The sequence below is a fragment of the Pseudorasbora parva genome, chromosome 20 (genome assembly GCF_024679245.1).
Source record: "Pseudorasbora parva isolate DD20220531a chromosome 20, ASM2467924v1, whole genome shotgun sequence".
Classification (NCBI taxonomy): Eukaryota; Metazoa; Chordata; class Actinopteri; order Cypriniformes; family Gobionidae; genus Pseudorasbora; species Pseudorasbora parva.
Genome location: NC_090191.1, coordinates 9,267,417 through 9,339,505, shown reverse-complemented (window position 1 = coordinate 9,339,505; position 72,089 = coordinate 9,267,417). Strand labels below are relative to the sequence as shown.

The 72,089-nt window shown below is 40.7% G+C and overlaps 3 protein-coding genes across 3 annotated transcripts in view; 2 read left to right on the top strand and 1 right to left on the bottom strand.

Annotated features, from left to right (window-relative positions):
- Nucleotides 1–18,524: 18,524 nt before the first annotated feature.
- Nucleotides 18,525–34,574, top strand: LOC137049219 (NLR family CARD domain-containing protein 3-like). Its single transcript, XM_067427689.1, has 8 exons — nucleotides 18,525–18,579; nucleotides 24,875–25,150; nucleotides 25,343–25,405; nucleotides 25,644–27,444; nucleotides 28,063–28,236; nucleotides 28,746–28,919; nucleotides 29,918–29,964; nucleotides 33,136–34,574. Exons 2-8 carry the CDS (start codon nucleotides 24,895–24,897, stop codon nucleotides 33,654–33,656), a joined length of 3,036 nt encoding a protein of 1,011 aa, XP_067283790.1. The 5' UTR covers nucleotides 18,525–18,579; nucleotides 24,875–24,894; the 3' UTR covers nucleotides 33,657–34,574.
- A 14,529-nt stretch (nucleotides 34,575–49,103) lies between these two features.
- LOC137049312 (gastrula zinc finger protein XlCGF57.1-like) lies at nucleotides 49,104–58,935 on the top strand. Its single transcript, XM_067427827.1, has 3 exons — nucleotides 49,104–49,173; nucleotides 49,805–49,969; nucleotides 57,484–58,935. The coding sequence occupies exons 2-3, from the start codon at nucleotides 49,849–49,851 to the stop codon at nucleotides 58,473–58,475; spliced, it is 1,113 nt and encodes a 370-aa protein (XP_067283928.1). The 5' UTR covers nucleotides 49,104–49,173; nucleotides 49,805–49,848; the 3' UTR covers nucleotides 58,476–58,935.
- A 10,654-nt stretch (nucleotides 58,936–69,589) lies between these two features.
- LOC137049058 (uncharacterized) overlaps nucleotides 69,590–72,089 on the bottom strand; it is a 2,763-nt gene continuing 263 nt past the window's right edge. The window contains exons 1-4 of the mRNA XM_067427448.1: nucleotides 71,777–72,089; nucleotides 71,564–71,617; nucleotides 70,929–71,128; nucleotides 69,590–69,598 (exon numbers count right to left, since the gene is read on the bottom strand). The exon at nucleotides 71,777–72,089 is cut by the window's right edge and continues 263 nt beyond it. Of these exons, the coding sequence (XP_067283549.1) occupies nucleotides 69,590–69,598; nucleotides 70,929–71,128; nucleotides 71,564–71,617; nucleotides 71,777–72,089 (576 nt within the window). The remainder of the gene's footprint in view (nucleotides 69,599–70,928; nucleotides 71,129–71,563; nucleotides 71,618–71,776) is intronic.

Genomic DNA, 72,089 nt, shown 5'->3' with positions numbered 1-72,089 from the left:
CTTAAAGGAATGCCAATGCTTTATGTTTAATAAAATATGCTACTACTACTAATAATAATAATAATTGCATGAATATTTAGATTCTGCATGTTGCGGGTGTTAGGCTGGAAAAAAATAGCAAATGTGCAATGTCTGATTGAGGAACGAGGACTCTCTGAGGAAATAAAGGAAATTAACATCTGAACTCATCTGCATTTAGCGTCTCCATTTGAGACAACATTATTAACTATCTCTAGTAGATCATAAACTAAATTTGAACTAAGGGTTAAACCATATAATTAAATGTGTAGTTAAACTATTAAATATAAATGAACAAATAACCAATTGGCATTCAAACCTAAATTCAAGGTCATAATAAAATTAAGTCAGATAAAGATAAATCGGAATTAAATCCCTTTGCCCAACTGAAAAGATCAAACGCGGAGGAGACCTTTACCCTCCAATCGTAAAGCTCTATTGGGACGATTGAGCGGGCTTACACAGTCAATTTAAGACTGGCTTTAGATTTTTAAAAATGTACTGTAAAGGAAATACTAATATTTTTAATGTTTTAACAATGTTTTAACTATTACAATGATGAAAATATGGCATGTTTTTGGTGCATTTTTAATGTAATAATTTTCAAATACTCAAGGTTTTATTACGTTTTTAAAAAGTATTACAATATGCACATTTTATTATAATAATGTGCAGTTTTTACATTATGTGCAGTAATTACATTATGAGTTGCTACACATGTTGATAGAACACAATAGCCACGTTTTGCATATATTTCACATGATGATTTAGGACTATAGTAGCTAAAATGATAAACAATACTGTTGTTATGCACTCTGAAGTTTCAGTCATGAGGGGTTTACTGAGTCTCATAATGGCTTTGGTTTCTGCCATTAGAAAACACTTCCCTGACTGAGTGGGATTTGGGGGATTTGTTCCTCATTTCCCATCAGCATTCATTCATTATTCATGTCACACACCAACTCTAAGATAACAGATTACGTCAGGTACTTGTCCTGTTTTTATGTTCTTCTTTTTTTTTACACATTTATAGTCATATTGATAAGTCTTTATTGAGACATGTGTTTCGTAGTGATGGGCGCAAATGTTGTGGATGTTGGGAGCTGGCTCGCTTATCTAAAGAGCCCACTCTATTTTTTTAAATATAGCCTATAGAAATTTAATGATACACTCATTCGACTGTCTGATCATCTTCACATTTTGTTCCTGTCAATCATACATGTGGTGTCAACCAATTATACTGCATGAGGGGAGGGCCGAGCCAACTCAGAGGAGAGGAAAAACAGCTGTGAAAACAAAAGCTATGAGTCGGACAATAAGTCGGTGTGGGCCAGCGCTTATGTGTGCATGTACTATAAATATGCTGTGTTTCAGTTCGTTTTTATTATGCCCTTCACTCGCTAATTTCCCTCAGTCTCGTTAACTTGGGTGTTTGTCATTTCTTACGTTGCATGAGTGCCCACTACTGGCCGAACCTTTGCAATGGACTGAAAGAATGCCCTAAAGCATAATTCATACTGCCCGATTTTAGCCCCGATTTTGAATTGCCGAATGGTTTTGCGGAATCGCCGACAAAATCATCGGCAAATCGGTGCTTGTGCACGCGAGTGACAATCACACATTGTGAATGATCAAAGACGTGATCAGAGAGAATCGCAGATGAGACGCCGATGCCCACGAGATATTTGGCATGCTAAAGATATGGACCTGTCGGCTATTCGAACTCCTGCTGTGTGAAATGAGTTCTGATTGAAAATCATGGAGGCAATGGCCGACAGCCTATGAGAAGAGCAAGATGCAGAGCCGCAGGAGATTCAAACATTTGCATGTCCAGCCGTGGCAGCAGCACATTGCAAAACATGGACAAACCGACCGTCTCCATTGACTTTCTATTTCAGGAAGTGGCCTCCTTATCATTTCTGACTTATTAAAAAAAATCTAACAATGTCTAAAAGCTGACATGTGACAAGGTGTACAGAAAACAAGGTAAAGAACCCAGAACCAAAAACCCAGAAGTTTTTGGCCAAAAACCCAGAAGCTGTTGACCCAAAAACCGAGTGTTTAAGGACACAAAAGTGGATACAGGCAATTAAGACAGAGCGCGACATGGTATATTAAACTACGCCCACTGGAGGGGAAAGTAATCAGTGACAGGAAATATAATATATAAAACAGACATTTGGATATTTGACAACATGTTTACTGCACATGTAGACATACTGAGTTAGCCTGACAAGCCGCTAGGGTGCGTCTCAATTTCTCGGCTAATACTGAGTGTCAGTTTTCCAAAATTAACTTATTTTTCCTGCTAAAGCTTCACGTCTTATTGCACGTGTATCCACATTTATCTTCAAATTCTTGTTTTTTTGGGGTCGACAGCTTATAAAAAAGTAGTTATGTGTTTTTTAGCTTGTTTGCTATACACCTTGTCACATATCATCTTTTAGAAATTGTTCTGCTTTTTGTTATAAGTGCAAAATGACAAGGAGGTAGCCTCACACAATACAAAGTCAATGGAGAGCGTTGGATTCCCCGTCCCCCCCGTCCCCCCCGTCCCCCCAGGGTGGGCGTGGCCTAAATACGCTGTCTCTATAAAGGGAATGCAGGTGACGTCACTGTCAGCTGGAGTATGTCCTACTGAGTGGCAAAAAGACTGAGCGGCAGCATTGGTTTACAGCGTGAATGCAGCGAAAACACAAAACCAGGCTCGGGACCAGAGGAGGGGTAGGGGGGAGGCTTGTCCACGGACCCCATGGACATCGCTGTTCCGAGCTTGAGACGGACTTGATAATACAGGGTGTCCGTGGGGTTTTAAAAAGTATTAAAAAGTGATAAATCAAAATGGTCAAATTTAAGGCCATTAAAAGTGTTAAATGTGGTCTCAGAGGTATTTTTTTTGTGCCAAATTAGGTATTATTTTTTCAGACTATCAGGTGTCCTATTCTGATTGAAATTCTATCTGCATTTGCGTTAGTTCGTTTAAATATGGGCTTTAGCATATCTGGGCACAATCAAAGATCTTTCGTCTCCGTCTCAACGTATGTTTGATGCTGACGTCATATTCAGTGGTCGTTCGGCATCATCTCAGAACACTGCGCGCTCAACAGAAGTGGCTGGCTTGCGTTTTATTTTAGACTTGCTTCAAGGCATATCTTCAACGACTAACCTCATAAGAGCAATCTTAAATAATTTATAGAAAGTCTAAAATGAACAAAAAGAGTTGTGAGAGAATGAGGTGCGATCCATAGACGGTATATAAACAGTCTATGATATAAACAGTGAGATCTGCGTGTCTGTCTGCTCTTAAAGGGACAGCAGCCAATAAAGCTTCCTGTCAGTAAAGTTAAAGAACAAAGGGAACAGAGAAAATGACTCGCTGCTCTTGACTAAATAACTTTTGTAGCTTTAATAAGGATTAACTATTTAATTTATAGTTTATGCAGTGCAGACTGCAGATAACTTTGATAACTATAACATTTCTGTATACTTCCTAACTGTTAAGATAGAAAGGGCAAACATGACATTTATTATAGGTTTATGTTAGCATTGTTTTAAGTTTACTTAAATTAAAAACTGTAATATTTTTGAAGCCTAATAATAAATGTAAAAAAATAATAATAATCAGTAGCTGTATTAATATCAATAATAGGCTACTGGCCTTCATTCATAAAAAGATGCCATTTAAACAAGTATTTAAAATATACTGTCTTTATGTTGTTTCTACATTATTTAATTAACTGTGAAATTATTAAATTAAAAAATATATTAAAAACTTACAAAAACATTAATTTTTTTATTGCGATTAATCACAGAAAAAATGTGTGATTAATCTAGTTAAAGTTTTTAATCGATTGACAGCACTAGTTCCCTTTCGAAAGGGAACTCGCGCTGCGTCAGCTGACGCTACGGGGAACGCCTTCAGCGTGACAGGTGTCTGAAATCGCTATCAAATCACAATCCTACTGACCGTCGGCAGCTGGTGATGTCATCACCGTGCGACCAGGAAGTATAAAAAGGCACCGTGCCAACATGACAACATCCTTTCGTCTTCAGGGACTGTTTTGTCTGGTTCGCTGGAAAGTCAAAAAAAAAAAAAAAAGATGAAGTGCACACGCAAAATGAAGGGAGCGTACAGGAAGTGCGCTGATCCGTGTCCCAGGTTTCTCACACCTGAGGACACACACACCCTTTGTGTGCTCTGCCTGGGGGAAGAGCACGCGCGGGAGGTTCTCGAGGGGGCTTCCTGCGCAAACTGCGAGCGTTTTCCGTTGAGGACGCTCCGCTCTCGCTTGGCCTTCTTCTCGAGGGAGGAAGAGCCAGCATCTGGGAGCGGTCCCGCTCAAGCTGAGGCTGAGCGGCGCCGTCTGTCCTGGGGCTCCCAGATGGACCTGGCTCATCGTCTGGAGAGTACAGTTCTCGCGGACGATCAGCCAGGTCGCGAGAGCAGGCTGACGGAGGAGGAGTCGGATGGAGACTCCTCCTCGTCGTCAGTCCGTGCTTTTCCGGTCGATCAGAGGATGGCTGTGGATGAGGAGGGAAATGAAGCTGAGGCTGAATCCTCCCAGCCATCCTGCCCCGTGTATAGGGAGCTGATAGATGTGATGGGGCGCGCGGCGCTGAGACTTCAGCTGCCGTGGCAGAGAGCCAGGGGAGAGGCCACCTGCCCTGACAGACTGGGCGATCGGTTTCTCCCCGACCATAGCCGCCCAGCTCCCGGGAGCCTTCCATTCCTCCCCGACCTTCACGAGCAGGTCGTGGGGGCATGGAAGAAACCCTACTCGGCGCGAATCCATCGACATCAGCGTTTTAACTTCGCTGATGTCGAGGGATTGGCCGAGGCAGGGTATGTGTCGATGCCGCCCATCGACGAGACGTTCGCGAACTATCTCGCGTCTGGGCGGCCGTCGACACTAAGAGCTCCTGCCCTGCCGTCTAAACCATTGAAGACGACCTCGCGTCTTAACGGCAGGGCATACACGTCGGCAGGTCAGGCGGCGGCGGCCTTGCACACAATGTCAGTGTTGCAGGCCTATCAGGCCGATCTGCTGAGGGACCTCGATCAGGGGGAGGGCCTACCCCCTGATGCGATGGCTGAGTTGCGCCGCACCACGGATCTCTCTCTCCGGGCGGCCAAACACACAGCAGTCGCCATCGGACGATCGATGGCGGCTATGGTCGCCACGGAGAGGCATCTGTGGCTGAACCTGGCGGACATCGGGGGGAAAGAAAAGGCCTTTCTCCTCGATGCCCCGGTCTCGCCCTCTGAACTTTTCGGCACCTCCGTCGAGGCGGTGGTGGGAAAGTTCAGAGAGGCGAGGGCGCGCTCAGCGGCGTTTAGAACATGTATTCCGCTGAGGTCCGGGGTGGCGCCCAGGCAGGAGGGTGTCCCTGGCTCTTCGGGATTCGAGGATCACCGACTGGGCCAACGCAGCAGCGTGGCCTCTCGTGCGCCCCCTCCGTGGAGGAGTAGGACGCAGAAGAGGCGGGACACCCGCAACAGGAGGAGGGACATCGGGGAGAAGAACCGCTTCCAGCGCCGGAAGCAAGGAGGTGGTGAGTGTCCGCCCCCGAGGGCGCGGAAGTGAGTTTAGTGTCCCCTCCTTTGTTTTCTTTTCTTTTCTCTCCCCGGGCGCACTTTACACCAGGCCGCGCGGGCCGATGATGAGCGGATGTGAGACTCTGACGGCCTGCCAAGCCGGTGTGTGAGAGCGCCCCACCCTCAGGTTAGTGCGACAAAGCATGCATGTTACATGAAGCGATGAGGCACTGAAGACAGCGGGTGAGTCCCCTTTTAGGGCAAACATTCTTCTTTTCAATGCCGTATGTTTGGACTCTATGCTTCCCTGAGGGATATTTTGTCGAAGGAAAGTATTAACAGATGGAAATGTGGGCCTGTAGTTCCCTGGCAAAGGTGGCTAGAACGATGTTTGTATAAACACAGTGGGTGTTTGTAGGCTGATGTTTGCTAGTGTAGCAACAGTAGTTTATAAGGCTGCTTCTCTTCTGGATATGTGTAATATGAGCAGATGAGGCCACCGCACATGCCGCGGGCATGTAGCGGCGATTTAAACTGACGTATGTTCTCCTGGCGAACGTTTTTAGCTGTAGCCACCTCTGGGTAGCGGTGGCACCTCTGCTAGTGAAATATCTAGATGAATTTGTGAGGTTGGGCTAGCGCATGAACTACAGTAAGGTCTGTCCCAGTCCTTCTTAGGGCCGTTGTTGTGGGATTATCAGACAGATGCTAGTGCATCAAGTTGGCCTAGGCTGTTGATGGGATGACGGTGGCGTCTCGCGGTGGCATATCGCCCTGGCAGTTGCCCCGGGCTCCTGTCGGTATCCCCGCAGGAGCTTTGTATCCCTACCCGGCCTCCCCGTAGTAGGGTTGTCCGGCCAATGCCCCCCCCCCCCTTCTGCATTTGGGGGTTGTTATTAATGCAAAAAGGTGTGTAGCAGAATGAATCGCGACTCAGCCAGTGGTCGTGGGGACGGGGTAGGCGTCTCTTCGCGGTGCGCAGTCAGACTGGTTTTGCTAGCCCCGCCCCCCAGAGCTAGTGCGGCCGCCACTTCGGGGCGGCCCCCCGGCTTGGTTCAGGAAATGGCCGGTTGTGTGTGTTCAGTATATTTCACTGTTTGCTCTGTGTCTTCTGCTTCACCTTTTAGGCTCGGGTCGAGCTGTACTTCGCAACCATCTGAAAGCATCGGTTGGTAGGATGCTCCCCTGGAGTCGAAACACTGTCACGGCTGACGCCCTTGCGCGGACGGCGGACCGCTGGACGACCAGACGGCCGCCCTGGAGGCAGGTGGCGTAAGTTGTACTCCCCTCGCTTTAGAGGGTACAAGGCGTTTTATGCTGAGTGCACTGCTGTGGGCATTGTGTTTTAGGTCCACGCTGGTAGGCGCTGCCTGAGAGACTGCGCCGTCGCAGAAGGCTGCTATGGGCCGCTGGGGCGGACCGACAATAGAAGGCGGGCTGGCGGGAGACGCCAGCCGAGGCAGTCCGGGCAGTTAACTCTGGGTCAGGTGGTAGGCCTCAGTAGGCCTCCCTGCGGGTGAGTTCCGACATCGTGGCCCATGTGAGCAGGGAGGGTTCTCCCCAACGATGTCGGCTGCAGCAGAAACCTCGTCATAAGTAGGCCCCTAACGGCCTCCCTGTGGATGAGTCCCCAGGTAGTGACTGGATACCCAGTCCTCATCAGCCAGCAGACAGCCACTGTCAGCCCGACTTTAAGGGCTCGCTGAGTTTCAGCACGCCTCACATGGCGTCCCCTGAGGGGGTGACCTAGGGTTCCGACCATTGGTTGACAGGATCTAGGCCGCTTTGGCCTCCTGTAGGGTGAGCCCCGGTTCCCAGGTCTTGCGACAGTGTGCGTGGGTGCTAGCCAGGCGGCTAGCATAGTCTGCTATCAGGGACGGGCCGCTTCAGGCCGTCCTATGATCGTTTCCCGGCCCTGCGGGGTTTCCGGTGGGATTTGCCATCGGATAAGCACCGTATGTCACCAATCTAATAGGGAACTGCCATTCGGCAATAGGCCTCTCCAGGCCGCCCTAAAAGGTGGGAGGGGATTTCCGGACCAGGTCTCGGTGACAAGCTAGCCATTAGCATAGGTGGCTTCTGGCGTTATGGCCTCATGAGCCCCTGAGGAACCAGTAAAGCCACCTTCCTGCGGCTCTTAACAGCTAGCACTGGCGGTGCCAGGTAGAGGCGCCTCCTGGCCTCCCTGGAGGAGAAACGTTCCCCTAAGCGGGAACATAGAACTGGCTTTGGCTGACAGCTAGCGGCTGCCTGCCGTTGGGTCCCGGCCTGGGCCGGTATAACTCAGTGGCGGGCTCGTGCCCTAGCACAACGAGACTCCGTTTCTGCTGCGCAGTCCCTTCAGGACAGGGACTGGCTAGCCTACAGCATGGGTTACCTACCAAGCTGGCTTAAGAGCTCCCCTCATTGAGGGTCGTCTGCGAGCTTACGGCCGCTTGAGGCTGATCAGACGGGCAGGCCCCCCTCGGGGCCTCCCGGGCAGATCAGTCCATAGGCCTTTTTTAGGCCTCCTGAGCACCCCTGTAATAAATGTGCTCAGTAGATCCTAGGATCGAGCAGAAGAGACTCCCCTCGATGGCAAGGGTAAGAAGCACTAAGCTGAGTACTGCTCTCCAGGATTCCCGTCTCCGAGTTCCGGTATGAGGAGGACACTAACACTTTGCAGTCCCTCAGTCTGGATGCTCATAAGTAGAGCGATGTCCGGAGGCTCTGTTTTGACAGACAGGGTTGGCCAAGCTGGGGTGTCCCACAGAAGTGATGCCAGGTGAGGCCTCCCTGGTGGCATTCGGTGAGGGGTTTCCCGAATTAGTGACGGCTGGTGGCGCCCTCGGGTCCCCTAGCCACATTCCCTTAAGGGACTCCTTCCTTCGAAAGTAGTAGGTCCCAGGCCCTCGAGCAAGCCGAGAGTAGGAAACCTCAGTTAAAACTTGTTTAGGTTCTCTCTTAGGCATATAGCTTGGGCTATGACCGTAGGGAATGATGTCACTGGCAGCCGGTGTGGCGAGAGGGGGAGTAGTTCAGACTTTCCGCGAACACTCGTCCAGGCAGTTCTCACTGCCAGTAAGGGGCGTGCACTCCCCTCAGCATGGCGGCGTGGGTATATCGTTCCCCGTAGCGTCAGCTGACGCAGCGCGAGTTCCCTTTCGAAAGGGAACGTCCCTGGTTACGTATGTAACCTTAGTTCCCTGAGAACAGGGAACGAGACGCTGCGTCACATGGCCATGCTTCAAGGTGTGCCTGCCCACAGTCCCTTCAGACGAAGCGGATGTTGTCATGTTGGCACGGTGCCTTTTTATACTTCCTGGTCGCAAGGTGATGACATCACCAGCTGCCGACAGTCAGTAGGATTGTGATTTGATAGCGATTTCAGACACCTGTCACGCTGAAGGCGTTCCCCGTAGCGTCAGCTGACGCAGCGTCTCGTTCCCTGTTCTCAGGGAACTAAGGTTACATACGTAACCAGGGACGTTTTTAGTATTTTGTTAAATTCAACAACTTATCACAGTTATAGAAATATAATATTTGGCTCAGGTTTTGTTGTTGGAAAAAAACACTACATTTAATTGCTGAATTACCAATTATTAATTGAATTCAAATGTGTATGCAGTAATGCTTCTCCTTAACCAACCTTTGTGAATGTTGAGATTTATAACAGATTTCCTCCTGCTGTCGATTCTAAATCTATTCTTTTTTTGTATGTTATATATGTCAAAATCTATGTAAATAATGGAAAGGTTGCTGATTAACACTTGCAATTCAGTGTCGTGATGGTTTTAAAAAATATTCTGAAGGTAGTAAAAAAGATATTAAAAAGTAGTAAATTTAACTTAAGGATTGCTGTATATACCCTGTAATAGCGCACAATTTTCTCACTCAAACCGCAGCCAACCTGCTGCTGCTTCTGCTTTTAGAGGGAAAAGCTGCCCATAACTGCTTGTCTAGGATATTGTAATCCTCCGTAATAATTCGTAATAATAGCATATTATTAGCGAAAAGGAGCTAGCAAATGCTCCAGTGTGTATCTGTATTTGCACTCGTCAAATTATTACTTTCCAACGTGTTTTCGCTTGGGCAAATAATGTAGCCAATCACAGACAGGTTTGTAGATATCTACAATGGAATTGGCCAATCACAGGAGTTGAACTTGGAATCCACTCACCACTCAAGTGTTTGTCCAGACGCAGAGTTCTGCTCCTGATTATAAAAGGAGCTCTCTTTGCGTGCTGTCTGGGCAATATAATTATTTATTTTGTATTAATAGGTCTATAATATATTCAGAATTTGAATATAACTTTTGTTTTCCATTCGTGACAAGCGGCCACATACACGCTTCTGTAACGCTACACCAGCAGAGGGAGCCCTCTCCCGAGTACTGACTTTGTGCCACTCCCTCTGCTTCATTGGTTACTTCCTGTTTGGTGGACATTTAAGCATGGCCATGCCATCATTCCTGTGCAAAGTATTGCCAGTTAACCGAGCGTTTCTTTCTATATTGTTCTGCTATCTTGTTATTGACCATTGCCTGTTTATTCTGTTTCTGCCTTTTGGATTTCCCTTTGTATAGTTGCTTGGATTGGACTGCCTTATTGTGTTTGAACCTCTGCCAGCCTAACGTTTATTTCCATTGCCTGTCGATTTGGAATTGTTTGCGCTAGCCTGTAAATAAACACTGCACATGGATTCTAACGCCACCTCAGCGTCCTTACAGCTGCAATACACTGGCCCATCCACATATACATGCGGGATTCACTCGAAAAATGTGATGACTGATCAATTATAAATAATCATGTCGAAATCAGGCTCATAAAAATGTCAGGTTTTAAATTAGGCCTATTGTAGTTGGGTTAGGTTGCTTAGTTGTACTGTGAATTTAAGTAAATTGTGTTTTTCAATTTAAAGACTAATATATATATATATATATATATATATATATATATATATATATATATATAATATATAAATCCATTCTTTAATGTCATCCACTGTCATTTTGTGGTTCTTTAAAAAACAAAACAAAACAAAAAGTATCCGTTCAGGCACCATTTCAAAAGTAGCGGTTTGGCACGTAATCATAAAAAATCCAAACAATACCCACCCCTACTCCTATTATAATGAAACTAAAAGCAACGTTTAAAGGGTTATTTCACCTAAAAGTGAAAATTATATCATCAATTCCTCACACTTATGCTGTTCCTGAGCCATAAAATTTACATTCATCTTCAGTACACAAATAAACGTATTTCTGCCAGAAAGACTCGGGAGAATTAATGCTGTAACAATACATTTATTTAGGAGCTCGGCAAGCAACCTTGTTCTTTGGCGTAAGCCCCATTAGTAATTTGCATGCCGAGGGTAAGGAATCTGCGTACAAAAAGACTGAGCAACACATGGCCACGCAACACTTCCCCTTCCTGAGAATGAAAGCGTTGTTTGGTCTTGTGGTTTTGAACTTTGTGGGGACCACTGATTGAGTCTGTGGAACATTTGATCAGATGTTAGGCCACTTGAACAAGTGGCTTCTTTCCTTACTTTACGAGTCGCTTGGGTTTGCCCAGAAAGTTTTAGAATGGGAAAGGGCTGCAAGTGTCAAGACAACCAAAATCATCTCCTCTGCTGGTAGATGTATCATGAAATGTATGTTGTATACCATGAAATGATCAGCATACAGTTTATTTATTTTTTTACAAAGTAAATCAGCTAAATGTCTTAGCAGTTGTGGTCCACTGCCAAGTTTGGTGAAAAAAGAAGACCCAAGGCAACACTGAATGTCATAAAGTGATCGTCCAGCTGGTTGGCAATAATTCCTTTTAGTACAAACTTGCCAGTGACTATGGCCTTCCACCTATTTATGTCATCCATTCCCTTTAGGTTTCTAAAAAACAGCTCGGAATGCCTTTTCTGAGTGCTAGCAGCCGTTGGGTCACTTCATTGATTTCTCCAGCTGACATTCGCACATTTCGGTTTCCTCTCAAAGGGAATCATGCTTTAAAAATGGGGACACTGTAATGACATCATCTTTCTGCCGTCTTGCCATTACAGCATGGTATCTCATTTGCGTGTAGAGTGAGGTTGTCTGCCTCTGGATATGTTCCTCTTTCAGAAACCCACATGGCCCTTTGAGTGCATTTATCGCACCTATAATATTCTGAGAACTGTTTTATCTTTTTGATCATTGCTCTTGCAGGTGCATCACAGACAGTGCATCTAATTTTAATTTGTATTACTTTGAAACCATTGTCCAGGAGATCCTGAATGTATTTAATGGCTTCTTAAACAAAATACAATCCTTTTGGGTTACAAGGACTAAATGTCAGTGTCACCAGAAAGACTCTGAAATCTGTCGAATAAATGGCACAGAGGATGGGTCATAGATTTGCTTTGTTGCTTTTGAAAATGGGCAGTCTATCTATATTGAACAATATCTCTAGTGTTTTATTCCATCAGTTAAATCTTTTGCGTAGTCCTGCAACTGTTTACTAAGACTCTTTCTCAAGCTGAAATTAACACTCTCCATCCTCAATTTCATCACTGTTTTAATGTGTCTTGAAGTTTGGAGATCCTTGCTGTTAAAGGCAGCTCTGTCCATGTTTTCTAAGTCCCTTCAGAAGGTCGTCAATGGCATTGTTTTGCCCAATCCTGCAAAAACGTTGCGAGGCTGGAGGCATTTGATCGAGATACATAGGTCTGAACTGCAATTTTCTTCACTGACTTCATTATCCTCACTCTTGTCTTAAACTGCAGTTTTCTTCACTGACAACTGTCTCTGCACATTTAAAAGAACCCTAAGTGTCTTTGTCATTTCTTTCATCCACCCTGGGGTCTCATTTATAAAACTTTGCGTAGATTTCTTCCTAAATGTGTACGTACGTACAAAAGCTAGATTTTGCGTATGCACAAAAAAATTCTGATTTATAAAACCATGCGTAGGCCAGAACCTGCGCAAAAATCCCTTTATAAATGACAACCAGCAGCAGATTGTGTGTACGTGCTTCTCTACCCTGTCTCCTCCCCGAAATCACCATATATGGATCTTACAATGCCTAGTTTTACTATGCATGACCTCATCTGCATATCATTTGCATGCATATTTCCATCTACGGGACACCCATTGAAAAATATTAGATACGGACTATAAATGCCATTTGTGCCTTACACATTACATTGCTGAAAATCATTCAATATCCTTTTTATGTTGTAGAATAAATATATCAATACATTTTATTTTTTTTAAATTAAGTGTTATTTTAATTTAAAAAATATTGCATTAATTTTAAACACTTCAAATAAAATTCATGCAGTTTTGCTGAAAATGTCCCTGAATGAAAACTCGTTCTCTCCTTATTTTGCTACTGGTGTAATCCTCCAACAGTGCCAGCAGTGCTATCATGAAGCATTACATACTCAGGTTACTGGAGGATTTATATGTTTCTAACAAATAGACTGATCGTTAAAACCTTTCGGACTTTGACAGCAGAGTGCAAATGGAACGAGGAGGCGCAGTGGGATCTTTCCCTGCATGGGCTGGCTGACCGTGTCCAACAGGAAATCTTGGCGCTGAAGCTGCCCACTAATCTTAACGGACTCATGGAGTTGGCTGTGCGAGTGGATTCACGCCTAGAAAAGCGTGACCAACGTTTTCAGACAAGGAGATCACCAGAATGCCGGGAGTTTCTGGTCAATGATACGGTCAGCCCACCCAACGATCACGGCTTTCCCGGGAGGAGAGAGAACGCTTGAGGACGGGAGGTCTATGTCTTTATTGTGGCACGGCGGGGTATTTCCTCAACCAGTGTCCGTTAAAAGACTGAGCCCGACAGTAGAATGGGGGTTACTGTCGGGTGGAGCTGCGTTGGGGAAATCCTCGTCCGCGACTCTCCTTCCGGGAAGGTTGCAGTGGGCAACCGGATCTCATCACTGCCAGACGTTGGTGGACTCCGGGGCAGAGGGTAGTTTTCTGGACCGCAGACTGGCTCCAGATCCCCCTCACCCCCTTCCCAGCCCCATTGCTGTGCATGCCCTTAACGGACAGACTCTCCCAACCATCACTCACAACACTGACATCATCACACTGGTCATATCGGGCAATCACACTGAAACCATTACATTTTTCATCACGGACTCCCCTCTCATCCCTATTGTCCTCGGTCATCCCTGGTTATTGAAGCACAATCCCAGGGTTGACTGGGACACAACTCATCATTCATCACAGTCATTGGGTGGAGTAATCAGTGCCATGCCTCTTGTCTTGTTTCTGCTCATTCGTCTGTCTTGTTCTGTGTTTCAGGAGGAGACGGTGGATTTATCTAACATGCCAGCGGAGTACCTCGACCTGAAGGAGGTGTTCAGTGAGTCCCGGGCTGCTTCTCTCCCTCCCCACCGTCCCTATGACTGTCATATAGAGTTACTGCCAGGCAAGTCTCCGCCCAAAGGCAAGTTATACTCTCTTTCTTTACCTGAGAGGGAGGCCATGGAGAAATACATTTCTGATTCTCTAGCTTCTGAGTTCATCCGCCCTTCTTCTTCTCCAGCGGGGGCGGGGTTCTTTTTCGTGAGTAAGAAAGAGGGTTCTCTGCGACCTTGTATTGATTACAGGGGGCTGAACAATATCACGGTAAAGAATACTTATCCTTTGCCGTTAATGGTTGATTCAGCCTTCAAGAGGTTACAGGGAGCATATATATTCACGAAATTGGACTTACGTAATGCTTATCATTTGGTTAATCATAAGATGATTTGCTTATCATAAGAGAGGGGGAAGAGTGGAAGACGGCGTTTAATACTCCTAGGGGCCATTTTGAATATTTGGTCATGCCCTTCGGGCTTTCCAACTCCCCCGCAGTCTTCCAGGCACTAGTCAATGACGTGTTGGGAGACATGGTCGATCAGTTTCTGTATATCTACCTGGATGAAATATTGATTTTTTTTTTCTTCGTCTCTCCAGGAGCATGTGTGACACGTCAGACTAGTGCTTCAGAGGTTGCTAGAGAATGGGCTTTTTGTCAAGGTGGAGAAATGCGCGTTTCATGCACAGTCTGTTTCTTTCCTGGGTTATATTGTCTCATCCCAGGGAATGCGCATGGATCCTGACAAAGTTAAGGCTGTGATAGATTGGCCAAGTCCAGATTCCCGTAAGGCCCTACAGAGGTTTCTGGCATTCGCCAATTTCTATTGGCGTTTTATTTGCAATTTCAGCCAACTAGCCGCGCCTTTGATGGCGTTAACCTCTTCCAGAACTGTCTTCAGGTGGTCTGGTGCAGCCGAGGCTGCATTTTCCAAACTCAAGAGCCGCTTCGTTTCGGCTCCCATTCTGACGACCCCTGATCCATCTAGACAGTTCGTGGTGGAGGTTGACGCGTCAGAGATGGGGGTAGGCGCAGTTCTTTCCCAGCGCTCTTCCTCGGAGGACGAGATGCAGCCGTGCGCGTTTTTTTTCTCATCGTTTATCCCCAGCCGAACGCAATTACGACATTGGTAACAGAGAATTGTTGGCAGTCAAACTTGCATTGGAAGAATGGCACCATTGGTTAGAGGGGTCAGGGGTACCTTTCATCGTATGGACCGATCATAAGAATCTAGAGTACATCAGATCTGCTAAAAGACTCAACTCTAGGCAGGCTCGGTGGGCCCTTTTTTTCAGACGTTTCAATTTTTCTCTATCGTACCGCCCGGGTTCCAAAAACATCAAACCCGATGCTTTGTCGCGCGTTTTTGACCGCTCCGAACGCCCAGCTACTCCCGAGTGGTGGTGGTCTCCACACTCATATGGGAAGTCAAGTCAAGGGTCAAGTCGGCCTTAGAAGGGGTAACGCCTCCGCCCGGTGAGCCACCGAGTCGGTTATTTGTGCCGGAGGGGGTTCGGTCCGACGTGATATGATGGGGTCATTGTTCCAATGTAGCTTGTCATCCAGGGGTAAATAAAACTAAATTTTTGGTCAAGCAACGTTTCTGGTGGCCGGGTATGGCTCGCGACATCCGGGAATTTGTTTTGGCTTGTTCAGTTTGTGCCATGGGTAAGACGTCTAATCGCCCTCCGGATGGGTTACTCCAACCGCTGCCGGTTCCTTCGAGACCCTGCTCCCACATCGCACTAGATTTCATCACCGCTCTCCTGCCCGCACAGGGCAAGACGCTTGTTTTAACCGTCGTGGACCGATTCTCGAAAATGGTTCATTTTATCCCCTTAGCCAAACTACTTTCGGCTAAGGAGACAGCGGTAGCTGTCGTTGACCACGTTTTTCGTTTACATGGCCTTCCGATAGACGTGGTTTCCGACAGGAGACCCCAATTTATTTCTTAATTTTGGCGCAAATTCTGTAGTTTACTGGGGGCGACGGTTAGTCTGTCTTTGGGGTTTCACCCCCAGAGTAATGGTCAGACTGAACGGGCCAACCAAGATCTTGAGAGAGGGTTGCGATGTTTAGCCTCTAAGAATCCTCCGTCCTCAAGACAGCAAATCTCTTGGATTGAGTACGCTCATAATTCGTTACCAGTGTCTGGTACGGGCCTCTCTCCATTTGAGTGTAGCTTAGGGTACCAGCCACCACTTTTTCCCAGTCTGGAGTCCGAAGTCGCGGTCCCCTCCGCCCACGCTTTCGTCCAGAGGTATCGCCACACATGGAGTAGAGCCCGTGAGACTCTGCTCCAGGTGCGTGCGCGCACCAAGGCCCAAGCCGATCGCCACCGGTCTAAGCCTCCCGTCTACGTCGTAGGCTTCGACCAGGCTTCGACTTACGACCAAGCTTCTGTGGTCCTTGGTGTCGGCCTTGTTTCTCCCGGGAGATCGCCACTGTTCCGGATTCCTGACATTCATCTGCCCACTGCTTCCCCTGCGTCACAAGCTGCTGACCAGCTCACCGCCATTCACCGTCTTCTTGGACTGCCTGATCGCTCTACACTTTTCCTGCCGTTGTTCTTGAGTTTCCCTGTGGTCTTTGGACTTTTGTGAACATTGTGCAGTTCGGTCGAATAAATGAGTTTATCGCATTTGGATCTCTCAGTTACCTTCTAGAATCTGACAGAAATGTTCTCACCTTCGCCTTTTGTTTTGTATTCCTTTTTATGCTTTTTTTATTTGTTACCTCCTCCTCTCCCGACCCCTAGACGGAGAGAGGGGAACATAAAAACTGTGCACTAATAGTCCTTTCCGTCAGTGACTTCCGGGCACATTTCCAGTGCCTTGTGTACCTTTGCCCCCTGGATTTTGAGTCCATTCTAAATTCAGAATATCTGATTTCATGTAAAATGTTGTTTGGAAATATTTTGCTATAATAAGTACAACTGGAATATTACATGGCCAAAAGTATTGAAAAGGAGGTCCACATAGTTTTGTAATTTCTGAAATTACAATTTATGCAAACAAATAAAGTATTTTATTAAGATTCATTTTAAAGGGTTCTTTTATAAAAGTATCGTGAATGTTAAAATCGTCTCAGTATTTAAATGTTTGAATGGTTTATGAGTGAAAGGGTTAAAATTGTGGAATGGGATTGGCCAAATAAATTATCCTTATTGGCCAGTTGGGCACCTTTTTATATGTTTTCATCTGAAAAGTATTTTTATTGGTATAAGATGAATTTAGTTTCAAAGTAATTCATTAGTGAATAGAAACAAGATAATTAACTACACCCAGCTGGGACAAATTAACAAATAAGAGTAACCATATAATATTAACTAGTTGTTTACTGAACTGTTGTATGAAATCAGTGTTTTTAATCATGATGCTAGCCTTTTAGGAAAACAGCATTCTTGGTTGTGTGATTTTATCACAAGTTATAAAAACTTGCTGCAGTACGTTCAACTGTAATCTGTGTGCTTCAGCTCTCCAGTGGCTGAAGCTCCTCCCGGTGACGCATGAAGTCTATTAATAGCATCTTTGTCTTTTTTATGTTGAGATTTGTCATCTGCATACCACTCAACCAATCTACATACCTCATCTCTGTATCATCAGTGAATTTTATTACTGATTTAGTGGGGTGACTCACTAACTTTACCCCCCCCCCCCCCCCCCCCCCCAAAAAAAAGCCACATAGATTACTTTTGATGGATAGATGCACTTTTATGGACTTCAAACAGAAGCAGTCATTCACTAACATTAAGAAGCTTTTATTTTTATTATAACTCCGATTGTATTCGGGCAAATTTTATTTTGGGGGGGAAACTATCCCTTTAAGGAAAACATTATGATGCTTAAGATGCAGCTTACCTTAATGTTTGAGATGCACAGAATGACATTACCAAGTACTATTAGAAATAACAAGAGTGTCAAAAATAAAACAGATTGGGCCACACCTCTAGAAATCTCTCTGGGTATGGTCTCTGGATCCACCCTTGAGTGCATGCACCTTGTGTGCCTCTAACTCATAAAACTGGATTTCTAGATTTGCAGGATTTCAAGTCACTATGTTGACAGAAAGGTTGGTTGGCCCACAGGAAAAATGCATTTATGTAATTTGCAAGCAAACCAAGGACACTGATGGAAATGGATTGATGGATGGGGACTGAGTTTTTATACACAGATCCTGTTATGCTAAAAGATCTTCTCAGCTCTTGAGAAGTAGTCTCCGATAAGGACCTCTCCAAATTATACAATACAAACCTCTGATCATCTGACAAGACATTCATGCTGGCCATGTACTTGATATTAGCCTTCTGAACTGTGGGCCTGGCCATGTTTTTGGGGCATAAACTCACCAGCTTCTATTTAAACAGCACTGTTAAAAAAAAACACCCTCTTTTAATGTTGCGTGTGCAGCACACGTCTCTTTACCTGTTATTTCAGATATGTTGTTTGTGAAGTTTTTGATGACAGACAGTGATTCTCCAGCTCTTGTTGTCACGATTCCTTATGAAAAACTGGTTCTATTAGTTTTCAATCCAATCCAACCGGTTTAAGTTCTGAAGTAAACTCCCCACCTCCACAATCCTTTATAAAAACGCAGAATTGATATGAGTTTTAAAGCAATTCTGCTCAAGACAGTTCAAGTTCAGTGGAGGAACAAGAAACATCCACATCATCATTATTCATGGTTAGTAAATACTATTTCATAAAATACTGATTAAATCCCTATTTGTACGGGAATTGTTTTTCAAATGGATGTCCGTAAAAATAAATTTGCATGCCACCTGATAAAACTTGTGCATTCGGATGGTGATTCATTTGTGGTGGAGGAGCGAGTTTTGTGATCCTGCGCACCTGGAAACGTGGTGCTCACGTGGTCAATAATATGTTTGTATGCTGTAAATAAAATTTCATATGCTTTGGTATAATAAGAATAAATGCATATTTAATTTAATAATAGTAAAATAAAATCCTAGTTATTATTGAATTATTTCAATCTTTTATTAAAATAGGAAGATATATAGATGCGCATTATAGTTAAATATGATGGTTTTCTGTCTTGTATTTTATATATATAAAAAAAAGAATGTCATTTTATTCCACATGGAAATGAGTGGAAATAAGTTAACACAGCCTCCTATTTACATAAGGTAAACATAATGCTGCTTTGTTATTTTAACATATATAATTGCTGCCGTAATAACGGCCCATTTCAAATTTTTACGTGCTTTTCTCCTTTTTATTTTTTGAGAGGTGATGAAATATATTTCTCTTGTAAAAACTAGCCAGCATTTCAAAATTCTAGATCTTTAAAAAGCATCCAATTTACAGTGAAGCGCAACCACACGGTCCTTTGCAGTGGAAAACAGATATAAACAGTGAATTTTAAAGTGATATATTCTTGAAAACTCAGAGATGTATATTCGGCTGGCAATTAAATTACCGCACGACCTTGGTGTTTGTCTGAAACAGTAGGTAATTCGGACAGGGATTTTTACACAAGTGGTTTTTTAAACTTTATAGAAGACAGATCCAGTGAGAAATGTACCTTTCGCTCTCCAGTCACAGAACTGCTATAGATGACCCAACTACAGGTCTCTCCAGTTAAACCACGTATCTGTGTCAGTTCTCAGACACGTACATATTTCTGAGATTGGATGATAGCCTTTATGGCAGTCAAGTTTTTCTCAAAACAAATCAATGTTCAAGAGTAAGATTAGAAATATTCCTGAAACTCTAACTAATAAAGGTGTTTTCAAATTATTCCTAAGTGACCACAATATTGACTTAAGTTTAGCAACCTTTAGCAGAACTTTAGCTGAATTGTGTGCTCTTGTATGGAATATATGAACAATCCGCAATATACATCTGCAATAACCTTGCATGCTCTTCTCTGGGAGGCTTACAGTATATTCGATTCTGTAAAACAACTTCCCTGATACTTTCACTGAAATGTTAGCTATAGAACAAAGTGTAGTTTTTGCTGTGGCCTTAAATGCTTTATGTAGTGCCTGTACATTCTGTAAATTGATCACATTTTTCAGTTTAAGAGATTGCATTCTTGGCGCATTCGAAGGCTGCATACGTCATAAGGCCGTCTCATTTCAAAAAAGTGAGAAGGACACTCCAAATGAGATCTGCGAATGCGTCCTTCTTTCACAGGAATTCGGAGTGTGCATGAGGTGTACCCTTCACAGCTGGAGATAACCCACAATTCTTTGCGTCAACGTTAACAACCGTCATTTATATATATATATATGAAAAATGGCACCACCGCCAGATTTACATGCCTTGTTATACATGCAAGTGTAGGTGTGGTGTTTAAATGTAATTAGTTTTAAGCTTGTTTTTGTTTTTTAAACTCTATTCCCTCCAATAGATAGTTGTGGTAAACAGGATTACAACTGTTTAGTGCTTTTTAAACGTTTAGAACAGTACATTGCTGTCAAGACAAGAAACATTTCATAGGCATTTTCAAGTTATAAATAATTTTCATGCATATAACTGGCGTGAGGGCATGACGTGTGGCCATAGTAACATGATACTTCCTGCCTGTGTGTCCTACAAAGGACATCTTGTTTAATTCTGATTGAGGACACTCCATCTACTGCATACTACTCAGGATGTGTCCTCCGGAGGACGCAGCTTTCGAAATTTAACGAAATGAGACACAGCTATTTTCTCCCAGTTTCTGTGATTCGTGATTTGGTGTGGTTTGGGGTGTAGTTATTATTTTTGTTATACGTTTTGCCACATTGTGGATTTTTGTTTTGTATTTATGTTTATTTTATAATAAAACCGTTCTTTGTCTGCACTTGAGTCCTCGTTAGTGATGGCCAAACGAGGCTTCCTGAACCGTACAGAGGCTTTCCAGCCCATTGGTTTACCAAAAGGTTAATTTACCTGAAACCTCATGAAACAGTGTGCTCCCTAGTGACACCTGCTGTGCAAAGCAATGCATCGCACACAAATCTATTCATCCTGAGCAACCAAATTGTCATAGTGTGGGCACACCCTTTTTCTATTGCTTGTGTATTAAATAAAGTTTTTTACTCTGCTTGTATTAACATATGCACACACAACTCAAACAAACACACAACTTTGTGTTTAACTATTCAGTAGTCCTTTTTGTTGGTGATGACAGTGAATGCCCCAAATGATTGTAAAGAAATTATTGTGAGTGCAGTGCTGATTGGGAGTGCAATATTGCAGTGCTTATGGGACTGGGAGTGCAATAGTGCAGTGCTTATGGGACTGGCATTGTGGAACAGCAAACTGCAACAGGGATGGGAAAAGTGTTTACTGGTTTTTATTTAAAACAAAACCCAAAACATTTTTTTAAACAGTATTTTGACTGAGACGGTTTCTCATTTTGGAAACCACTAGCCTGACGTGGTCATACTCAATTCTAGTCAGAATATGAGTCTGATACTGCTCCATTGTGTAAGCTGCTCATCCCCAATAAGGGCAGTGATGTCAGTGGCGTCCACAGGGTTTTCCTTGAGTGTGCCCGGAGCGAGAGAGAAAAACCTGTGTCAAATTAGTAATCATAGACTCAAGCTATAAAGGTATGATGTTTTTGTTGTTTGAGAGGGCTTTTTCTGTGAGTGCTGCTGAGTTCCTTGCCGAGGCTCCCGTGCCGGGACGTGGGCTGAGGATTGTTGCCTGTGCGTGCTGTGCTTGAATAGCTGGGAGGGATAGTTTGTAGTATTGGGGCTTTCCCCTACTAAGTTTGGCAGCCGCCGTTGATTTCCCCGAACGCTGTATCCCACGCCCGGTAGCGTGTAAGGAAGCCAGCAGTACACTTTTATTTTCATCTCTGTATGAGTGTTTGATGTGGTTGCGTATCGAGAGATATATATAGTGGTTGTATTCCCGGGGAGACCCATTTAATGTGTGTGCCAACACTGGTCCCCTGGCGCTTTTTGTCTGTAAAGTGAGCATATGTGTGTGCATGGGGTATGAGGGCAGGTTATTGTTATCTCCCATAACGCTCCTGTAGGTTATCCAGATTGACAAAGGCTAGGTATTTGGCCCGAGTGTTATCAATGTTATCAAAATGAGTGTTATCTGATTGATATTTGGTGTGTATTCATTGGTGTTTTTTAATGAATTGATTATTTATGTGACTTTGAGGTTTGCTGTGTAATGAAATCATGCATGTTTTGTGACCATAAGAATTAATTAAATGGGTGTGTTTCTATATTAACCGTTGAAACCCTGAACTAAATATGTTACCATGCTTGTTGATATAATTATATAGTCTTCTTATAGTTAATCTTGCTGATTATTACTATAATTATCAATTACCAAATCTCCAGTTGAATTGTACCTATCATGATCATATTAACCTGGCACCCCTGAGTTTTAAAACCATTGTCCATAAATAAAATTGTTACATTTTGTCTCTTGAGTACTTAAGTGTTTTCTTGGTTATTGGGCCCACAGTAAACTCATTGTCCAGTAGAGAACCTGTAAATTAACCTTTCGTAGTATTTGTGGTTGGTCACAATTGGGCTGTAATTATGGGGCGTGTTTGAACCGAACCAGATAAGACCTCGATTGGACAGACCTACAACCAACCAGAGCAACAAAGCGACGCATTACGTTAGTTGTCAAATGTCAACAGAACTCAACTGCACCGTGTTGCCAAGTCCGCGTTTTTTCCCGCGGGTTGTTTTCTATGTCTGCGGGTTGAAGCGACCTCATTTATGTGATATATAGATCCAGGAATGCGATTTTTAGCAGCCAACCATGCAAAAATAACACAAATTTTAGCCCCAAAACACCATTTTTTTCCCAGAGAACCCTCCCGAGAAGCTATTTAGGGCTAGTAGTTGGCGGGTTTTGTTGTAAAAACCTGCCAACCCTGTCTGCACAAGCGCTGGAATAAACGATCTTTGCCGGGGTTTTTTTATAATAGTGAAAGTGAATGCATATGAACAAGCTCTCCGTTTAGGATTTGAACAAATATAATCCAAGGGTCTTCGATGCCGTGCATGATTATGTTACTGTTGATCATCTGTTCGTCATCGTCTAAAGCCCGCCCTAATGATTTCATTGGTCCGAGCTATTAACCTAATCATCTGAATCAACTAATTAACTCTAAACACCTGCAAAAGATTCCTGAGGCTTTTAAAAACTCCCAGCCTGGTTCATTACTCAAAACCACAATCATGGGTAAGACTGCCGACCTGACTGCTGTCCAGAAGGCCATCATTGACACCCTCAAGCGAGAGGGTAAGACACAGAAAGAAATTTCTGAACGAATAGGCTGTTCCCAGAGTGCTGTATCAAGGCACCTCAGTGGGAAGTCTGTGGGAAGGAAAAAGTGTGGCAAAAAACGCTGAACAACGTGAAGAGGTGACCGGACCCAGAGGAAGATTGTGGAGAAGGACCGATTCCAGACCTTGGGGGACCTGCGGAAGCAGTGGACTGAGTCTGGAGTAGAAACATCCAGACCCAACGTGCACAGGCATGTGCAGGAAATGGGCTACAGGTGCCACATTCCCCAGGTCAAGCCACTTTTGGGCTACAGAGAAGCAGCACTGGACTGTTGCTCAGTGGTCCAAAGTACTTTTTTCGGATGAAAGCAAATTTTGCATGTCATTCGGAAATCAAGGTGCCAGAGTCTGGAGGAAGACTGGGGAGAAGGAAATGCCAAAATGCCTGAAGTCCAGTGTCAAGTACCCACAGTCAGTGATGGTCTGGGGTGCCATGTCAACTGCTGGTGTCGGTCCACTGTGTTTTATCAAGGGCAGGGTCAATGCAGCTAGCTATCAGGACTTCATGCTTCCATCTGCTGAAAAGCTTTATGGAGATGGAGATTTCGTTTTTGAGCACGACCTGGCACCTGCTCGAAGTGCCAAAACCACTGGTAAATGGTTTACTGACCCTGGTATTACTGTGCTCAATTGGCCTGCCAACACTCCTGACCTGAACCCCATAGAGAATCTGTGGGATATTGTGAAGAGAAAGTTGAGAGACGCAAGACCCAATACTCTGGATGAGCTTAAGGCCGCTATCGAAGCATCCTGGGCCTCCATAACAGCTCAGCAGTGCCACAGGCTGATTGCCTCCATGTCACGCCGCATTAAAGCAGTCATTTCTGCAAAAGGACTCCCGACCAAGTATTGAGTGCATAACTGAACATTATTATTTGAAGGTTGACCTTATTTAGTATTAAAAACACTTTTCTTTTATTGGTCGGATGAAATATGCTAATTTTTTGAGATAGGAATTTTGGGGTTTCATGAGCTGTATGCCAAAATCATCAGTATTAAAACAATAAAAGACCTGAAATATTTCAGTTGGTGTGCAATGAATCTAAAATATATGAAAGTTAAATTTTTATCATCACATTATGGAAAATAATGAACTTTATCACAATATGCAATTTTTTTGAGAAGGACCTGAATATGATAATAACACTACTACTAATATAGGCTGTACATATAATAATAATAATAATATAAATTTGATATATATATATATATATATATATATATATATATATATATATATATATATATATATATATATATATATATATATATATATATATATATTTAATTATGTATTCTAGGTATTACAACTAGATATAGGCTAATTTACTCTAATAATGCCTGTGCATCATATTTTACTATGTTTATCTAGTTAGCCAGCATCATTCAACCTGCAGTAATGATGTAGTTGAGTGAATTGTGTAGGGTATAATTGCTGTGCAAAATAAATGTACAGGAGGATGGCCTACAATATCCTACGATAGTGATGAAGCTGGCGTCTGCTGATCAAACTGCAAACTATTCTTCACAATTTTCATATATTAATGTAACCTGGCGTGTGCATTGAAACTTTTTTAATTTGGTCCTTGGGTCTCTAAGAGTCCTGACCTGGTCACAGCTTCAATTCATAGACCAAATTACATTTAATTGGATTGCTTAAATATTTTGCTTTTATTGCTCATTCTTCTCATCTTGCAGCAGTGAATCTTTGACGGGCGATGGCGTCTATTAAAGAGCTGCTCATGAACTCACTGATGGACCTGGTAAAGGATGATTTGGAGCGGTTTCAATGGCACTTAAAGAATGATGAGCATATATCAAATTCTGAACTTGAGAATGCAGATAGGTTAAAAACTGTGGATAAGATGGTAGCACGTTTTGGATCAGAAGAAGCTGTGAAGATCACAGTGGAGATCCTGAGGAAGATGAACCAGAATAATCTGGCTGAGCATCTGGAGAACAAACACAAGCAAGGTAACGTTTAACTCACTGTGACTGTAATGTGATTGACTTAAACTTTCCTCTTTACTCTGCAGATGTGTTTGTGTAATTTATGTTTCCCAGTGAGTGATGCTCTCTCTCTCTCTCTCTCTCTCTCTCTCTCTCTCTCTCTCTCTCTCTCTCTCTCTCTCTCTCTCTCACACACACACGTGCACACATGCACAGATCAGTCTAAAGGTAATAAGAAGACATTTGCCGCTGTTGGACCGCATTCAAAAGAGATATCAGGTAAATAATCATTGCATGCACATGAAAATGAGAAATATAACAGCAAGCAACAATTACAGGGTCAAGAACAGCAGCAGATCTTATACAAGTAAATTTAATACAACAGAGTGTCTAGTCATGAATTTACAATTTTTTAAATTATTTTTTTAAGTGTCTTAAACCCTAAATTAAAATGTTTGCAAGCAACTTCTACATACAAACTTCTACATACATCCCCCCTTCTCCCTCTTTCTTAAAGGAACAACTCCAGATGACAGTCATGCTACTCTTCATGATTATACAGAGACCAGCCTCAGACTGAAGAACAAATTAAAACAGGGCTTCAAAAGGATATTGATTGGTAATTCGCAGACGGGTCATCAGAAATACCTCAACGATATCTACACTGATTTATATGTGGTGGAGAATGAGACTGGAGGAAGAGTGAACGACCATGAGGTGATACAGATCGAATCAAATCACAACCGATCGACTGCCAAGGAGAAGCCAATCGAGTGTAATGACATGTTTAAAGTCCAGTGTGAGACGGGTCAACGAAACAGAAAAGTGTTGACAATGGGTATTGCAGGGGTGGGAAAAACTGTCTCTGTCAATAAATTCATCTTTGACTGGGCTAAAGGAACAACAAATCAGGATATAGTCTTCATATTTCCACTTCCATTCCGTAGATTAAATATGATTAAAGAAGAGTACAGTCTTATGGGTCTGCTTAACAAATACTTCTTTAGTGGTGCTGAAGAGCTGCCCTCTCTTCCTGGAGGTGATGGTAAAGTTATGTTCATCTTTGATGGCCTGGATGAATGCCGCTTTCCTTTGAGCTTTAAAGAAGATGACATATTTACAGATGTAAATGAAAAAATAACAGCGAGTAAGATAATAATGAACCTTATCAAGACACATCTGGTTCCCTCTGCTCTCATCTGGATCACATCCAGACCAGCAGCAGCCAGTCTGGTACCTCGAAACTACATTGATCAAGTGACGGAGGTGCGAGGATTCAACGATGAACAGAAAGAGCAATACTTCATTAAAAACAGTCCTGAGGTTTCTGAAAAGATTATTCGTCACATACGGAAATTCAGGAGCCTGTACATCATGTGCCATATCCCTGTCTTTTGCTGGATCTCTCTCACTGTTCTTCAGCCTCTACTTGAGAGCAATGACAGAACACCAACAACTCTCACAGGGATGTACACAAGTTTCTTAATTTCTCAGCAGCAACAGATGGAAGAAAAATACTGTGGTAACCCTGAATCTAAAGCCAATGCAATGTCATTTGATCAGATTATTCTGAAGCTTGGGAAACTGGCCTTTCAACAGCTGGAGAAAGGAAATCTGATTTTTTACAAAGAAGATCTTGAGGAATGTGGACTAGATGTCAGTGAAGGGTCAGTGTACTCTGGGTTATGCACTCAAATATTTCATGAAGAAAAGGCAAGAAATGTTTACAGCTTTGTACATCTCAGCGTCCAGGAATTCCTTGCTGCTCTTTATGTGTTTTTGATGGGCAAAGATGAGAAAGCAGACCTGTTTCTTCTCTCCTGGAAAGAAAAACTAACATGGAAACTGTCCAAAAAGCCACTGTTTCAGCTACATAAGGCTGCAGTCAAGAAGGCTTTACAAAGTGAGAACGGACACCTGGACCTTTTTCTCCGATTCCTTCTGGGTCTTTCACTGGAGTCTAATCAGAGTGACCTGAAGGAACTATTGCCAGGACTGGAACTCAAAACAGAGACCATGAAAAACACTGCTGACTATATCAAAAAGAAGATAGAAAAGGAGAAATCAGTGGAAAGAACCATTAATCTCTTTCACTGTCTGAGTGAACTGAAAGATGACTTTGTGGAGGAAATCCAAAAGAATCTGAGCTCAGGAAATCTTTCAGCACAGAAGCTCTCCTCTGCTCAGTGGTCTGGTCTAGTGTTTGTGCTCCTCATGTCAGAAGAGACTCAGGAGACGTTTGAACTGCAGAAATACAGAAGATCTGATGAAGCACTGATGAGACTGCAGCCTGTGATAAAAAATGGCAGAAGAGCACTGTAAGAGTCCTTTACATTTGTTTATTTGCACAGCTAGTAGGGTTGCAACATTTCCAGGATTATGGGGACATTTTTGGAAAGTTTCTGGAAATTTACCAGAATTGTTCAGCCCCTTTGCAACCCTAACTGTTACTCATTTTAATTGGGCCAACAGTACATTTTACATGGCTTGTTGGCAAACCCCGGTTCTGGAGAGCCTCAGTCTGAAGAGTTTTGCTGTGTATTTAATTAGAGTTGAAGCAAAACTCTACAGGACTGTGGCTCTCCAGGACAGACATTTGCAACCCCTGGCCTAGACTTTTTCAGAACATTTTAAAATGAAGATAATTCAGAATCAAATTTGTATTAAACTAAATCCACTCGGGTGCAAAAAAAGTGGGTCTATGAATACAAACAGTATGACAATGGTGTCAAACTATGTTGTCTGAATAGTCCTTGCAAACGAAAATGTAACAATAAAATTGTGACTGTGTGATTTATAGAACTACTAGTTTAATGTTTTATGAAGAGAAAATTGTTTTAGCTTTGCTTACATTACTATAGTCAAAGCTCCAAGATCATACAGTAAACAGTACCCAATAAGCATTACTTTTGCTGTTTGCTTTGTATTCTATACAGGCTACAGTGCTGTAATCTCACGGCTCAGTCCTGTGAACATTTGTCTTCAGTTTTGCAATCCTCAAATTCCTTCCTGAGAGAGCTGGACCTGAGTAACAATGACATGCAGGATTCTGGAGTGAAGCTTCTTTCTGATGGACTGAAGAGTCCAAACTGTCAGCTTGAGATAATGAGGTGAATGGTTTTAAAATCATTAACTATGCTAAAATCATAGGTGGACTTAAAGGAACACATGCTATCACTTCATTCTGGCCGAATGTAATCATTGAACAAACATTTTCTTGTCCTACACATTCCACAGACAATATATATTTATACAAATACATTTAGACCTCTTAACATAGTGATTGCTATCAGGATATGAGAAGACTATTAACCAGCATAACAACAACAACAACAACTTGGCAAAACATATTTAGCAAATGCTCAAGTGCATATTTGTATTTGTGCTGTGGAGAGGGTCAAAGGTTTCTATTTCCAACATGATTTTGCAGTGTTGAGGAATGTAGCAAATTACACACATATCTGTTGATTTCTTGAACGCAATGTCCAATCAGAGGCCACTCAAAACATCCAAGTTTTTAACAAAAATACAAAAATAACAGCTACAAATACAAACTGCACAGGTCAGTGTGTCTGATTGCTAAACTAATGTCACGTGGTGTTGCTGTATGTCTTTGTAGATTGTCTGGCTGTATGGTGACAGAGGAAGGCTGTGGATATGTGTCTTCAGCTCTGAGTTCAAACCCCTCACACCTGAAAGAGCTGGATCTGAGCTACAATTACCCAGGAGATTCAGGAGTCAATCTGCTCACTGATAAACTTAACCATACAAACTACAGACTGGATAAACTCAAGTATGTAGAGCAGGAATTTAGAGTTTTGGAAGACTCTAAAAACAATTACAATCTTCACTTATTACAAACCTGTTACATTTTATTTCTTTCCTACATTTACAAAAGTTACTATTGAGAATTTACAGAGGTTTAGCTCTAGTTATACTACAACACAGCTGAATGCTTCATTCTTTGGTAGTTAAACATTCAACTACCATGGTAGTTTAACTACATTGGTAGTTAAACATTCTAAGGTGTGAAATTATTTTCAGGGAAATACAGGCTTTCACAGAAATCTTTCTCCATCTCTCCGTCTTCGAGCAGACCTCGCTTAACCATGCTCCCTCCAACACAGGCATGTTTTCATGAAGCAACATCACCTCAGGATGACACAATCTCTGCTGCAGAGCTTTGCAAAGTCTATCATGCAGTCAAGTATCACCACCAGTCATATTGTATAAAAGAAATACATAAACAAATAAAGAATGCAAAAAATAAATACATATACATTCTCAACAAAAAGCTGCTGCAGAGGGTGTACTTTGTTAAGAAATTAAATGGGTATTTATTTATTTTTCATTATTTGTTTATTATTTCTGTTATATCCAGAAGTCCAGAAATTTTATGAGAAATTTTATTTCATGAGCTTCATCTCAGTGGTAAATTCTTGAAACAGACGTAACAAATGTCTTGAATAAATACAAATACTGTGAACAAACACTTTTTTGCCTCTTCTGTTACACATAAGTCTACATCAAGATATATCATAGATCAAATTGCCTGGCAATGAATAGAGTAGGCTATTTCAGAATCACTGTATCATCACCAGAGTTATTCTTGCCTCATTAAATGCTGCAAACAAACAAACCCACCCTCATGTTTCTATGACACTTCTAGTCAAATAAATCCCTTTGACCTCTTTATATAGAAGACTATGGGATTAGTGTGTGTGTGAGTGTGTGTGTGTGTGTGTGTGTGTGTGTGTTTACTGATTACCTGTCACTGTGTGTGTTTTGTAGTGTGGATCATGGAGGAGAGCTCAGGATTACAGCAGGACTACACAAATGTATGTCTACACACACACACACGTTCTCATTTATATATATATATATATATATATATATATATATATATATATATATATATATATATATATATATATATATATATATATATATATATATATAATGTTAGGGATGGAAATTTTTGTCAATTTCTCATTTCAATCATTGATAGGTCTCAAATAAAGGAGTATTTGATTACTCCATCATGGAGATATGAAACTATTTTAAGACTGTTAAAAAAATTTATACAAACATGACATGTCTCTGAAAACATGAACACATGACTGAAAAACATAACTGATGCATAAATGTCTTTGAAAAAGAAACATTTAAAAACAAAAGACCATCTCAAATAACCCAGTCAATAATATCAGAAATTGTATTTAAGCTGAAACTGTGAATACACCACCCTGCACAGCTTTGCTAGCAGGTTAATTCACTAGTTCACACTTACATCAAATTAAATAGAGTAAAGATTATGCGTATTTGGCGTAATCCGGGGTGAAGCTGTCCGGGGGAGGGCTCCGGGCTTGCAATTTGGCCCGAACCCAGAGCTCTGAACAGAAGAAAGCGTGTCAAAATGACTATTCCTAAAATTGTAAATGTTAAGCTCACCTAAAAAAAAATTATTCTGCATGTACTCATGTTATTCTCACGTTTCTCGCAATCATTTGAATGTCTGTGTTTACTACAGTATGTGCGTTGTGTTAAATATATTCATCAAGCCATTGTGTCTCTTCAGAAGACTTACATTTGGATTAGACACTCAGTTAGTTTATTTTTACAATGCTTTTATGATAGTTATTGGATCTTTTTGATACAAAGTTTGAGAGAAATGGACAGTCCCACCTGGCCGTCTTGATGCCCTAGCGTCAATACTGTATGATGCCCACGGCACTGGGAATGGACTTAAATGGAGGGACAGAAATCACAGGTTTTATAACAAACATCTTCATTTGTGTTTACAAGCTAAAACGAAACAACGCGGCTTTTAACGATTACATAATCTTAACATCTAATCGTAAACACGATTAGAAATTTGATTAGAATTGTGCAGCCCTATACCAAAGTTGTATGTAACTTTAGAGACGGTCCCTAGATCCATGGTTATCAAATGACCATGTCAAGCCAGCTTTACTCCAGTTAATTTCACCTGTAGTAAGTCAGTCTGGCCAGTGGGAATGTACTACAAACTTTGGAACATAAAAAAAACTTTTGGTGAGTTACTGTGAATTTGCAGACGGTCCCTAAAGCAGCCTCAGGGGATACTTTACCTCATTAAATTAGGTACTGCTCCTTTAAGGTGGAATGAAGGGGCAGTCCGTAGTAGATGAAGCGCGAGATGTGAATGTCGCATGGATGCGTTCTAAAAATCTCTTTGCCATTTGTTTTTTTGTTTAGTAACAAAGTTGTCAGTGGAGTGTTTAACTGCCCCATGTGTGCGAGGGATTTACGGTGATAATAAAACCTGTAGTACGCAGAGGCGGCAATCGCAAGAAAGATTGATGCCTGTAACAAATTATTTAAGATAATTTTCTATTTCTTTTGTAGTTTCCCCTGTTGCAAGTCTGCGGTGTGCACTTTTTACACTGTCCGAGCGCGACTCTGTCATCATTTTATTGATTTATTTTCTAAAGCAACCAGCTGTTAACATAACCTTACCTTAGAACAATGATTAGACTTTAGAAGACGGAAATGCAAGTGAATCATAGCAAACACAATTACATTCCGGAAAATCAGAATTGGTTTTACCGTGATGGAAGCGGCTAGCCTGACAAGCCAGACCCACATCAAGATGTTTGGTCTGGAAACTCACCATTGACAGGGCTCAATCCGAGGGGCGGGATAAACAGTTGTCTTTCAAACTCCCTCTGCACGCGATAGGATAGAGCTACCACAAACCAGAGCAACGAAGGTGAAACAGAGCTTGTTGATTAAACATTCGCCGTATCCGGTCGGCAAAACTCCGAACACATCTTCCCTTTTTAAGAATGACTTCAGTGCCGTTCTTTGTTGTTGTCTCAGAGAAAAGCTTAACTCCAAGTCTTCCAGAGTCGCAGTCAAAGCTGATTCGAAAGAGCACCGTTCGACAGTTTCTGTGTTTACTAGAAGCACGCAAACGCAACTTGGTCGTCGTCATTATGGCCCCGTCTGCCCACCGACTCTATACGCGATGTGATTGGCCCGGCAAGAATTTGGCGATTACAGCTCAGAAGGGTATTAAGAGTTGCTAGACGACACTCGTGGGCCGATTAGATTTGCTGCCGCTAGGGTGCGTCTAGATTTCTAGGCTAGGAAGCGGCCGAAATGGCTTAAAACTCTGTAAGGGAAATTTTTTAGCATTGTAGAATTGCTTCGAGCTGTTTGAGTTATCTATACAGCGTGGGCGGGTGAGGCGACCAGCCAGAAAAGCCATCCATGCTAAAATGAAAATGGTCAACAAAAAAAGGTAAATCTGCTGTATATATACACACTGTATATATACACACACATTAGCTTGATGTGCTCCACTTGTGTTTAATTAGGTTTAATTATCTGCGCATGCTCCTCCCGAAATTTTGTTAATAAAGACTTCACTAAACTCAACCAAACACACCCTATATTAAATAAATGAGATACATCAGCACAAAAGGACGTGAATGTGCACACAAACTTGGTCGTGCTTGTTTTTTACAGGCTATGGTTTGAAAGGGAAACTTATTTTGAATACGTGCTTCCCTTAACAATAATGCTGATACACGGGCAATTTTATTTTTCATCATCAAATTAATAATAGGGTGATTACCTGTGCGTTTTCGAATCCATAATGAGAAACAACTTTATATAAAACAGGAAAAAGAGTTCTTTATAGATTCAAAATTCCTGATTCTGTATTGCAGAAAGATCTTAACTTTAGTATCCTATCCGATCTGTTTGGCAAACCATGGAGATTTTATTCAGAACCTCATTTAGGAGAACATCTAATACAGAATGACATTTCATACATTTTTATTGTTAGTTGCACTGAACTACAGATGAGATTTTGTAAGACAGGATAATACATCAAGTTAAGATTTGTAACTCAAGTTAAGATTTCTGTAATATGAATTTGTGAAAAGTCCAAAATTACCTTGTCAGATCATAAGACAAAAAAGGTTCTGTAATAAATCCCTGATATGTTTTTTCTCCATCAGATTCACATAAGCTAACTCTGGACCTTAACACAGTGAATGAACGCCTCCGTCTGTCTGAGAGGAACAGAGTGGTTACTGTCGATGGCACAGAGCAGCCGTATCCTGACCATCCAGACAGATTTGATCATTGGGAACAGGTGTTGTGTAGAGAGAGTGTGTGTGGACGCTGTTACTGGGAGATTGAGTGGAGTGGCCGTGTGTTTATATCAGTGTCATATAAGAGCATCAGCAGGAAGGGACGAGGTGATGAGTGTGAGTTTGGATCTAATGATCAGTCCTGGAGTTTGTTCTGCTTTCCCTCCAGTTACTCATTCAGATACAATAACATAAAGACTGAACTACCTGTAAAGCCCATCAGCCGTAGGATAGGAGTGTATGTGGATCACAGTGCAGGAACTCTATCCTTCTACAGCGTCTCTGACACAATGAGCCTCATCCACACAGTCCAGACCACATTCACTCACACACTCTATCCTGGTTTTAATGTTGGTTTTACTGGATCATCAGTGAAACTGTGTTGACGAATAAACTGTAGAGATTCTACCCATAATGCTTTGAGCTGCATGATAAATCAGTGACTGTCAAGTGCTGAGTGACTAGATAATCCAAGATAAGAGGCTTGACACAGAAAGACGATGAACGCTTGTACAACAATAAACACCAACCTGAAATGTTGACACATTGTAGTGAACAGCAGACATGATGGCCCCAGAGGTGCCCATTACACAACAGGATTAACTTTGTCTCTCTGTGATTAAGAAGACAGATGGTTATGATAGGACCCTCAATGCCAACTAAAAGGACTATGGTAATAAGGACTGCCCGAATGAGGAGATCAACGTCCCATTGATCATGGGCAAATCTCATCAGCAGTTGCCCATTGTTCAACTCTGCCCCCCATCCCTGGACCAAGGTGTGAATGACCATGGACTGCCCAGGCCCACCAAACCGTTTCTGGCTAGAGCACAGCAAAAAATAGAATTGCTCCAAGACAATCTTTATACACACATTGGCTTGAAACCACAAAAATGTACAGGAAACTGTAAGGAACATGTCCTATATGCCTTTATCCAGGAGACTGTGCCCTCACAGTGAAATACGCACCTGGAATAAGAGCCAATGTAATCTCAACCACTGACCTGGAAATGGACATCTGGATGATACGTCAACCAATGCACATCAAGTTTGGACTTTACAAGTTCAGAACACTGCCATGATGACTTTGAGAAAGTTTTAGAAAGGAAATAAAGTATTTCCAAAGTTCTAAAGGCACTGTTTTATTCAGCTGTGAAAATGCCACACAGGAGGGAAAGTTGTAATGTTGCAGGCTACTACCCAATCACAACACAACAGTAGGAAGAAATATTAGTAATGTCCTCCCCAAATGGAAGTTATAAAAGCTTACCCAAGCAAACACACCCTCGTTCTGAGTTTCTGACCTGGGGCCTGTTCTTCGTACGTCGCTAACTCAGTTAGCTGGATTTGATTGTTGCCAATTTGGCTTGATCTCGGATTGTTTGGTTCTTCGAAGCTCATCCTGGACTTGCTGTCATAGCAACAGGTCTGTTAGCTTAAACCTGCTCGGAGCAGCTTATTTCATGTAAACAGGATTAGATTGCATCTTGAGGTGATACTTAAAATCTGTCCCAGCCACTGCTACTTGATTACAAGAGTTCATTACTGAACCAGGGGCAATAATCATTTTAAATAATAATAAATATAAGTTTATTTGTGTAAAAAAGTTTATGTTGTGTAAAAATTGTGTATAATACTATAGACACAGTCACTTGATTGAATAATTTATTTGTGAATTGTGATGGAATGATTACTTTATTGGAGGTTTACACACATTGTGCAGTTAATCTTTTAATATTATTTTTTTATTATTGCAAGAAAAAACATGTAAAATACAGCAAAGAAAATATATTAATACACATATACAAAAAATAAATAAAAAAATAAATAAAAAATAAAAAAGATCAATGAAACAAAAAAAATGCCAGAGTATACAAACCTTGATAAATTATAAAAAAAATGCAAAAAATATATTCTTTAAGAATATTACAAGTCTTTCTTGCTTTTTTATTTATAATATTCTTTAAACTGGTGCAATAGTCCTTAGTCTCGTGAAGAAAATGAATAAAATGTGGCTTGGATCCTGACCATTTCTTCTTGTGTATATAAAATTTTCCCCAAATAATAAAAAGTTGTACAATAAAGATGAAATTAGAATAATATATGTGACCCTATCTGTGAAAACCCTCCAAAAGTCATTTTTTTTGTGATTCATTGTTAACTACATAAAATCATCCTACATAATGTAAAGGACATTCTGTTAAAATATAACCTTGATATCTCGTATATTAACTGAGTATGGCTATGTTAATGATTTGCTGAATTTCAGGCTCAGAAAATCATGTATTTGAGAAATTCCAATGTAAACACAAGCTTATTTTTAAAACTGCAACACATTTGATGCAAAATTATCCTGTATATGCGCCATATACCACATTAAAGCTGAGATTCTCCCATTTTCAGTGATATATGACACATTTATGGGAAAATTCTTAAAATTTTGTAAAACAGGCCTATTTATTATGATGCGTATGTCCAAAAACTAAACATTCAAACGCATTGGGGGTACAAGAGCTTGATTGTAGCAACAATTACCAAGTCAATTAATTGAAATTATTTGTATAACTTTATTAATAAAATTTAATATCCATGGAAAAAGTCATTCATATATAAAACAATTAATATATTACATTTGAGTAGAAAATCTCTAACTTAAATTATTTTACTGGGCTGCATTAATTACAGTACTGGAGTAAAAATAAAGAGAGGGATAGTTCACCCAAAAAGGAAAATTCTGTCGTCATTTATTTACCCTCATGTACCCTCAACCTGCACTTTCTTCAATAAACCCGGTTATATCATTATTCAAAAAGCTGTTTAAATTATCAGCTATTCTCGCGTTTAAGTGCTGCCATGTCAAATAGCCTAGATAACTTAATTCATTAATCCAGTGTTTGCCAACCTTTTTTCAGTCATGGCGCCCTTTGAAAATGTTCAAAATTTTGTGGCACCCCCTCGCATAGGTTACGCTAGGGGTATAACTGTCAGGGTTCTGCCCTGGCAGCTCTGTCTGTTTTGTCTTTGTTTAATGTTTCTATGTTTGTGTTGTGTCTTAGTACATGGATCTGTCTCTCTGTAGCTGTGTCTCATTTCAGAAGGCTACGTCCTCCGGAGGTCGCATTCGAAGGGTGCATACGTCATAAGGCCGTCTCATTTCAAAAAAGTGAGAAGGACACTCCAAACGCGACCTCCGAATGCGTCCTTCTTTCAGAGGATTTCGGAGTGTGCATGAGGTGTAGCCTTCACGGCTGGATATACATGCGAGCGTAGGTGTGGTGTTTAAATTAAGTAGTTCAAGCTTTTTTTTGTTGGTTTTTTAAAGCTCTATTACCTCAAACAGATAGTTGTGGTAAACAGGATTACAACGTTGTTTAGTGCATTTTAAACGTTTAGAACCGTACATTGCTGTCAAGACAAGAAACATTGCATATTCATTTTCAAGTTATAAATAGTTTTCATTCATATAACTGGCGTGAGAGCGCAACGAGGCTGAACTTGTTGGCATAGCAACGTGATACTTCCTGCCTGTGTGTCCTACGAAGGACGTCTCGTTTAATTCTGATTGAGGACACTCCGTATACTGCATCCTACACTGGCCGTGTCCTCCGGAGGACGCAGCCTTCAAAATTTAACGAAATGAGAAATAGCTTGTGTGTTTGTCATGTGTTCCTCTTGTCCTGCCTCCTTGTTTGCTGTTACCACGCCCCCTTGTTTAGTCTGGTCTAGTCCTCCTTTCACTAATTGTGCTCACCTGTTCCTCATGTGCTCTGGTCCCTTTATATTGTGCTACCTTCCCTCATGTCTTTGCTGGTTCGTTGTGTATGTTTGTGAGCGTTTGCTTGTGCGTACATGTCTCTAGCGCCTAGCCTAGCCTAGCCTAGCCTAGCCTAGCCTAGCCTAGCCTAGCCTAGCCTAGTCTAGCCTAGTCTAGCCTATTCTAGTTTTAGTGTCTCGTTTTTGTCTAGATTTGGATTTATTTTCAGTTTTTTTTCTCTTTGTTCCTGAATTTGAGTCTAGTGAAGTTTCTGACTTTATTTTGCTCGTTTTCTCCAGGCTTTATTTTTGGTAGTTCTCCCTAGCCTTATTGTTTAGATTTCTTGGTTTTGATAGCTTACTTTTTTTTTTATTTTTCTCCAGTTTTCCACGTTTATTTTTAGTTCAGTCTTTTTATAGAGATTGTTTTTTGTTTTATTTTTCCATGTTTTCTAGCTCCAGTTATTATTTTAGTTTTTGTTTCATTTAGCCATAGTTCTTAGTTTGTCTGTTGTTTCTTGTTGTCTTGTCTAGAGTCTTGTCGTGTGTCCTGTGTTTGTTTTCTGTCCTAAGTTTTTCCCTGGCCGCTGTCTCCACTGCCTGTCAGCCAAGAAGGGAGCTGATTCTGTGAGACCATCAAGCCTCTGGTTCCTGCCTGGATTGGTCCACCATCGTCTGCCTGGTGTTGCCTCACAAATTGTCGTCAAGTTCATTGGCTGCCTGGACTGGTCTCAGTGGTCGTCCTCCCCTGCCTGTCGTCGTGGTGTCTGTCCCCTGCCCTGGTGTTTGGACTGTCACTCATCCACTACCCTCTTGTGTCTTGTTGATCTGTCTTATTAATAAACTCTCCTTGTTGTTCACTCTGCATCTGGGTCCTCCACTTCCTAATCCCTGACAATAACGGTACAGATTGCTCACGATTCAGTTTTATGTTCAGTTTCAGGTTCACAGTTTCTGTATGGTTCAGTATTTGCTATGTTCATGAAAAAAAGGACTACTGTCAAATAAAAATAAAGAAAAGAACAAATAACTTAAAGGTTCATGAAACCCCAAAACACTTTTTTTTTTAGATGTAAACAGATATGTATAGGCTGCACATCATTGAAAACACTAAGGGTACTCATTAATGGTATTCATATGTGAAAATAGTTATTTTTGCATTTTTTCAGAGCGATTTCTGTCTTCCGGTTTGAAAAGTTTAGTCGGAGCAACGTCACAAATGCTGACATCAGCGTGTGCTTTTCGGCCCAAGTGTGGGCTGCTGGGGACATGCTGACGTCGAGCGATTCTCGATATATATTCATGACATAAAGCTCATTCAGTCCAATCACTGCACTGTAATATGCATACAAGATAATTTAGTTAATATGCATGAGACAGTAACTTCTGTAAGGCTCGTCTTCCTTCATTATTGTAGCGACATGGTGGGGAAGTTTTGGAAGCAGCGTGCGGAAAAGTCAAGGAGGAAAGCTAGGCGTTATGCTGATACGAAGTAACGTAAGGGCGCCGAGTGAGCTGTAAGCGGGCGCCGTCTGTGGAAGCCTTTGCTACAAAGGCTCGGTAAAGTAAAATTAACTTGAGCAATCGCACGCCGAACCTGCAAGCGTTGACCTTCTAATTTATGTCAGGAGTGCAAAATAACAAATCTGTAGGATAATGAACAATATTTTTAATAAAGTATCAACAAGAATCAAGAGCCACGTCCTCTCCGTTTTATTTGTGGTCACAGCTATGCACTAAACCGCATGTGTTCGGGCTCTTAGTGAAACAGTGTGCATATTTGGACAAATATAGATTTAGCTGCCGAGTGACAGCGCGGATCGTCAAGGAAACCCAGTGCGCGTCGCTCTGTGCTTCAGATGTGCGGTCGAGATTATGAAGCCTCAAACCCCTGCGCTTTTACCCCGATCTAGAATTACACATCTCTGTCGCATCACATGTTCACGTTCCCTTATCACGTCGGCGCGTTGTTCATCTTGCCAAACAGCGTGCATATTTGGACAATTATAGTTTTATCACGTTTGCAAAATATTTCGTCATGCAGAATAACATTTATTTTCATTTCTAACTGAATTATGCTGGTTTGAAGAGCTGAATGATTTGCGATCTCTGATGCACGCCACTCATAGCGCTCTCATTCGCTGTAGGCTACTCATCCCTCATTTAATCTCACTGTGGTAGCATAAACTATGCCAACGTGAACCAAGAACATGCCTCAGAACCGCTGTAACTGCTGCTGTTGGTATCACTAATCTTAATGCACCTGTATGACACTCCCCTATTTATGCAAACCATTCCCTCTTTCCACACAATACCCATCCCACCTTTTCACAGTCGACCACTCCCCTTTTAAGAAGCCTTTTCAAATCGAAGTTGTGAAAAAACACCGCTGCAGCAGGGGGGTTTCATGACCCTTTAAATACAAGCAGCAGCTCAAATAATTACTATTGAGCAAAGATAATAAAATAATGCTTTTTTCTTTTCTTTTCATGTAGGTCTAACATTAGTTTTTAGGTAAATAAATGGAATAAAGTAATCAAATGAAAAATTACTGCATATTTAACTGTTTAAATTAAATATTGATCCTTAATAAACTTACAAAAGCTTTTCAATCAAGAGCAGTGAGTGATTCCTAATCTTCTTTGACATTAAACAGACAGCAGTAAAGGCTACTGCTCCTTTAAGACCCAGGGGTATCGCTTTCTCGACTGTATGTTAACTTAAGGCATATTCAGACTATGTCTGCTTGGATACTCATCAAGATGGACATGTTGACATAGGCTACTTCTTGTGTGAGTTTGTCCGTTCAAGCACAAGCACAAGACACAAGACTTTAAAGAGAACTCATTAGTTACGCCCGATCACACATAAATGCGTATAAATAGTCGTAGATACGTTTTCCACTGGTTATGCGGGTAGCATGCAGTGGGAAGGGCGCAGAGTTGCGAATAGTCGTTGCCACGCTGGGCTGCAGAATGCAGAACTCTGGTTGCGCCAAGAGGGTACTTAAACGTGGACCAGGCAGCTGGTACAGGAAACTGTAAGGAACATGTCATATATGCCTTTATCCAGGACACTGTGCCCTCACAGTGAAATACGCGCCTGGATCTCACGAAAAATGCGTATAAGTGTGCAATGTCGTGGAATGTATACGCCAAAACTCATTTATAATAGTTGAGATTTGAAAGCACATGGTCAATGCCGAAAAGGAAAATGATACTCAAGTGCCTTGTTGGGGTCCTTGCTCGGGAGGAGTTGCACAGGGAAGAGTTGAAGTCTTTACACTCCTCGGTCTTGCACAGGGAAGAGTTGAAGTCTTTACACTCGTCGGTCTTGCACAGGGAAGTTAAAACATGGACCAGGCAGCTGGGTCAGTCGAATCTTCACAGGGTCCTTTGCAGGCTGGCTGCGTCACTGAGGAGCCGTGTGGGACCGGCAATGTCTGCCGATGTAGAGGTCCTTGGTGGACTGGATGTGCTGCTGGAGGAGTTGTAAAGGTCAGATAAGATCTCTCAAGGAGAGAGCCCTTTTCCAGCTAGTAGTGGAAGTTTCCAGAGTTTGCCGAAAGCAATTAAAGGTTTTGCTCGCAAAAGCTTAACCTCCACTGTCTTATAGTCTCTTTCCTCGTCAGGTCAGAAGCTCAGGACGTGGTCTGTTAGTGTCTCCTTCCCCGTCGGGTAGGAAGGGTATGCTACCCGGGGGACATATTTATCCCTTTCCGATGAGGAGGAGATTGAAATCCGGCGCTTTTCCAGTCCTGGAGTGTGATTGGCCACTGGGTTCTGAAGTAGGCACGGTGTTGCCCACCCTAGTGTGGAACTCATTTGCATAGCATAAAGTGGCATGTTAAAACAGTGTCTTAAATGTTTTACCCATGCATTATTTCTTTACCAAACCTCTTTTAAAATATAAAAGGCATCGTATGGAACAGATAGAGACCAAACATTATAAGAAACGGCTAAGTCATCGTCCACACATTCATTTATCTGTTAATGGACCTGTCCCATGGACTGTTGTTTTTACAATCAATAACCATTAACATAAACTGCACTTTGTGTGAAGATGAGGTGGATGAGTTGCAGTTCATATACATTTAAGACCTCCAATCCTGTGTATGAATGGATTTAGATAGACCTCTGTGGCGTCTCTTTTGCTGCTGCCTTCAGGAGGTCCTGGAGGAATTTTTATGGCAGCACTTGCCTAAACCTTAGGAATGAGTTTGGAGGTTAAAATCCACTTGTAGACCAATGAGAAGTCCTCTCCTTGGTGGTGGTGGGTGCAGAAGGTCCCCCCTTCCTGCCATGTAAGATGTGTCTGGCAGTTGTCTTGGCATCTTATCTGATGTTGCTGAACATTTGTTTATGTTCATTCACCAAGGGTCCAATCATAGTGTGGCGCATCTTCTTCCACACCGGTAGTTAGGGAGGGGCCTTGCCATAAACTGGTCTCTGGAATGCCACCCTAACTGATGTTCACTACAGCCTTCACACAAGGAGGGCTTCACACTGCCGCGGACTATCACGCTATTTACACTCACCTGAGTATCGTTATTGAAAGCAGCTGGGAACGCCCCAAACAGACGCTCACTCACAACGTGGCAATGACCAAACAAATGCTAACTCCTCCACACACACACTGCGAGAATACACCAAAACTAATAATACACACCACTGCACTACACAGACACACTTATCCAACAACAAATGAACAAACAATCAAATGAGAAAAGTTACAAACACTTACAGAGTAGTTGTCTATCAGTCAATCGATGCTTCACCTCTACCGTCTAATTACCATACTATGGAAAATCATGTACTAAAAACAAATGTTGACATTTGTGCTATAGTAAAAACTTTTTTTTCTTTTCATTGTAAGGTTACAATGAAACCTCTTAACATGTCTTATTACAAATACATAAACATATTTGACACCCCTATGCAGTGTGCACTTAAAAATACAATGCAGGAGGCAGGACATAAACAATAGATAAAATCATCTTTTCTGTGTAAGGCTTTATAGAAGAAATTCTATACAATTTATTTTTGATTTTGCTAATTGAAGTTGTTTTGTTGTAATTAACAGTGGTTTTACTCTTTTTTATAAGGTGTGTGAAACGACATTTCTAAAAATGCAATTCTCTGTTTTGTCTCTGCCCTCAGGAATTTGCTGTAGGTTAAAAAATAAATTCAACAAGCATTTGAAAGATAACCGTTAAGCATCATCCAATCATGATAAACATTGCGCCTTGTCTCCAGCAGGCAAATAATTTGATTAGCTGAATAGCCTTCTCATTGGCTATGAAAGCATTTCAATTGCTTAGCTGAATAAGAGACAAAATTTTACCAATGCTCTTTATAAAGATTTAATTCTTGCAAGAATGAATTCACAGTCTACACAAACGAGTATGCCTGCACAGAGTATGAACTGAGGAAACAAAAGAAAGCCCAAGCTCTTATACCATTCAATTTCCTCCTTACTTTTCCATACAGGGTGAAGGTAAGACAAATGCCCCCCCCCCCCCCCCCCCCATAACTATTTTGCAATAGAAAGCAAGGGACACAATGGTCCCCCTCCCTCTTCCCCCATCAGTGATTGTGTTAAGACCTCAAGTGTGATGGGGAGGTTTTGCGACCGTGCATGAGAATGTGAGGTGTGGTTGGCATACATTTTATGATGTAAATGTAGTAGAGAATTTGTATGTGTGAAGATCTAATCTATGTGGCTATGGCTGTGATTTAATTAACGACACCTAAGGCCCGGTGTCTCCAAACTAGTAGTCCTGTGACTCCATACTGAGGTGTTTCTGTATGGCAGAGACAGATGTTTGACTTCTGTGTGAATTTAAACATAAATGATTAAATTTTTCTTTAACATTGGCGCACAACGTTTTGCTTTCCTGCATTTCGGGCTTGGGCCAGTGGTGATCATTCACGATTCATGCGAAGCAGAACAACAAATTAGTTGGAATATTCTGTCAAATTAATGTGTCTGGGCACATTGGTAAGTTGGATTAAACCGTTTTAAGCAGTGTGTGGTTTTAAACACGAGTAACATGTACCCTGGCTGTTAACGTTATGTCATGGAACGTTAATGTCAACTTAGTCAGACTTGCAAGCTCTATAATGTCCAACCGGAGATGTGAAACAGCATTTAGGTGTATAAAACAGCAGTAGAATGTGGGTTTGTTCGCGAAGTTACAATGTTTAGCTGTTTTTTTCTGTGGAATATCAGTGCAAACCCTTAGGGAACACGTTTTACATGTCAAACTTCACCGTAATAAACCACGATGCGTGTTCAAGTGTTGCGCTACAGATTGCTACGAAACGATTTGTTCATATGGGGCTTTTAAGGCTCATTTTTACCGTAAACATAACATAGATTCACATGTTGATACCACAAATGCCCTTACAGTGTTTATGTGCAATATTTCTATGTACCAGCGCCACTGTCGCGATGTCAAATCACTAACAGCTCATTTAAATGAACATATAGCCGAAGGACACGTTGTGCCATGTCCGGTATCAGGATGCAACCATGCGTTCACTAATAAGTCGTCGTTTACATCCCACATCCCCAGACTTAAAATACCTAGAAGACAATGGAATAACCGTGGCAGCAGAAAGTTATAGGGACTGTTTTTTGCATTGCAGGGGACAACTTGGCGTCTCATAGTATCGGTGGATTCACAGAAAATTTTAGTTTTTCTAAATATTTCTGCAGGTATTGCCAGATATTACAAAGGGATTTTGAAAACGGATCAAAATGCATGTGGACCTCAGGAAACTCCTGAAAACTACAGAGTACAGATTTTACAGTCGAAGGGACAACAAAACGTTGAAGGTATAACATCGGAGTCAATTTTTAACTCGTTGAATTACTTTAACGTTTGCATGCCTGGCCTGCCACCTTGCTTAGGCCATGACATTTTTGAGGGTATTCTTTCCTATGATTTAGCCCTTTACCTAAAGTACTTCATCAAGCATTTCTGTGTTTTGTGATTATTGTTCACAAGAGTCTTATTTATTCTAAGAAAAAAGTTGTCAGTTGTCTTGCTTACAGACTTACCTGTGCCCCGAGTGAAGAGTCAGCTGACTGTCAGCAGTCCACCGTCCGTGTCCAGTCTTGTTATACTTACTTGTATGTTCTTTTGCAGTTCCATCGGCATCTGGAGGACCGGGAGTCCAACCCGCTGGGCTGCTTTGGAGTTCGCCACGAGTAGCAGCAGGTATTTATCGTGCATTCAAACTTTCAATACTCAACACTTGTATCTGTTACGTCCAAGAAAGGAGAAGGCCCTGGACAGTTGTCCTGCAAGTCAGAATAAGGGGTGGATAAGCTGATTGTCGCCATATAGCCAGAAGGAAAGAGGAGTGAAGGACGAACCTGAGATCCCCCGCCACGAGTAGCAGCAGGTATTCATCGTGCATTCAACCTTTCAATACTCACCACTTGTATCTGTTACGTCCAAGAAAGGAGAAGGCCCTGGACAGTCGTCCTGCAAGTCAGAACCAGGGGTGAATAAGCTGATTGTCGCCACATAGCCAGAAGGGAAGAGATGTGAAGGACTCACCTGAGATCCCCCGCGACGGAGTCTAAGGGACTCGAGACTGTTACTCCCCAAGTGGAGAGTTGGATTTAAAATGTTCCTGTCTGCTTTGTGAAATAATTACAGATTCTAATCATAACTATTACAACATAAACTTCTAAATTAAACCATTCTGAGCTGTAAAAAAGATGGTAATGAACCAAAAATATTACAATGTAAACCTTTAAATAAGACCGTTCTGAGCTGTAAAAAATATGGTAATGAACCATAAATATTACAATGTAAACCTTTAAATAAGACCGTTCTGAGCTGTAAAAAATACGGTAATGAACCGTAAATATTACAATGTAAACCTTTAAATAAGACAGTTCTGAGCTGTAAAAAAGATGGTAATGAACCAAAAATATTACAATGTAAACCTTTAAATAAGACCGTTCTGAGCTGTAAAAAAGATGGTCATAAACCGTAAAATATACAGTACAGTGGGTGTAATCCCGTAAAACCAATAACGTTGCTACCGTATTTTTGACGGTAAAGTTCTGGCAACCACAGCTGCCGTTTTTTACCGTAAAATTTACGGTTGATTTTTTACAGTGCAACAGAGTACAGCCGCTTGCCATTTTTGTCCACTGTGGGCCACATTGTGTTAACCTGGTCTCAGTCAGTTTCCTCTTCCACCAGTTGTCAGTGATGCCCTCACATGGATCCATGACCTGGGTTGTTTGTTTGGCCAGTCTTCAAACAGATAGCCAAACCTTAAAAAAATGGCTCGTTTACCACCTTTAGGCAGTTGTGTGCCACAAGATGGACTGTGCGCACACCAGCCATCAAGTCGGTCCTCACACAGTATGAGGTGGTCCTGGTTGCACTGGAGGAGATTGCTTCAGATAAAGGGAGTGTCTCAGCTCCTCGAGCAAGAGGCCTTCTTGGCCATTTTCACAAAGGCGCCGCCGTCCTTTTCCTTGTAACTGCACAGGATATCCTGCTGAAGCTGGAAGGTCTCAATAAAAGTTTTGCAAGGGAGAGAAGTATCAATTGGCGGGATATTACAGGCTGTGGATTGCACCTTCATGGCAAAGAGAAAAAGTGATTCATTTATGAGTCTTTACTCGAGAGTGGTAAAACTCGCCTCATCTTTTGATCTCGATCCAATAATGCTTGTAACAACAATGACTTATGAGTTTAATGTCTCGGGGAATAATTAACTCAAAAGGGATTTAATATTCAATATTCATGAATTTATGAATATAATTTGCTAGTCGTTCATTACGTATTAAAATTTTCCGAAAGGGAAAAATGTTTAATTAAATACAAGTAACCCTTTACGGAATTGCTTGAAATTATCCTACTAAGTTTGTCCTGCAAATTAGTTATAGACTCTCAAATCAATTCTCAATAAGGGATTACTGCTTTACGAGCGCATAAGAATCATTAACTTTACTGATCAGGACAAAATCAATATTTCAAGTGGTCGTACGGTTTACTTTACCAAAATAGTAGCATAAGCAGTTAGGTAACGTTAGATCGTAAGTTTCATTGACTTCGTGTATGTGGCAGAATAACCGATTCAACTCCTTAAATGTCTTTTGGAGTTTTAATAAACACAGACTAAAAATAACACTACAATTCACACAGAAAGTACACACTAAATATGCACTAGTGATTGCTCTAGCGATGCTCCGTGTTCTCCTTCTGAAGAATGCCCTTGGGGCTAGTAATTTGATGCGATGCAAAAGCGAAGCGAGGAGGGAAGAGGAGGAAGAGGGGAAGAGTTGGGGCCTGCATTGGTGGCCTGGCTCAATGGCCAGCCACGGTGGCGTGTTGGTTCAGCCAGGGAGAGAAGAGAGAGAGAGACAAGAGTTGTCTCCACTGGTCTTTTAAGAGAATTAATCCACGCCCCCTTCTGGGTTTGTTTACCCAATCCAGAGGGTGAATTCTGAGCGGGAAAAGTTCTCTTTGATTTGGTTTACGACCTGCTTTGCATGTTTCTGAAGTGTCGTAAAGGGGTGTTGATTTTGTATGGTTTTACTCCCAAGTTTGCTAAACATATTAATGATACATTTCATAATCCCATTTTGTGCATCGTTGAGTAAGTCAAAGAAATAGGAAAATTTAGATATCAAACACCTTATGGCTGGGAGATATTAAAGCGGAGATACATTCTTACACAGAAATACAAGCATTTAAAATAAACTTACATTGTTTCTACCCCATGATTGAGTAGGCATGAGTCAAGGAGCATGCATATATGAGGTTACCTGAACTAGTAATTTGTTAAGACAAAGACAAAAAGATGCAAAATACCATACAGAAGAAACATTTTACAAGACAGTTATGTGTTTACATATAATGTCCTGGGGTGCATGTTCATTTATAGATGGTTTGTCTATAATTTGAGGTAAAAGCGTGTGTTTTACAACCTTTAACTCTCTGGGTATGGAGCTTTTCATGTGGCCAAATTCTTTTGGGCCGTAAAACTTCTTATCAGATGGTTTCCAGGGTAACGGAGAATCTTTCTCTGTTGTGTTGGGGGAAGGTCTGTTACTAAGCACAAAGCATTCAAAACATATTTGTTAAATGTAACTGGCGATTGTGTGTTTGATTCGCCTGAGTCGCTACATGCTTAACATATTTTAAGTGGTCATTAATTGACAATATTTGTTGCACAAATAGTATTTAGTACCAAACTCTTCAAAATATTCAATAAATATTATTGAACTAAAATATAGAACACTTGAAAAATAGTAATGGTGTATGGTCACATTTGACCATCAATGAGTACTAGTTTGTAGCCTAGAAATCTAGACGCACCCTAGCGGCAGCAAATCTAATCTGCCCGCGAGTGTCGTCTAGCAACTGTCAATACCCATCTGAGCTGTAAACGCCAAGCTCTTGACGGGCCAATCACATCGTGTATAGAGTCAGTGGGCGGGGCCATAATGACAACGGCCGAGTTGCGTATGCGTGCTTCTAGTAAACACAGAAACTGGCGAACGGCGGTCTTTCGAATCAGCTTTGCCCACGACTCTGGAAGACTTGGAGTTAAGCTTTTCTCTGAGAAATGAACAAAGAACGGCACTGAAGTCATTGTTAAAAAGGGAAGATGTGTTCGGAGTTTTGCCGACCGGATACGGCGAATGTTTAATCTATCAACAAGTTCTGTTTCACCTTTGTTGCTCTGGTTGGTTGTAGCGCTATCCTATCGCGTGCAGAGGGAGTCACCGCATAACACGTTTTATTTATCCCACCAAACAACTCCAGGACATTTTAATTATTTTTAAAACCATTTAAAACAACCCAAACACACCTATATACATATAAAGTATAGCATTAAACAATTTCGTAAAGGATTTTTTTTTTAATAATAAATACACTAAATAGTGGATTCCAAGTGATCAAGGGATTAGGGCGTTCCAGTTCAATCCATTGAAAAAGTTTATTTAGTTTCTGTAATGCTGCAAAGAGACATAATGTGATAAGAACATAAATATGTATGTTTCTAAAATGTGGAAAAACTTATGTGAAAAAAAATATGGCTGATAAAAACGTTATCACAACCTTTTCACAACAAATTTTTTACAACGAAGTTGTGTTTGCTAGGTTCATTGGATTGTGCTTCTAGAGTTACAGTGTTTCCGATAAACTGATTATTGCATCAAGAAACTAAACACTAATCGTTCTTAATATCAAATGAAATGTTTGATTTTACATTTTCAAGTCTACATTAAAAAGAGTTATGAAAGAGAACAGAGTGAATAATAAACCAGGAACACATTTACTGACAGCAGATGATCTCAGTCAAAATGAACTCAAACTCTATTTCACAATCATTTTTATTGTGTGTTTGCCACTTCAGAATGAATCTTAAAAAATACTTTCAGGAAAACTTGTTATTACAATACAATATGATGAAATAATTCTTTATTAGGGTATAATTTATAAACAGGACATTTGTTAAACTGGCGGGGTTTTTTTTTTTTTATAAAAATAGAAATTATATTATCATAGATTAATTATAGATTATATAATAGAAACCAGAGCAGGTGTGAATTGAGTCTGTGTTCACTCATTAGTGAGCGATTTTGATCACTACATAGACAGCAACTTTACACAAATGACCCTTGACATTGAAGACTTAACTTTTGATTTCATAAAAATTATGTGAAATATTACATTTTGTATTTAGACTGAACCTTTTAGCAATAATAGGTGGTATTAAAACAATTATATGAACATTTGAAAGGGATTAAGGGAAAATTATTGCTTATTTTACTTATACTGAATCTTGAGTTTTTATTTTATTTTTTACAAGTTACCCTTATATTGTAGACTCAAATTAACTTTATTTGTCCACATTTTTAATATTGGTATTAATTATTGCATGTTTCAATGTATGAATTCTCCTTTTTTTTAATGTTCACATTTGTCATTTAATTTTGTTTTAATGGTTACATTTTTTTAAAAGTAGTATAAAGATTTAAAAAAACAAAACAAATTTCTGATTTTAGACAGCAGAGCGTAAACGGGACTTTTATTTTGCTTTGGGCATGACGTCATAACGCTGCGCCGCGCTCCTGCATCTGTTGTGATTCGGCTGAAGAAAGGTTTGTTTTAGGAATTTTAGGTGTTTAAATCATTATAAATAGTTCAGTGTTTCACGGTTTTTAGAAGCAACGTGGAATTAGTCTATTTACTGTTGAATATAATGCTCTAATGAAGGATATTTTGTGTGAGTAAATTGCATCCACACGAGTAACAGAAAAGCTGTGTTTCATTTCTCTCTCACTATCGTCAATCAGTTCATCATAAACACAAGTTCTGTCTCTGGCGAGTAATGATGGAGAAACTGAGCTTTTAGACACTCCGAGTCAATTGAGTCAAATACTTTGTGAAATGATTCACTGATTCGAATCGCGACTCAATGCTGCTCAAACAGTGCAAATGACAACAAACACTAACGTGAAATTATAACTTTGAAATATAACTGCTAATATTTACACTACAGTGTAATCATTTAATTGTAATATACAATTCATTAAATGTAGATCATAATTGGCTAGATATGAAGACTCTGTTTGTGTGTGGTGTGGTAGTTTTGAGATTTAGTCTAATCAGATGTCCATTAACTCACTCTAACTCTCTTATCGGTGACTGAACTACTGAACTAGAGCTTATTGAGACACTCAGATTTAGTTTTGAGTGTTTTCTTTCTGTTAATTATTTCATCTTAAACAGGATAAACACAGAAAAACTCCTGGTGAAGCGACACTATTTTAAAGATGGCGTTTATTAAAGAGGAGCGTGAAGACATAAAGATTGCATCTATTAAAGTGGAGAGTGAAGACATGAAGATTGAGGAAACATTCAGTTTGAAACATGAAGAAACTGAGGAACAAACAGGTTGGTTTCATTCTCAAAGCTGAACTGTCATTTGATCCTTATTAAACTCTCCAGCTCTACAGAAATAGAGAATACACAGAATCATACAGAAACTTAATACTGAAGTAGCCTAAACAAAGCAATTATTTTGTGTAACATTAAACCCAATATTTACTTGCTTTAAACATTTTAACATCCCTGAACATAAATAACAAAGTTAAATAAACATCAAATCAAGCAATAAGTAGGTCATTATTCAGGGCTCCAGGCATGGATTAGTGCAGTTACTACTATTACAGCCTGGTTTCACAGACAGGGCTTAGACCACGCCAGGATTAGGTCTAAGTTCAATTAGGACATTTAAGTAGCTTCTATTAGAGCCCTGCAGGGGACTCAAATAGACCCTAGCCCGTCCCTTGTCCAACAGCTTATCAAAAATCTCGACCCGAGTCCGTTTGGAGCCCATGTTGTTTTTTTTAATCCTCCCTATTACACTTTGTTGCAGCCATTAAAATAGTTCAGTTTTATTTTTAATGTCAAAGTAGTTGTATTTTGTTTTGTTTCTTTATTAAAGGCACACTATGTAGTATTTTTGCAGTAAAATATACTAAAACCGCTAGGCCAGTGTTATATTTTTTTTTCAGTTGAGTTCTTACAATATCCCAAATGATTCCAACTGTTTGAAAATGGCTAATTTTAACCAAGGAACTGGGACGTCTGAGGGAGTCGCCTGTCAATTATGTCATATCTGCGTTACCCTCGGTTTCTGGTTTTATTTAGCAGAAACGCTTTAATCTTAGCAGTGTGAACAAGTGTCACAGCAGCCGCAGAGCGAACGCACAGGGTAACGGCATAACCTCATTTTTAACACAAATGTATATAATACTGTATGATGAAGCTTGCGAGGCGTGTATATGTGTAACAATCGCTCCAGCAGCCTTGCTCAGCTGCACAACACTCAGCCTTGCTCTGCTTCACACTACAGTAACGTTAATAATCACATCCATGAACATGGGTTCTGCCTGAGTCCGATTTTCCACTGGCTGTGAGGTGGAGACCACATGTCCCAAGATGCTGTGCTCAAACTTGGCGTCATCAAACTACGTCTTTGTAATTAATAGGCGCCCTCTAGCAGAGGGAAAAGTTGCATAGTGCACCTTTAAGTTCATTTAGAAAAATGTTAGGAGCATTTTTGTTTTGTTTGTTAAATTAAAGTTTTTGTTTTTTTAAAGTGACGACCAAGAGGCCAGCGTCCAACAGTGAGTTAACCCAACTCTTTAGCCTCTCAAATCAACACTTGACTTGTCTTGCTTAAAATAAAATCCATACATATAAAACACTTCAAGCTTATCACCACCACATGCCCACAGTAAAAGGGCATTTTTGCCTTAAGGCAGGCTGATGCAGCTCGCAAACGGCCCTCGCAAACGAAACATGCTACACAATCTAAACAATTAAACTAAATTAAAAACATGCAGGCGGTTTTACCTTACATCTCTCCGCAAAATTAATCTTAATCCAATCATCAATTCCCACGCTATTGCACATTTAACAGAGTTCACATCAACGAAAGCAAAAGCTATAAGCTGCATTTTATTTATCAGCTGATTTTAAGATCAAAGATCATCTATTAAAAATATGAGAGAGAGCGACCTAAGCACTGGTAAGCACTGATTTATCTGTGTTTATTTAAGATTTGGCCTATTTTTAGTTTCACTACGGCCGATTGCATGCTGGCTTGCTTTACTCAGTAGTGGTGAAGCGTGTAGCATAGCGCCGTCATATCTGACTACAATATGTCATCTAGCCTATAACACACTCTCACACGTTTATTTTTTAACAATTTGCCTGGAGTAAAATTTACATATGTGGTTTAAACAACCAGATGCATTTACACTTGTCTGGTTTCGTCTGAAATGTGTTTGTTTGAATGATCAGATTTTAAGCTGTCTCAAGAGTTTTGGAAGGCATTTACTCCTGGTCTTTTTACAATCGGATAGATATCTGGGGTCGTATTCACAAAACATATTAAGGCTAAAAGTAGCTCCTGACTTGCCGATTTAGGAGAAACTCTTAAAAATAATGGGCGTTTGCTTTAAGAGTATTTTACAAAGCATTTTAACATTAAAACTAGCTCCTAAATCCATGAAACGCTAGGAGTAGTCAAGAAGACTTCTAAGTCACTAAGACCAAATCACTAAACAATCTTAATGGCTGTTGCTGCAATCCTCCCAAAGACACTATACAATATTGAGGCAATAGTTAATTAATGTATCTTTAATAAAAAATAATATCGGGGTTTTCACAAAACATTTTATCTTAGCAGTAAGAGTTGTCCTAAATGATAATAAAAGGTTTTAGTTATGAGTTTTCTTTTAAAACCTATTCACAAAACTGCTGAGAGCAACTCTTACTAAAGAATAGAGACACCTTAGGCTGAGAGTAAGGGCGGGGTCGACCTCGTTGCTATGGATGATGTCATCACGCTCACTAACTATTGGCTGATTGGGAGGAGTCTCTGTCAGTGATTTAATTATAGAAATATTTTGTTGAAGAAGGTTTCATGTTGCTATATTCAAATACATTTTTTAAAATAAGAATGTTGCCGGATTCAAATAAAGATTTTAAAATAAGACTGTTGCAATAAGAATTAAACTAGGATATTTTCAGCTAATTGTCAGACTCTAACATGCGTTGAGGATGCTGTAATTTCAGGGGGAGTCTAATTGACCCGGTCTCTGCAGACACTTCAGAGATGCATTGGTCATGTCTGGGGTCAGGTCCACCATCTGATCTGGATAATAGTGTAGATGCTATTCTTTTTATTAAGTGTTATGGATGACTTCCGGCACCGAATGGAGTGAACGTGTTTTTACATAGCTATCCACGAGTGCTTAGTATTTTCTGTTAATATACCTTGTAGCCGTCTAATATCACAAGTTTCTATTAAAGGGGGGGGGTGAAATGCTGTTTCATGCATACTGAGCTTTGTACACTGTTAAAGACTTGGATTCCCATCCTAAACATAGACAAAGTTTCAAAAACTAAGTTGGACGTTTGATGGAGTATTTCTGTGTCAAAAATACTCCTTCCGGTTTCTCACAAGTTTCGGAATTTTTCGAGTATTGGTCCGCTTGACGTCGACAAAGCGGAAGGTCCTTGTATGGGCCGTTCGTGCTCTTCTCCCGGAAGGGTGCGCGCACGCGTGACCAGAGCGAAAAAGGAAATGCACGCCCATAAACACTGCTCTCAAGTGCAGATACACTCGTCCATGCAACACTTCTGACGCGCCGGGCTCCACTTTATTCCTACGGGTGATGTCAAATGACTTTAACGCGCCCGCATAGCATTCCGGGAAGGCAGCGCTGCATTTGAACCAATTTGAACGCAGATATGACGGGAAGCGTAACAACATCACGCTTTAATCGTGTCGCAAAAGTGGATCTCCACAGTCACTGCTGTCACAGGACTTCACGAAAGAAGTGTGTTTTTGACAGAGCGGTCCCAGTGATAAAGGTTCACGGTCGTGCTTTGGAAACAGGCGGTGAGTAAAACTGCTTCAAATGTCTATGTTGTTGGCTATCGTCGCGTAAGTAAATATCAGTAAACAACACAATCATGTATAGTTTATAGTCGCATACAATAGTCCATAAACCGAATCATGTCCTCATAAACTGTGAGTAAACCCACACAAATGTATCAAGTGAATCAAGTTTAAAATTGCACTTTAAAATGTGAAAACATCAGAAACACTACAATAAACCAGAAATTATCAAAACGACTACAATAAACAGTCCACTCCAAATGATGCAAATAAAAATATTAAAGAGATAGCTGGATGGAGAAGACATGCTGGATGATGCCTGGTTTCTTTTTCTCTTACAATTAAAGGGATAGTTCACTTAAATTTAAATGGTCATTGTTTACTCAGCTTCACGTTTTTCCAAACCTGCACAAGTTTCTTTCTTCTGTTGAACACAAAAAATATTTTGAAGAATGTTGGTAACCAGGTGATGGTAGCCATTGACGTAAAGTGTGTTTTTTTTTTGTGTTTTTTTTATGGAAGTGAATGGCTAACTTTAATGGCTAAGCATTTGTAAAGCCACAACACGCACAACCTTGAGGTTGGGCTACAACAGCAGATGACCCCACCGGGTACCCCTCATCTCCACTACAAATAGGAAAAAGAGGCTACAATTGGCATGAGCTCACCAAAATTAGACAGTTGAAGGCTGGAAAAATGTTGCCTGGTCTGATGAGTCTCGATTTCTGTTGAGACATTCAGATGGTAGAGTCAGAATGACAACATGGTCCATCATGCCTTGTTACCACTGTGTAGGCTGGTGGTGATGGTGTAATGGTGTGGGGGATGTTTTCTTGGCACACTTTAGGCCCCTTAGTGCCAATTGGGCATTGTTTAAATGCCACAGTCTACCTGAGCATTGTTTCTGACCATGTCCATCCCTTTATGACCACCATGTACCCATTCATTCCGTCCTTCGGATGAGAAGTTAAACCGAGGTCCTGACTCTCTGTGGACATTAAAAATCCCAGGATGAACTTCGATAAAGCGTAGAGGTGTAATCCCGGCATCCTGGCCAAATTTGCCCATTGCCTCCTGTCTATCATGGCCTCCTAATAATCCCCATATAATTATTGGCCTAATCACTGTGTCTCCTCTCCACCAATCAGCTGGTGTGTGGTGGGCGTTCTGGCGCAATATGGCTGCCGTCACATCATCCAGGTGGATGCTGCACATTGGTGGTGGTTGAGGAGATTCCCCCCTTCTATATGAAAAGCGCTTTGGGTGTCTAGAAAAAGCGTTATATACATGTAATGAATTATTATTATTATTATACTCTGATGGCTATTTCCAGCAGGATAATGCACCATGTCACAAATCTCAAATCATTCAAATTGGTTTCTTGAACATAACAATGAGTTCAATGTGCTAAAATGGCCCCCACAGTCACCAGATCTCAACCCAATAGAGCATCTTTGGGATGTGGTGGAACAGGAGCTTTGTTCCCTTGATGTGCATCCCACAAATCTGCATCAACTGCAAAATGCTATCCTATCAATATGGGCCAACATTTCTAAAGGAGGGTGGGGAGTTGCAGTGACAGTAGTTCACGCTGTGCACACTCGGCAGCGGTGGTGCACACGTTAGGCAGATCTGGCCGCGCTGCTTGTAGCAGGAGCAGATGCGGTGTGACACGGGGCAGAGGGGCTATTATGCATAGTCTATCGCAAGCTGATGGGAATGCCTGCTTCAAGTACTTGGTCAATGAGGATGATTATCAAAGTTGGATTATGCCCTTTGATCAGCCAATTGGATATCTGGGGGAAAGAGAACGATCCAGTGCCAATTTGCACCTAGATTTTCTATCACTCTTTCTGTCTGATGATTTCTGGAATTTACTTGTAAATGAGACAAATCGCTATGCCCACCAGTTTTTAGCCTCCCATCAACTCCAGCCACACTCCAGATTTCATAAATGGTCTGACTTAACTGTCAGTGAGATGAAAGCCTTATTTTCTCTGCATTTGAGTATGGGTCTGGTAGAGAAGTCAGAGTTGGAGGATTATTGGGCCGAATATGTGGAGTACCAATAATGAGGAGTGTGTTGACAGGGGTCAGCCAGGGTATGACAGGCTATTCAAAACCCGCCCAATCATCAATTTGGTCATCCCCCGATTTCCAGCAATGTATGGTCCATCTAAGTAGCTGTCATTGGATGAAATGACCATTGCGTTCAAAGGGAAATCAACCCTAAAAATGTATAACCCAAACAAACCAGACAAATATGGCTACAAAGTATGTGTTCTAAGTGAAGCCAAGTCAGTTTATGTGCTACAGTGGTCCATGTACACTGGACAAAGTTGGCCTAATGAAAGTGATTTCGTTGCTACACACCTAATTGTCCATGAGCTGATGGCCCCGTACACAGGGAAAGGGCATGAGGTGTACATGGACAGCTAATACACCTCGCCAGCCATAGCAGATGAGCTTGCAAGCAATGATTTGGGTTTGTGTGGGACTGTCAGCAGTAAGAGGAAGGGGATGCAAAAGGGCCTCACCTGTGAACAGTTACGTTTAAGCAAGGCAGGTGACCCAGTTTTTATGAGGAAGGGGAAAATGCTAGCTTGTGCATGGCATGATTTAAAGCACCTCATAATGCTCTCTACACTGCATTCCAAAATGTGTCAGAAAGCACATCAAGACCAGACACTTATACATTAGGATTTTCAATGCCATTCTCAGTGTAAGCATGGTGAAGGCCCACATAATTTACTGCCGCTGCACTGTTGCTCCTCAAACGCCCCTGAAGGTCTTCATGCAGGATGTCATCACTGCTTTACTGGAAGCCTTCTCCAGGAAAGGGAGCAACAAAGGCGGAAAGTCTTCCTCACTGGGAGACTTGCCACAGAGACTCACTGAACGAAACTTTATCTGCCATGCTGATGGTTATCCAGATTGTGTAGTTTGTTCTGATCGGACCCGTCCTAAAGGCCGCTGTCAGACAAAATACATGTGCAGGCAGTGTGGGGTGGGTCTTTGTGTTGTGCCTTGCAATTAGAGGTACCACACCATGAAACACTACAAGAAAAGTCACCTTGATGGATAGGGAGTCATTGTCTCTACAGCAAAATGCCTGCTATAAATTATTTTCTTTTTTTTGTCTGCCATTTATTAGTAATGATTTACACTGCTGATTTACTATTTCCCTGACCATTTAGTATTGTACAATATTTGTTCTTTTTTGTGTGTTCATGTCCTAGTGATGTGTGCGTCTTTGTCAGCAAAAACAAAAAAACATCACAACCCCCCAAATACTAACATTGTCTCTCGTCTTGTCTGTCTCTCGTCATCTCACTCATGATCTGTGCCTTGCCGTGGCGAGTGAGCTTTTGAACTAAACAGGTCTTGTCTACTTGTGTTTGTGTGTCATATGAATAATATATGTGCCCCATACATGGAATCAGAGTGCCTACTGTATGTAGTAAATAGAAAATCTCGACAGCAAAAGGCCAACCGCTACATGCATTCGGTTTGTTTCTACCGTTTATTAGTAATGATTTACACAGTTTATTTACTATTTACCTTAACATTCAGTATTGTGCAATATAGCATACAGAAGGTGAGGGGCATTGGGGGGGGGGGGGGGAGTGCTGCATTTTATCATGTAAACGTGACTTTTTATAAAAATTCTATAATCCAAGATGGCCACCACCATATGACTTCATAATATGCTAATTAGTTGTGAAAATCTAATCCCTACATAAACTTTGGGTCATCTTTAATTTCTCTAATTTACAGAAATTCTCTTATCTTTTATCACTTTTTAGATATAGCCTTTTGAAATTAAGATGTCAAAATCATACATTTTAGGAAAAAAACCCGGCTAAAGAGTTAACTGCAAGACAGTGGCCCTCCAAGACCAAAGCTGCCCACCCTTGTTCCCTATACCCTGGTATTGATGCTTTAAATGTCTAAATTGTTTTATGTCTTTATGCCTTATGTTTTGCCCTAGATCTCATGATATTGAAAGAGACAAGTCATGAACTTAATGAAAGGGAAGAAGAGGAATACCATTATGATAAACATGATGATTTCAAGACTGGCGAAAGATCGACACAGGCTTCCTTACAAAAGAGAGCTCGAAAGACAGGAACTAAAAAATGTTTTAACTGCCTACAGTGTGGAAAGAGTTGCAGATATAAAGGAGATCTTAACGTCCACATGAGAGTTCACACTGGAGAGAAGCCTTTCAACTGCCAACAGTGTGGAAAGAATTACAGAACTAAAGGAGATCTTAATGTCCACATGAGAGTTCACACTGGAGAGAAGCCTTACACCTGCCAACAGTGTGGAAAGAGTTTCAACCGAAAAGCAAACCTTAATGTCCACATGAGAGTTCACACCGGAGAGAAGCCTTACACCTGCCATCAGTGTGACACTAAGTTTACTGAAAAAGGAAGCCTTAAAGCCCACATGAGAATTCATACTGGAGAGAGCCCTTATGGCTGCCAAGAGTGTGAAAGGAGTTTCAGTCATAAAGGAAACCTTATAGCCCACATGAGAGTTCACACTGGAGTGAGCCTTTTCCCCTGCCATCAGTGTGGAAAGAGTTTCAAATATAAAAGAATGCTTAACGTCCACATGAGAATTCACACTGGAGAGAAGCCTTTCACCTGCCAACAATGTGGAAAAAGTTTCACAGAAAAAGGAAGTCTTAACAGGCACATGAAAACTCACACTGGAGAGGATCCTTACATCTGCCAACATTGTAGAAAGAGCTTCACTCGAAAAGAAAGCCTTAAAATTCACATTAGAATTCATACTGGAGAGAAACCTTTCACCTGCCAACAGTGTGGAAAGAGTTTCAGTGATAAAGGAAACCTTGTAGCCCACAAGAGAATTCACACGGGAGAGAAGCCCTACACCTGCCAAGAGTGTGGTAAGAGTTTCAGACGTAAAGCAAGCCACATGAGAATTCACCCCAGAAAAAAGCCTAACACTTGAGGATTCACTGGAGAGAGAGAGAACTTGCAGACTTGGAAATTAAACTTTGCCACTGTTGTTTAATTCACAGGACTGTACACCAATGATTATGTCAATATATCTATTTTATGTTATTTCTCTGGCTGCTGTGGACTCAGTGGTTGAGTTTTAAAGGCTGCCTGACCAAATAAATTAATTACATTACCAGGAAAAAACTGGTTGTTTATGTTTAATATAGACCTTGTGCTTGTATGCGGCACAATATCCTTGAACATATGCGGAGAGTGAAAAAACAGAGAAAGTTGTTCATGTTACAAATGTTTGTGTTATAGAGAACTTAAGAATACATTTTCATATACATTAGTAGAAAAAACAACGGTACACAATACTTTCTTACACGGAGCAATACTTTCATGCATTGTGTTTTCAAAATGTTCTCTCTGCCACTCTCAATGTAATCCCCACACTCCTGTGTTCAGGCACACTCTGACTGAATAAAAATAATAATATAAATGATTATGAATGTTAATACTGAAGATAATAAAATAATAATCTTCAAACTGTTTTAGTTGTCATCAGTGTGGAAAGGTTTAAAGAAGCAATTTTAAAAAAAATCAACTGATTTGTCTTTTGCCATCATTTCCGGATACACCAGAAAAGTTAGGCAGATCTGATGCTGTCATTTAAAATAGGACCAGAAAATGTGTACATCCACACCTGATCATCTCTTTTGCTCTTGTTACATTTCTCCAGTATTTTTGTTTCTTAGTAAAGATTTATATATTTAGCTATATTTTCTGTTCTTTTGTTTCAGTTCACATTTCTTATGTCTACTGGTGTTTAGAGTTACTAATCATGTTTCTATGGTTTCACTTGTTCCTTGCTTATGGTATATATTGGCGGGTGCCAGTGTGTTTGTCTGTATGTCATCTGGGTTTTGAGTTTCTTTATTTGCAATTTGTACCTGTTCAAACCTAGGTCCGAACTTGGTACTTTTTTGTCAAATGGTAACTCCATGTTCTGTTACGATCGTCAAACTCTTATCAGCATTAAGATGAGTTGATCTGCGTTGGCCCCAGGACTGTGGTTATCTTGGCTTCATTCATCCTGCATTTTCACTTTGGGTTCTTATAGAGCTGCTTCTGTGACGTTCCCAGCAAAGGATGAAAGGTTGTTAGATATGTGGAAAACGAGAATGAGTTTTGATCTAATCTAAGGCCCTGTTTACAGCTGGTATTAAGATGTGTTTTGGGGGGATCGGATCATAAGTAGACAAGGGAGGCGAATACCCGGTTACACCTGGAGATCACTTTTTTTCTACTTTTGACCACTTCTGTCCTGATGTCTTCGAAGGGAGGGTCTATGTGCAGGTAAATTTATCGGCTTTTATCAGATCTTTCAATCTAATCGATGACATACGATCATGCAATTTGCATATGAATATGAAAGGTGATTACAGAAAAATTGTGCTTGGTGCGTTTTTCATCTCCAAACTAAACGTTAAATTTCAAATCCTGTCTTACTAGCGCGCTTCCCATAATGTTTACACGTTCAGTCACTATAGGTGGAGAGTATCCGTTATTTTGTGACTGATTGAATTTATTCAACCACAAGTGTACACTACAAAAACAATCGAGTATGTATTTTTGACTAACTCTGGACATGGTTGAAAGTGGACAAAATATTGTAGATGTTTATTTTACGCAAATATTTTGCATCATCCACATTTGATTGGATTGACCAAAATGCAAAATTTTTTTAGAGTCTATAAAGGGACCCCTGCACCTCCGTCGGATTATTCTGTCTGCTTCTCTTTCCACCACCCTGTCCATTTCCCTGAGCTACCATGACCAAAACCTTCCAGAGGTGAACAATGAAATCTTGCTAAAACATCTAAAGTCATAGCTTTTACTGTAATTGTTTATAGAACCCAATTATATATACCGTAAATCCTCTAATGGCCTGTATTCATTAGCGGCCGGGTCTCCAACATTGGCCGGTCTCGCTGCCACCGAAGGTAAATAAAGGCTGGTCTCTAATAGCGACCGGGGCTATTATTAGAACCAACGTTTTCTGGACTAGCCTGAGGATGATGACAGGCCCCCTCAGTTTATTATACAAATATAATAATATTTGTTAAATAACAGTTGTTTGAATTATTTTAACATAATTTAAAAATTATTATAACATCTCAAATACTGGAATAAATAAAAATAGTTTTTTACAGTCTTTTTATTTTTTGTATTGCCTGATGTTTGATTGACAGCTGTGTAAAGGCAATAGGCTGTCTCATGTATGTGACGCGGCTCGCGCCTGTGACTTCATGAAGTGTGTTTACCTCTTCACTTAGCCTGTAATTTGCAGTTGTGTGATAGAGAAACAGCAGCGATGCAAAATTCTATAAAAAGGACTTTAAAAAAATCGCGTTGATGTGGGAGAGAACCCATCCATCAGGCTGCAAGTAACGTTAAGACTTTTCAATTGCCTGCGCGAGGATGACAGACGCGCAGCGTAACATGAGGAGGAGGAAGAGGAGCTGTACAATAATTAGCTTGTTGTAGAGGCTGGCGCCAGTGATGAGGAGTTTACAGGGAGAGATGAAGAGGAGGAGGAAACTGAGGAGGAGGAGGATTAAACAGAATTGAAGATTTTTTTTTTTTTTACTTCAAACCTAACGAGACCGGAATGGTTAAACTTTGGAGTGGTAAGGTGTCTGTTGCCTTTTGTTATGAATCAATAACCTAATTATCACCGTGTATGGTTAAGTGTTTACAATGCACTTCTGGTAGCCTATGTTTGCTACGTATTTGTTACCATATTTCTACACTGGAATTTAGCCTGAATTACCGGTATTTGTTGTTAATGTTCTGTATGCATAACATAATGTTATGGTAACTGTACGTTTTCAATAAATGAACCTAGTATTTTATAGGTTGAAATAGGCGCAAAATCAAAATTTTATTCATTCTACTAGTAGTTTGATTTGCTCAAATAGAAATTGAGGCCTGCCTCTAATTCTGGCCTCCTTCCAATAAAGGCCTGGACCGCGATGCGCTCGAGTAAAATAAAGGCCCGGGCCTATATTAGAGGATTTATGGTAATTATATATAACGTCTGAAAATGTAATGTCCTTTCTTGTATTAAAACTAGGGCCGGGACTCGATTAAAAAAATTAATCTAATTAATTAGAGGCTTTGTAATTAATTAATCGAAATTAATCGCATTTTAATCGCATATAAATATTTTACCTGAGAACAATGAGAAGTAATTTTTCACATGTATTTTTAGTATACCATTGAATAATGACTGAATACATAAGCTTAATCAACAAAATATTGTTTATTTATTTCAGTCCAGCAGACCAGTGCAATGTTTGCCATTAAGTGTAGCAAAAGCATATTTGTGATATTTGAGGCTCGATGTGCTGCGGTGATCCGCTAATTCCTTGTTGTATAGCAGGGGTGTCCAATCCTGCTCCTGGAGGGCCACTGTTCTGCTGAGTTTAGCTCTAACCCCAATTAAACACACCTGTACCAGCTCATTAAGGTCTTATTAGGCATACTAGAAACTTTAGCAGTGTATTGAGGCAAGCTGGAGCTAAACTCTGCAGGACGTCAGTGGCCCTCCAGGACCGACTTTGGATACCCCTGTTGTATAGCTTGCACACAACCATGCTCTTGTCAACGCTTCCATCATTTCGTTTTTTAAAACTAAATTTCCCATCCACGGGGCCAAGCAAAGCGGTCTCATCAGCTTCTTCGTTCATGTTCACTATGGTTTGTTGTTGTCATGGTTGTTGTCGTGACTCATGAGCGCTAGTTGGTGTTCCAGTATAATCGGTCCGTCAAAACTCATTCATTGAAAAACGTTCCGCGGGGCAAAAATAAGTGCGATTAATTTTTTTTTTTTTTTTTGCGTAATTAATTAACGCGTTAAAGTCCCGTAGTTAATTAATCTTAATTAACGCGTTAAAGTCCCGGCCCTAATTAAAACACTAATATTTTGCCAGCTGAACAGTTCTAACTAAAATGCTACATATTAATAATCTGTAATATGGTATCTGTAATTGTACAAGAACATTTACATACAGTTTCACAGACAAGCCTCAAGTAGGGTGACCACCTGCTAATAAGCCCAAGGGGGGACAAAGAGTATGTTTCGGGGGGATAATGTGGGACACTGCCTGGCGCGGCCCACCCCACGGGCAGATGGGCAGATAGTGGTTTACCCATTTCTATCACATAGCAGCTTACATGGTATATTAATAATGCCCTATTTCCCTAAACATGTGTAAATGCTGATGTATGCTCATGAATTGGCCAACCAATGTGTATTTTTAACATAATATTTTAAATATTCAATGAACTGACAGATTACGATTCCACTTACGATTTACTTTAGCTAGCCTATTTTACTTTATTTATTTTTCATTACAATTTATTCACTTTAAATAAATTATATTATAAAATTATAGGATTGACAGTAATTGTAGTTGCTCAACACCACAGGAACAGTAAAAAAAAAATAGTTAAGTTAAAGTTAAACTAAAAGTAAAGTTAACTCCAGAGGTTCATGGAACGAGAAGGGGAGGAAGGATGGGGAACTTCCATGTTAGTAAAGTCTGCACTGCAAAAAAAACAAAACAAAAAAAAAACAGCATTCTTACTTAGTATTTTTTCAAAAAATTCGATGAAATTTTTTCCACATTGCATCATCCACATTTGATTGGATTGACCAAAATGCAAAATTTTTTTAGAGTCTATAAAGGGACCCCTGCACCTCCGTCGGATTATTCTGTCTGCTTCTCTTTCCACCACCCTGTCCATTTCCCTGAGCTACCATGACCAAAACCTTCCAGAGGTGAACAATGAAATCTTGCTAAAACATCTAAAGTCATAGCTTTTACTGTAATTGTTTATAGAACCCAATTATATATACCGTAAATCCTCTAATGGCCTGTATTCATTAGCGGCCGGGTCTCCAACATTGGCCGGTCTCGCTGCCACCGAAGGTAAATAAAGGCTGGTCTCTAATAGCGACCGGGGCTATTATTAGAACCAACGTTTTCTGGACTAGCCTGAGGATGATGACAGGCCCCCTCAGTTTATTATACAAATATAATAATATTTGTTAAATAACAGTTGTTTGAATTATTTTAACATAATTTAAAAATTATTATAACATCTCAAATACTGGAATAAATAAAAATAGTTTTTTACAGTCTTTTTATTTTTTGTATTGCCTGATGTTTGATTGACAGCTGTGTAAAGGCAATAGGCTGTCTCATGTATGTGACGCGGCTCGCGCCTGTGACTTCATGAAGTGTGTTTACCTCTTCACTTAGCCTGTAATTTGCAGTTGTGTGATAGAGAAACAGCAGCGATGCAAAATTCTATAAAAAGGACTTTAAAAAAATCGCGTTGATGTGGGAGAGAACCCATCCATCAGGCTGCAAGTAACGTTAAGACTTTTCAATTGCCTGCGCGAGGATGACAGACGCGCAGCGTAACATGAGGAGGAGGAAGAGGAGCTGTACAATAATTAGCTTGTTGTAGAGGCTGGCGCCAGTGATGAGGAGTTTACAGGGAGAGATGAAGAGGAGGAGGAAACTGAGGAGGAGGAGGATTAAACAGAATTGAAGATTTTTTTTTTTTTTACTTCAAACCTAACGAGACCGGAATGGTTAAACTTTGGAGTGGTAAGGTGTCTGTTGCCTTTTGTTATGAATCAATAACCTAATTATCACCGTGTATGGTTAAGTGTTTACAATGCACTTCTGGTAGCCTATGTTTGCTACGTATTTGTTACCATATTTCTACACTGGAATTTAGCCTGAATTACCGGTATTTGTTGTTAATGTTCTGTATGCATAACATAATGTTATGGTAACTGTACGTTTTCAATAAATGAACCTAGTATTTTATAGGTTGAAATAGGCGCAAAATCAAAATTTTATTCATTCTACTAGTAGTTTGATTTGCTCAAATAGAAATTGAGGCCTGCCTCTAATTCTGGCCTCCTTCCAATAAAGGCCTGGACCGCGATGCGCTCGAGTAAAATAAAGGCCCGGGCCTATATTAGAGGATTTATGGTAATTATATATAACGTCTGAAAATGTAATGTCCTTTCTTGTATTAAAACTAGGGCCGGGACTCGATTAAAAAAATTAATCTAATTAATTAGAGGCTTTGTAATTAATTAATCGAAATTAATCGCATTTTAATCGCATATAAATATTTTACCTGAGAACAATGAGAAGTAATTTTTCACATGTATTTTTAGTATACCATTGAATAATGACTGAATACATAAGCTTAATCAACAAAATATTGTTTATTTATTTCAGTCCAGCAGACCAGTGCAATGTTTGCCATTAAGTGTAGCAAAAGCATATTTGTGATATTTGAGGCTCGATGTGCTGCGGTGATCCGCTAATTCCTTGTTGTATAGCAGGGGTGTCCAATCCTGCTCCTGGAGGGCCACTGTTCTGCTGAGTTTAGCTCTAACCCCAATTAAACACACCTGTACCAGCTCATTAAGGTCTTATTAGGCATACTAGAAACTTTAGCAGTGTATTGAGGCAAGCTGGAGCTAAACTCTGCAGGACGTCAGTGGCCCTCCAGGACCGACTTTGGATACCCCTGTTGTATAGCTTGCACACAACCATGCTCTTGTCAACGCTTCCATCATTTCGTTTTTTAAAACTAAATTTCCCATCCACGGGGCCAAGCAAAGCGGTCTCATCAGCTTCTTCGTTCATGTTCACTATGGTTTGTTGTTGTCATGGTTGTTGTCGTGACTCATGAGCGCTAGTTGGTGTTCCAGTATAATCGGTCCGTCAAAACTCATTCATTGAAAAACGTTCCGCGGGGCAAAAATAAGTGCGATTAATTTTTTTTTTTTTTTTTGCGTAATTAATTAACGCGTTAAAGTCCCGTAGTTAATTAATCTTAATTAACGCGTTAAAGTCCCGGCCCTAATTAAAACACTAATATTTTGCCAGCTGAACAGTTCTAACTAAAATGCTACATATTAATAATCTGTAATATGGTATCTGTAATTGTACAAGAACATTTACATACAGTTTCACAGACAAGCCTCAAGTAGGGTGACCACCTGCTAATAAGCCCAAGGGGGGACAAAGAGTATGTTTCGGGGGGATAATGTGGGACACTGCCTGGCGCGGCCCACCCCACGGGCAGATGGGCAGATAGTGGTTTACCCATTTCTATCACATAGCAGCTTACATGGTATATTAATAATGCCCTATTTCCCTAAACATGTGTAAATGCTGATGTATGCTCATGAATTGGCCAACCAATGTGTATTTTTAACATAATATTTTAAATATTCAATGAACTGACAGATTACGATTCCACTTACGATTTACTTTAGCTAGCCTATTTTACTTTATTTATTTTTCATTACAATTTATTCACTTTAAATAAATTATATTATAAAATTATAGGATTGACAGTAATTGTAGTTGCTCAACACCACAGGAACAGTAAAAAAAAAATAGTTAAGTTAAAGTTAAACTAAAAGTAAAGTTAACTCCAGAGGTTCATGGAACGAGAAGGGGAGGAAGGATGGGGAACTTCCATGTTAGTAAAGTCTGCACTGCAAAAAAAACAAAACAAAAAAAAAACAGCATTCTTACTTAGTATTTTTTCAAGTCTAAATATCTAAAAATTCTCGCATTAAGAAACATTTACTAGACATGTAAAAAATTATTGTAGAAAAATAATCTTGTTTTCTGTTTGAATTAAGATTATTTTTCTTACCCCATTGGCAGATTATTTGTCTTATTTTAAGCAAAAACTGTCTTAGTTTTGAGTTATTTGTTCCCAAAACAAGACAATAATTTTTTACATGTCTAGTAAATGTTTCTTAATGCAAGAATTTTTAGATATTTAGACTTGAAACAAGACAAAAATACTAAGAATGCTTTTTTTTTTTTTTTTTTTTTTTTTTGCAGTGCAGACTTTAGTAACATGGACGTTCCCCATCCCAAAAATTACTTTTGCTTGTCTAGTAAATACTTGTTTTAAGAATTTTTAGATATTTTGACAAGAAACAAGACAAAACTACTAAGAAAGAAAAGCATTTTTTGCAGTGTCGCTTGACATCATATTTTACTCTCCATGTCCGATTAAGAAAGACGTTTTGCAAAGGTGACAAAAAGCTCAGTCTTTCAGTCACAAATATGAATTTTTCGAGTCTTTCTTGTACCCACTCCTTCTCTTTTTAATTGATGATTGCCGCGCCTCATTTTTCGAATAGGAAAGTGCGCATCTAAAAAGTTCCAATTGTGTCTGGTATGCACGTTCGTGTGCTGTCATGACAACAATGAAAAAGTTGACAACAGCAGTTCAACTGAGGGGTGGGTGTGGCAACAGTAGCGTGCTGAACTGTCAAGTAATGTTGGTTTGGCTGCCTGAGGCAAGAAGATATAGAGCGACCAACTTTTTTTTGAGCAAGCATTAATTATGCGTGACACGGTCTCAATTTGCGGGACGCATGAATTTGGCTTCAAACGCTGTGCACGCACGCGCTACGCGGAACGGCTGGTCACCCTAGCCTCAAGTCCCAGAGTAAGTCCCTTAAGTTTGAGCTGTTTTAACTGTCAGCAACTTGCACTGACATATCTTGTCTCAAGATGCACAGTGAATTTTTTTTTCTTCTAAGGCATGTTTATAAAAGCTACTTAAATGTCCTAATTGAACTAAAGCCTAATCCTCTAAGCTGTCTGTGAAACCAAGCCATAATGTCCAGTATGTTACATTTGTATAATGTGTATGTTCATATTATTATTTTGGAATGTCTTCATTGCATAAAGTACTGAAAGGGAAGTCGGAGACCAGCAAGATGGTTACAGTCCGTTTTTCTGGAGAAGGGTCCAGCTGCGTCTTGGGCGTTCCCGTTATGAAACAAGAATGCCTATTGGGCGTTCCTGGTAGCGTCATATGCGTGAAAAATATGAAACAAAATAATTCATAATGGTTGCCATGTTAACGGAAGACGGAGCAGGAGCTGGCATTGTTTGTTCGCTGCTTTTCCACCTCTGACATTAATTTAGCACATTTTTACTTTGATTAGGTGATTGTACCATTGGTCTTAAGTAAAGAGCATTTCTTTTAGACTATTTTTTTTTTCACCGGGCTAACGTCATCAGCATCCGGCATCATGCTGAAATATTCCGCTTCTCAACTGATGAGTCTCAACTGGATCACTGCTCCACCTTTCATTACAGCCATAAAACAACTTGGACTTCTGCGCCAACCACGGTATATCCACAGAAGTGCCTGGAAAAACGTTCTTTACCTCCTGCATGTTACCGCGACGATCCCCTCCATCTGGTCTTCAGCTGTTCGTGTCGCACCTCAGTGACATCATCAGGACATTGCCGCACTAGGGATATGACAGCTGATTCAGGATTACCATCACTGCTCATTCTCCTCGACCTAACAGCGGTATTCGACACAGTGGACCATACCATCCTCCTGAACCGCCTCCACAAATTAGTTGGACTGTCGGGAGCAGCAGTGCAGTGGGTTCAGTCCAAACTTTCTGGCAGGACTGAGCCTGTTATATTGGGAGAATGTGAGTCCAGGCTGCTCCCTGTTACATGTGGTGTTCCTCAGGGGTCGGTTCTCGGTCCAATCTTATTTATCCTCTACATGCTTTCACTCGGTCCTGTCATCAGCAAACATGTCTATCCTTTCATTGTGCTGATGACACGGAACTTTATATCAAAACTGCCCCAAGCCCCTCTACAGCTCTGTCACGACTTACCACATCTTGAGGAGATAAAGGCATTGGTGAGAAGTAACTTCCTCCAGCTGAACTCCAGTAAAACTGAGGCACTACTGGTTGGCACCTTTCATCAGATCCACTTCTTTCCCATATCCCAGCTCATCTTTAATGGCCAGGTTATCACCTTCTCCTCCTCAGTCACAAATCTAGGGGTTCAGTTTGACCCCCAGCTGACCTTCAGTGACCATATTAAAAAACTCCTTCTGCCACCTTCGAAACATCTCCAAACTCCATCCCCTTCTAACCTTTTCAGTTGCAGAGAAACTTGCCAATGCCTGGGTCGTGATCCGACCTCGAACAGAACCAACTGCAAAAGTACTGATCATTTTTGGACTAAACCAGCTGCCATGACATTATGTGCATGACATCACCTGATAGATTGTTGGCAATATTTTCAGAAGATGAGCATGTCAGAGTTAAGAATAATGCATGCCTCCGCTTGAAGTGACGAGCGATGCACCATATGCAGTACATTAGAAGATCAAGTCGCATCCGTGCTTCATTATACAAAGGTATTGTTTGCATACTGTGGTAAATACACACAATATAGTAGATTATGGTCAGGGACAAAACCAGCCTGCACAGTCATCTCTCCATACGTGTGTATTTTGCTGGCTTTTCCTCTTCTGTTGGAATTTTCCCATATGTAAATTCTGACCAATCGAAAAGCAGTTTAGGAAATACTCCATGGCCAATAATTGATGTGGATGTTGTCATGTTGCCTGCATTTTGGTTCGTTTCAACTTGTTCAGACCAAAGCAATCAGTGTCGTGTGATAAGTAGAGTTGAGCCGGATACTTGGCTGAAACGAGTATCCGGTACGGATAAATGGGACACTTTTGGCGAGTACAAGTATTATATGATTAATACGGGTCAATATCTGTGCTCAGATTGAATAAAAATCCTCATTGGGTAGCTGACTGTGTCTGTGTTCTGTGATAGGCTAGTCACAGCGTCCCTCCCCGCCCTGCTCACTCACACACAGAACACAGAAGAGAACAGCGCTCTTTCTCTCGCTCTCTGTCACTCCCTCAGTCATTCAGGTTCGCGGGTCTTTTCCGTTAACGTTTAGGGTTTCTTCAGCTTCAGGTTTGTTTTTTGTTTTGGTTTGTTTGTAGTACTTATTAACTAGTAAGGTTCTGGTAAACATGGGGTTAGTTCAGACGTGGCGTTTGGTAGAATGCGACTAGCGTAGTAGCGCGTCTGCCTGTCGGAGATTTTTTTTACACACACACACATACACTCTCTCTCTCTCTCTCTCTCTCTCTCTCTCTCTCTCTCTCTCTCTGCTGGTCATCTGAGGTTTTTATTTTAAACGTCTACTGGCTCTAACCAAAAGAGAAATTTATGTTTAGATGAAAATATTGGTTAAAGCCCCGCCCAGTACGAGTACAGATAATACATTTGGTTAACAGATACAGATAATGCTGTACTCGCTCATCCCTAGAGAAAAGGAACCAAAAAAGCTGAGAAATGCAACAATATATAATTATTTGCCCTTGGTTCGGACCAAATGAACCAAACTAGAGATCTGAAAGTACCCAAAGAAAAGCTTTTACAGACACCAGACCCAGAAAACGATCTTCATCTTTACGACAAATCTTTACGTCATTGTGCGATGAAACCCGCCTCTACAGAATAATAAGCACGTCTAATTCAGTAGCCTCGCCCATCGACTCATCGGTCAATGCTAGCCAGAAGCAATAAACCTGCTGAAGAAGACAGCAAGATATTGTGGAAGAACCTATGGGAAGAACACAGTCGCTGCATAAGCTTCCTTCAGATCCTAATATTAGGAATGTGTGATACTACATTTATTTTTAATGAAGTTCCAGCTCACATGGGGAAGAACGTTTGTGTGTTCGCTTCATTTCACTGCGGAATCATTTGTAAACAAGTCTCAGGTGGATTTGCAGACATAATGTTGTGCCTTCTATATTGGATCCGACAGAGATGGTGCAACAAACTTACGTGAGTAAAACGTCTTTTTTTTATTTAACAGTAGCCCCGGTGCTCTGTGTTTTCCAGACGGGCTACCAAAACATAAGCCTGTCGGCAAGCCGGTCAATCTCAAATATTGAAATAATATTCCTTTCTTGATCTGGCCATGTGTGCACGTGGTTCGCACTTATGTCCACCGATCGTGCTGGCCAAGTAATACAGAAATAATATTCCAATCAATCGTGGGTGGATGAGAAATAAATCAGTTTTTGTTTGATAAAGACGTTTACGAGCCCTGTGATCGAGAGAATAATTCCAGTTGCTGCTTTCAAAACAACCCCTTCCTAATGTGAACGTAACTGACAGGGGAGCTAAAGCTCATTAAATATGCAAATCTTATCCAATCCTAGCCCTGGGCGTTTACTTATAAGTCTAATATAAGAATTATAAGAATGTAAAAACTTCACAAACGTCATTAGTTGACCTCAGACAACAGAATAAAAAATAAAAAGCAAGTTCATGATACTTTTAATACAAGTTCATATGTAAATGATTCTTCATTATTTTCATCTTAAATCATACCATGAAGGTTCAGAATTATTAGAATCACATTCTGCAAAGCTCCTGTTATCTTAAGGGAAAGAGTAGGTATCCACTGAAAGTGCAGTGGTTGTACTGGCTATTATCATATATCCTATTGCCAGAACGAAGTCTCACATAGACAACATCTCCAACCTCCAGGATCAACACAACTCCATTCGAGGAATTTAACCGTTCCTGATCCTGAGCCTGAATATCATGTGCTATAACCACACGCTTTCCATTCTTAATAATGTCTGCAGTTAATGGAGTTCCACCACTACCAAATACAGAGACTCTAAACATGTACGCTCCTTTCAGTGGGGCTGTGAAAATACCTGAATCAGACAATAAGAGATACAGAATCAGATACAGAATCAGCTGTTTCCTGTATGATTGCTCAATTACCAAACAGTGTAATAGATTTGAAAGATGGCAGGTAATTTAAGTCTCTTATACACATTACAAAACTGCAGAGAGGTCTGACTGGAGCAAAAGGGTTTTCATTACTGTTACTGAGTTTTATGACTCCATTTCATTGCTAATTACCTGTTTTTGGGTTGTAAGCATTCCCTATGTTTGTGAAGACGTTCCTGTAGGTTAGTGTGATGTCAGTGGTAAAAGGACCAATATATCCACTGCCAGATTGCATCAGCCCAGCTGAAAAAGCTATTTCTCTCTCTGTTGTTGAAAAACATAAGCAATATTGTGATATATTACTGTATTACACTGTGAATGTATAGACTGAATTTAACATTCAAGCACATTTTCACCTCTGTTCTCCTTTCTCAACTCCTCCACTTGACCGAGAGTAAAATTTGAAATTTCTGTGAAAGAATAAAGATTATGTAAAATGACACAGACTGATTATTGGATAACACAATGTACACAATATACACTCACTAAAAAAGGTTACACTAACATTTACACTGCAATGTATTGCACTGAGGATCATTAATAAAAGAGTGAAGGTTTTAGTGAGGTACCATCAGTTTTCTTATTCAGCTCTTCCAGGATAAATGTCTGTTGTTCCCTCAGTCGAGTCTCTAAAGTGTTGATGTTTTCTTTCTGCTCTATAACCGTGGTGGTCAGTTCTCTGATATTTGCTTTCAGCTCTGTAACTGTGGCGGTCAATTCTCTCAGTGCTGCATATATGTCAGGGAAGCCCAGTTGGCAGTATTGTTGGCTGTCAGTTGAAGCTTCAGCTCTCAAAGTGTCTGTTTGAGGTGGATCCTGCTTTCTTTCCTCAGAGCCGATCTGTTGACTGATCTCGTTCTCATTGAGTCCTCCATTGACCGT

Excerpts from the sequence above, each read along its gene's own strand:
- LOC137049312 (XM_067427827.1), top strand. The coding sequence starts at position 49,849 with ATGGCGTTTATTAAAGAGGAGCGTGAAGACATAAAGATTGCATCTATT. Across the intron at positions 49,970-57,483 it reads AGAAACTGAGGAACAAACAG|ATCTCATGATATTGAAAGAG; the intron begins GTTGGTTTCATT and ends GTTTTGCCCTAG.
- LOC137049219 (XM_067427689.1), top strand. The coding sequence starts at position 24,895 with ATGGCGTCTATTAAAGAGCTGCTCATGAACTCACTGATGGACCTGGTA. Across the intron at positions 28,237-28,745 it reads TGTCAGCTTGAGATAATGAG|ATTGTCTGGCTGTATGGTGA; the intron begins GTGAATGGTTTT and ends ATGTCTTTGTAG. Across the intron at positions 29,965-33,135 it reads TACAGCAGGACTACACAAAT|ATTCACATAAGCTAACTCTG; the intron begins GTATGTCTACAC and ends TTTCTCCATCAG.